The 72,089-nt window shown below is 36.8% G+C and overlaps 3 protein-coding genes and 1 pseudogene across 6 annotated transcripts; all 4 read right to left on the bottom strand.

Annotated features, from left to right (window-relative positions):
• Positions 1 to 28,256: 28,256 nt before the first annotated feature.
• Positions 28,257 to 29,560, bottom strand: LOC140964985 (uncharacterized). The gene is made up of 2 exons (XM_073425004.1): positions 29,250 to 29,560; positions 28,257 to 28,695 (listed from the first exon to the last, which is right to left on the bottom strand). Exons 1-2 carry the CDS (start codon positions 29,533 to 29,535, stop codon positions 28,376 to 28,378), a joined length of 606 nt encoding a protein of 201 aa, XP_073281105.1. The 5' UTR covers positions 29,536 to 29,560; the 3' UTR covers positions 28,257 to 28,375.
• Positions 29,561 to 43,175: 13,615 nt separating this feature from the next.
• Positions 43,176 to 46,853, bottom strand: LOC140965206 (UDP-galactose transporter 1-like). Of its 3 annotated transcripts, none has more exons than XM_073425326.1 (5): positions 46,437 to 46,853; positions 45,154 to 45,348; positions 44,731 to 44,938; positions 44,138 to 44,369; positions 43,176 to 43,597 (listed from the first exon to the last, which is right to left on the bottom strand). In XM_073425326.1, the coding sequence occupies exons 1-5, from the start codon at positions 46,834 to 46,836 to the stop codon at positions 43,367 to 43,369; spliced, it is 1,266 nt and encodes a 421-aa protein (XP_073281427.1). In that variant the 5' UTR covers positions 46,837 to 46,853; the 3' UTR covers positions 43,176 to 43,366. The 3 variants fall into 3 exon arrangements, with proteins under 3 accessions (XP_073281427.1, XP_073281429.1, XP_073281428.1); XM_073425328.1 differs by having other exon boundaries at positions 45,154 to 45,403; positions 46,437 to 46,757; XM_073425327.1 differs by lacking the exon at positions 45,154 to 45,348.
• A 1,328-nt stretch (positions 46,854 to 48,181) lies between these two features.
• On the bottom strand, positions 48,182 to 50,053 carry LOC140963990 (KIN17-like protein; annotated as a pseudogene).
• Positions 50,054 to 54,668: 4,615 nt separating this feature from the next.
• On the bottom strand, positions 54,669 to 60,155 carry LOC140965028 (gamma-glutamylcyclotransferase 2-3). Of its 2 annotated transcripts, none has more exons than XM_073425065.1 (8): positions 59,836 to 60,155; positions 59,609 to 59,709; positions 56,731 to 56,784; positions 56,206 to 56,262; positions 56,078 to 56,118; positions 55,930 to 56,001; positions 55,011 to 55,090; positions 54,669 to 54,760 (listed from the first exon to the last, which is right to left on the bottom strand). In XM_073425065.1, exons 1-8 carry the CDS (start codon positions 59,942 to 59,944, stop codon positions 54,681 to 54,683), a joined length of 594 nt encoding a protein of 197 aa, XP_073281166.1. In that variant the 5' UTR covers positions 59,945 to 60,155; the 3' UTR covers positions 54,669 to 54,680. The 2 variants fall into 2 exon arrangements, with proteins under 2 accessions (XP_073281166.1, XP_073281168.1); XM_073425067.1 differs by having other exon boundaries at positions 59,633 to 59,709; positions 59,836 to 60,151.
• Between the last annotated feature and the right edge of the window lie 11,934 nt (positions 60,156 to 72,089).

The raw sequence follows: 72,089 nt of genomic DNA, 5'->3' as shown, positions 1-72,089 counted from the left end.
AAATCAGTTAGCCAGCACAGAGATCAAATCCAAAGCAATTAGCTGTTCTTCTGACAAAGAAACTCAAGATCGATGCAGCATTTCAAGCCTTCAAGGCAACTGGTTATTGGTATATCCTGTTCTATTATGTATAAAATGACTGATATTTGATGTTGTAGTTAGTTAGCTTGTATATAATCTGATGGTGTTAGTTAGTTAGTTTCCTAATTAGTAGTACTAGGTTTGTTGGAGATCCTATTTATGTTGATCTATAGATGTAAATCCATGTATAAATACTTCAGTAGGTTGAGCAATGGAGTTTAAGCTTTTCTCTGCAACATTTCACACACTACTTTAATCCTATATTCTTCAACATGGCATCAGAGCAAGGGAAGATTGGAGGCATTCCTCCTTCATCATCAATATCAGACTCATCAAACACATTTCAACCTCGAAACAGCATTCAAGACCTGTACCTCCTCTCAATTACTTCTCACAAACTCTCAGACCACAATTACTTGCAGCGGTCTAGCTCGGTTCTCATGTTTATCCGAGGGAAAGGGAAAGAAGATCACCTCTCTGACAGTGTGTCCATTCTCGAAAGTTCGGCAGATCAGATCAAAGCTTGGAAGGCAAAAAATTCAATGATAATGGCGTGGCTGATCAACTCCATGACTCAGGAGATAAGTGAGAATTTCTTACTATTCCAGACAGCCAAGGAAATATGGGAGGCGGTTCAAGACACCATCTCGTGCAAAGACAATACGGCTGAACTCTTTGAGATTGAGGGCTTTCTCCATGACCTCCGATAAGGTGAGAACTCATTCACAACATACTTTATTAATATAACTCGCTACTGGCAGAAGGTTGATCTCCTTGAGTCACATTGCTGGAAGTGTCAAGATGATGGAGAAAATCACAGGAAAATTGTTGAGACCAAGCGACTTTTCAAGTTCTTGTTTGGACTTGACAAATCACTAGATGAAGTAAGGAGCGGGATTCTATCAACCAAGCCATTGCCTACCATTCGCGAGGCGGTTTCTGAAGTAAGACGTGAAGAAAGTCGTCGCAAAGTTATGCTTGGAAGGACCTCCTTGAATCCACTTGACAGTAGTGCCTTGGCTTCTCATAAAGGCACATATAATCCCACCGGTGATCAGTCCCCATGGAATACTTGTCATGTGGCATCTCAGGCTCAACAACACAAAAATCCCCATGGACGTCCCTGGTGAGAGCATTGTCGCAAACCTGGTCACACCAAGGAGACATGCTGGAAGTTGCATGGCAAGCCGGCAGACTGGAAACTGCGTGGACATGTCGCAGCCGTAGCTTAGTTCAATCCGGATCAGATGAACATCCTACAATCTATCATCAACCGGGTCCAAGGCTGCCCCTCATCAACATCTCCATCTCCACCAGTGAACTCAGAACAAGGTAACTTGGCTACAACATTACATACAGAAATATCCACTATGTGGATTGTTGACTCGGGTGCATCGGATCACATGACTGGTAATTACTCCCCGTTCACTTCATATACACCCTGCAAACAAGAGAGCTATGTTAGTATTGCACTATTGCGGATGGTTCTCGATCACGTGTGATAGGCATAGGGTCGGTTCACGTGTTGCAACAAGTGACAGTGCAATCGGTTTTCTTTGTCCATCAACTTGATAGCAACCTACTGTCTGTCAGGAAATTCAATAAGGATCATCACTGTTTTACCAAATTTATAACTGACTCGTGTGTGTTTCATGACATGAATTCTGGGAGAATGATTGGCAGGACTGAGCTTTGTGGAGGCCTCTATCTCCTAAAAACCATCACACCCCCTCAGGCTGAAATAAAACCAACCTCTCTCAATCTTTGTTTTAATTCTGGTTTAGTTGTTAACAAAGACGAAAGCATTATGTTGTTGCATGCTCGTCTTGGACACCCGAGCTTTGTGTTTCTCAAATGCATGTTTCCTTCTTTTTTCATTAATAAAAATATCAATTCATTCACTTTTAATATTTGTCAACTTTCAAAACATATTCGCAGAACCTATGCACCAAGACCATATAAACCAACACATCCTTTTTCCATGATCCATAGTGATATTTGGGGGGCATTCAGGGTCACCAATATATCAGGTGCACGATGGTTCTTGCTTTTAGTTGATGATCACACACGTTTTTCATGGGTATTTTTAATGAAACATAAATCTGAGACTTGACAAATATTCAACGAATTTCACCGTATGATAAAAACTCATTTCAATGCTCATGTCCAAGTATTTCACTCAAATAATGCACGAGATTACTTCAATGTTACACTAGGAGAATATTTTTTATCTCAGGGTATAGTCCAAACGAGTTCATGCACCGACACACCACAACAAAATGGTTGTGAGGGCCCGTATTTTCGTATTCATAATTTTGCGGAATTATTAAAAATTTTCTCTTTAAATAAATAAACTTGCAACGTATAAAAACTTTCGTAAAATAACCCAACGGTTTAACATAAACATAGCAGCGGAAACTGAATAATGTTTTAAACAATAACTTAAAATATATAAAAGTTATAACAAGAGTTTGAATATAAAACTGAATAACTAAACATGAGGTCCTCGGGTTCGTACTACCGCCGATCCGAGCTAACTCACTGGTCCCCGCCCTCAGCCTCTGCATCGTCAGTACCTACATCAATCAAGTCTAGTGAGTCTAAAGACTCAGCATGCATATATCGTGAATAACAAGTAAATATATTATAAAATCGCATGCAACGTAAAAATATCGTATCGTAAGCGTAACGTGAAAATCGTATCATGAGTAATTATAAATACATGCATATCTAAAAATCATACGTAAAAGCTTTGCTCGATAGAGCTCTGTCATAACATATTATATCGTAATTTTTTTTCTGTAGAGATAATGTTCTACGCAAGTGGCCCATAACATAACATGCACGTCTGATCAGACTAAACCACAGTATATTGGGCGGTAGAGATCATCACAGCCCTTGGACTGGATATCCGTACCATACATAATCGTAAACCGGTCGTAAGTCACCGGGTGAAGCAATCCCATAAGCGTAAGGTGGCCACAAGACATATCGCATATATCTCAAAAATAAACATTTTCTATTTTTATGCACGTAATATAATTATTATCCTGTTTTAATTTACCAATTGAGTTGGATCGTTCTCAGGCTCGCTGCGACCTAAATCTAACATGATACACATGCAAATAATCTCAACTTGACCAACACTACATAATCGAACTAAAAACGAGACAATTACGCCCAACAAACTTAGTATCTAACCATGACTCCGTACCAACCCGAACCAACATCAAACCATCATTTAGTCATGATTAAAATACACCTAAAATACTGGAAAACATAACCCTAGGGCTGTAATACACGAAAATGTGAATGGAGGCCAAAAATCGTGAAATTCTCTTTCGAGAGTCACTTTGGCACATTTCACCGTAAATTCTCGTACGACCTCTAAACTTAACCAAATCACAAACGGCCAAAAACATGACCTTTATAACTCATTGAGGTACTGTCCAGTCCAAGACCATAGGCTAAAAGCCAAACAAAAGTTGGAAACAGCCCTCTGAACCGAAGCTCAAAGCTGCTGTCCAGAAAATGCAGCAGCGGCTGCTGTGATTCCTTGGCTTCGTTTTCAAGGCTTTGGCCATTGGGGGCTTGAACCACCGACCAGAGCCTCTTACCAAAATTTTAAGGAGTGGCTCAGACCATGGTTAAGGGCTAAAAGCCAACCACAATCCAAGCAACCACCCAAAACAATCCAAAGCTTCACCCGAGAACACATATGCTGTACCGTGGGGAGTGTCGCTTGTTCTTGCTGTCATGTATCATTCCAGTGGCCATATGATCGACCATGGCATGATCTAAACATCATGAGGTATTGTGTTAACCATGGTTAAGGGCTAGAAGCCAACCAAGATCCACCCAAACACCTAGGACAACACAAAGCTCAAACCGAGAACACAAGAAAATTCTGTACCATGCGATTGTTTGGATCGCTTGCTGTCAAATGAAGGATCCAATGGTTATGAGGTTAACCTTGGTCCATGCTAGACATGCTAAGGTGTTGTATGAGTCATGGCTAAGAGCTAGAAGCCAACCATAACCCACCTAACACCCCAAAACCGAAACTCAACAATACCAGAATTTTAAAACCGAAGGGGCGCTGTTCTTTTTTTGTTTTAAAACTCGATGAGGACATGAACCAAGCCATGAAAGGTAATCTTGGTCACGTCCTAGACATGTCAAGGAGGGATTCTAACCATGGTTATAGGCCCAAAAGCCAACAAAGATTCGAACCTCCCTGTACAAACCGAAAACCAGAATTTTGAGACACAAAATGCACCATGGACGAGTTGCTGTCCTTTCGTGTTACTGGGAGGGAAAGGGCTTTAACCAATGGACTAACACCTTCCTAGCACACCCTATATCATGTCTATAAGCAGCCTTGAGCCCCAGGAAATCGAGCCAACCCTGAAACCACAAAAACATCAAAACCGTGAGGTGCACAAGTGAAGAGTCGAAAAATCTGCACCATGTTTTTCGAAAGTTCTTGACATGATTTCGGTTTTGTCATAGATCAAGCACATGTAATGGTTTAAAAATAGATATATAACTTGATTGAAGAGCAAAGAAATAATATAGACATGCCTTAAGTTGTTTTTACAATAAACAACACAACACGTCGGATCGGGAGACACGGCAACGGAAATGAAGACACCTTGCTATTGTTGTTGTCTTGGCCAAGAATGGGAGCTGCCAAATCTCCTAATTTTTGTGCTAGGGAAAATGAAGAAGGTGGTTAAGGGTTGTGGTCAAATAAGGTGGTGCATGGGGGAGTAAATGATGCCAAGTTGGGGGGGGGGGGGGAACATGCAAGATGAATGGGTGGCCTTTGTTTTCTTGTTGGGGGAGTTAAATGATGTCAAGTTGGGATTGTGTGGAGTGGAGACGACCGAGACTTGTCTTCCCAAATTGGTTTAGGATTTGTTTAAGTTTTGCTAAGTAGAATCCTATGTTAGATAAGCTTGATTAAAAGGTTAATTAAGCATAATCTTGATGAATTAAGAAGCCTACAATTAAATTGGTGATTAATTAATTAAAGTAGACTTAAATCCACTTGATTTCATTAAAATAAATTATTTCTTAGCTTGGAATAAATTTAGGAATATTTTTGGATCATAAAATTCATCTCCGATTTCCTATCTCCGGTCCGGTCTCGCGTATATATCTAAAAAGCTAAAATTTGAAATACGCGATTTAAAAATCCTTAAAAATTATGTAAATGATTTAAATGCAATTAAATCAACAATTTCTTAAAATAATAACCATTTAAAATTAAATAATAAAAATTATGCACATATATACGCATATTGGTTTTTCGGGTACTACAACACTCCCCCTTTAAATAAAATTTCGTCCTCGAAATTAGAACTCATCGAATAAATCTGGAAAACGACTCCGCATCTATGACTTTGACTCCCAAGTAGCTTCCTCATCGGAATGATTAAGCCACTTGACCTTCACTGATTTGATCACCTTGTTCCGAAGTTTCTTCTCCTTACGGTCTAGGATCTGCACTGGTCTCTCTTCATAAGACAAGTTCGTAGAAAGTTGCAACGGCTCAAAGTTCAACACATATGAAGGGTTCGCTAAATACTTCCTCAACATCGACACATGGAACACATTGTGTACTCCGGCTAGATTCGGCGGAAGAGCAACACGATATGCTAATGTCCCAACTCTGTCGAGGATCTCGAATGGTCCGATGAACCTCGGACTAAGCTTCCCCTTCTTTCCGAATCTCGTGACACCCTTCATCGGTGCTATCTTCATGAAAACATGGTCGCCAACGGCAAACTCTAGATCTCTCCTCCTCCGGTCGGCATAACTCTTCTGTCGACTCTGAGCAGTCTTCATCCTGTCACGGATTACGACTACTAGATCAGCAGTCTGCTGAACGATCTTTGGACCTCACTCTGATCTCTCGCCTACTTCATCCCAATGAATAGGCGATCTACACTTTCTTCCGTACAATGCTTCATAAGGAGCCATACCTATAGAAGACTGAAAGCTGTTGTTATAGGTAAACTCCACTAATGGCAACTTCGATTCCCATCTCCCTGATTAATCGATGACACAAGCATGGAGAAGATCCTCCAAGATCTGAATAACTCTCTCTGATTGACCATTTGTCTGAGGGTGAAAAGCTGTGCTAAACAACAACTTTGTACCCATCGCTGAATGCAGACTCTTCATAAATGAGGAAGTGAATCTCGGATCTCTGTCAGAAACAATAGAGACTGGGATACCGTGAAATCGGACTATCTCACGGATATATAACTCGGCATACTGAATCATGGAGAAAGTCGTCTTAATAGGCAAGAAATGCGCTGACTTCGTAAGACAATCAACAATCACCCATATAGAATTCGAACCTCTAGCCGACTTCGGTAAACCAACCACGAAATCCATGTTAATGTTCTCCCACTTCCACTCGGGAATGGGAAGTGGCTTGAGTAAGCTGGTTGGTCTCTGATGTTCAGCTTTCACAAGCTGACAAGTCAAACACTCGGATACAAAACTCCGGATCTCTCTCTTCATATCGGGCCACCAATATAACATCTGCAGATCCTTGTACATCTTCGTACTCCCAGGATGAATAGAGTACGTGGACATATGGGCCTCAACTAATATGTCTGTTTGAATAGAATCGCTGCTAGGAACCCATATCCGATCTCAGTAACGAACAATGCCATCACTCACTGTGTACAAAACACTGCGCTTCGCCTCATCTCTCTGCCTCCACTTCGCCAACTGCTCATCAGATGACTGACCGCTGCGAATACGGTCTAATAAAGAAGACTTAATCGTCAAGGTAAATAGACAGGGAACTCTACCTCGAGTATAAATATCTAGATCAAACCTCTGAATCTCACTCTGAAGAGGCCTCTGAACTGTCAAATGAGCCATCACTGCGACTTTCCGGCTCAAAGCATCCGCTACTACATTAGCTTTACCAGGATGGTAGCTAATGTCATAGTCATAATCCTTGACTAACTCCAACCAACACCTCTGACGCATATTGAACTCTTTCTGCGTAAAGAAGTACTTGAGGCTCTTGTGGTCGGTAAAGATCTGACAATTCTCTCCGTATAGATAATGCCTCCAAATCTTCAAGGCAAATACTACAGCAGCTAACTCAAGATCATGAGTAGGGTAGTTCTTCTCGTGGATCTTCAACTGACGAGAAGCATACGCTATTACTTTCCCATGCTGCATCAACACTGCGCTTAGACCGAGCTTCCAAGCATCGGTATACAATACAAAATCTCCGGGCCCAGAAGGCATGGACAAGATCGGCGCTGAAATAAGAGCTTGCTTCAAAGAATCGAAGCTCTTCTGGCACTCATCGCTCCACACGTACTTAGCATTCTTCTTAGTCAATGACCTGAGTGGAACTGCGATAGAGGAGAAACCCTGAATAAACTTCCGATAGTATCCTGCTAGGCCAAGGAAACTACGGATCTCTGATGCACTCTGCGGCACCTCCCACTCTCTGACGGTCGCAACCTTCGCTGGGTCTACCTCAATGCCACTGATAGATATGATGTGGCCTAGGAACGCCACTTTCTCCAACCAGAACTCGCACTTGCTGAACTTAGCGAACAACTTGTGCCTCTGCAACGTCTGCAATACTGCGGTCAGATGCCTGTTGTGATCCTCTTGACTCTTTGAGTAGACGAGAATGTCGTCTATGAATACAATAACGAACTGATCAAGATACTGCTGAAATACACGATTCATAAGATCTATGAAGATCGCCGGCGCATTCGTCAAACCGAACAGCATCACAAGGAACTCGAAGTGCCCATAACGAGTCCGAAAAGAAGTCTTAAAAGTATCGGCGTCTTTCACCCTCAACTGGTGATATCAGGATCGCAGATCTATCTTGGAGAATACTGAGGCTCCCTGCAACTGATCAAACAAATCATCGATCCTCGGAAGTGGATATTTATTCTTCACTGTAACCCTGTTCAACTCCCGGTAGTCAATGCAAAGCCTCATAAATCTGTCTTTCTTCTTCACGAATAAGACAGGCGAGCCCCATGGAGAGAAACTCGGGCGAATAAACTCCTTGTCAAGAGGCTCCTGAATCTGTTTCTTGAGCTCAACCATCTCTGACGGTGCTAATCTGTATGGCGCCTTAGAGATAGGCGCGGTACTTAGCATAAGATCGATCAAAAACTCTACCTCTCGTACCGGTGGTCTACCAGAGACGTCATCGGGAAAAACGTCTGAAAAGTCCCTGACAACTGGGACATCTGCAACTGACTGGCTGGAGACCTCGGGAACAGATATAATGGTCGCAATGAATGCTCGACAACCTCTATGCATGAGCTTCCTAGCCTGAATACAAAATATCATGATAGGCAAATTAAAGTACCGGTCAGGCTCAAATAGGAACTGCTCCCTTCCAAGCGGTCGGACTAGAACAGATCTCCGCTGAAAATCAATAAGTACTCTGTTCTTGTGCAGCCAATCCATCCCAAGGATAATATCGAACTCTGGCATTGGCAGCACGATCAAATCCGCATAGACAAGATTTCCATGAAGCTTGAGGTCTATGTCTCATACTACGCTAGTCGCTGTCATCTCCTCGCCAGATGGAATAACCACAGAATACGCCACATCCAATCCAATCGTCTTGAACTCGATGGAATTCGCAAAGGTCTCAGATATGAATGAATGAGTGGCCCCTGAATCAATCAAGGCGTTCGTAGAAGCTCTGCCTATAAATATTCTTCCTGAAAGGTTGGAATATCTATCTAAATCCAATAATTTACCAAAATTAATCCTATAGACATGCAAAAGTCAAAGTTCTTCTAACTTAGATTCCCAAAACGACCCGAATAGAACATGCAATCTTATCACAATTTCTAAGTTCAAATCTTATAACCCAATAATTCAAAGCAATTAATCCCAAAATGCTGAATTAAATATGCTAAAATTTTTCCAAATAAAAACTTAAAGATTTAAGATACCTGTCAAGAGCATAGTCCCTGGGTTCGCCTCCGCTGCATGGAGTGCAAACACTCTGCCCTGAGTAGGCAATGTCCCCTGAGGACAATCCTTTAGCAAATGGCCTGTACCGCCACACTTGAAACACTTTCCAGAGCCATACATGCAAGTTCCGGTATGTATGGCGGCGTGTGCACCTGGCACAGACCGGGTATTACTGCCTCCTCGAGACCACACGTCCCTGCTGCTGCTGCTGCTCTCTGCTCCTCGATGGGCCATGGAAAGGCCTCTTATGTTGCTGCTGCTGCTGAAAAGGGCGGTGGGGCGCCTGAAATGGCCGCTTACCCTGGCGGTCATTCTCGATATCTCTCTGATCCTGCTCTGCAGTAAGAGCTCTAGAGACAGCGACCTCATATGTCGTAGGGCCAACAACCCTAACATCACGGCGTAAGATCGGCCGCAATCCATCCATGAAGTGCCTAAGTCTGGCACCTTCGTCGTTCGCGATCAGGGGTACAAAGTGACAACCCCTCTTGAACTTACGAATAAACTCCGTAACAGTCATGTCACCCTGTCTCAGGGTCATAAACTCCCTGGTCAACCTCGAACGCACATCATCAGTAAAATACTTAGAGAAGAACACCTCTCTAAAGCACGTCCAACTGAGAGTAGCTAGATCCAGAGCTACAGATGCGCCCTCCCACAATATACGGGCGTCTCCTCCAAAAAGATAGGTCGCACAGCGGACCCTGTCAACATCCTCCAGCTCCATAAATCGGAAAGTAACCTCTAGGGACTTAATCCATCCCTCAGCAACCATGGGATCAGACGTCCCAGTGAACTCCTTTGGGTTCATCCTCATGAACCGCTCACAAATAGCCTCGGGTCTAGGCGGCCTAGCCACCGCTGCAGCATTGTTCCCCGCGAACTGTGCGAAGAACTGAGTCATACCCGCCATCATCTGGGTATGCATATCAGGTGGTGGAGGAGGTGGCGGTGGACCTCTATCCTCATAACGGTTCTGATTCTCATCAGCCTCGCTTTCAGCACTTCTCGGGCGGTCAATAACTCGTCTAGGAGGCATACTGTACCATGTAAAATCCTTACGTAACCAACATGCAATATTTATACTATTTTCTTGAAATGTAAATATATATTTGCTAAAACATAATCTTAACATAAAAATATTTTTCATGAGAACATGCTGATAAAATATTTCATGAGAACATGCTAGTAAACTTTCATGCTAAAAAAATGTAATACGTGAAATTAGGATTTACAGACTGAAGATGTGACTTCGTGAGCTTCTCGAGATCAGTAGTAAGGACAACCCTTTACAAGAAACATTGCTCTGATACCAAGTGTGAGGGCCCGTATTTTCGTATACATAATTTTGCGAAATTATTAAAAATTTTCTCTTTAAATAAATAAACTTGCAACGTATAAAAACTTTCGTAAAATAACCCAACGGTTTAAAATAAACATAGCAGCGGAAACTGAATAATGTTTTAAACAATAACTTAAAATATATAAAAGTTATAACAAGAGTTTGAACATAAAACTGAATAGCTAAACGTGAGGTCCTCGGGTTCGTACTACCGTCAATCCGAGCTAACTCACTGGTCCCCGCCCTCAGCCTCTGCATCGTCAGTACCTACATCAGTCAAGTCTAGTGAGTCTAAAGACTCAGCATGCATATATCGTAAATAACAAGTAAATATATCATAAAATCGCATGCAACGTAAAAATATCATATCGTAAAGCGTAACGTGAAAATCGTATCATGAGTAATTATAAATACGTGCATATCTGAAAATCATACGTAAAAGCTTTGCTCGATAGAGCTCTGTCGTAACATATTATATCGTAATTTTTTTCTGTAGAGATAATGTTCTACGGAAGTGGCCCATAACATAACATGCACGTCTGATCAGACTAAACCACAGTATACTAGGCGGTAGAGTTCATCACAGCCCTTGGACTGGATATTCGTACCATACATAATCGTAAACCGGTCGTAAGTCACCGGGTGAAGCAATCCCATAAGCGTAAGGTGGCCACAAGACATATCGCATATATCTCAAAAATAAACATTTTCTATTTTTATGCACGTAATATAATTATTATCCTGTTTTAATTTACCAATTGAGTTGGATCGTTCCCAGGCTCGCTGTGACCTAAATCTAATATGAGTCACATGCAAATAATCTCAACTTGACCAACACTTCATAATCGACCCAAAACAATCCAAAGCTTCACCCGAGAACACATATGCTGTACCGTGGGGAGTGGTGCTTGTTCTTGCTGTCATGTATCATTCCAGTGGCCATATGATCGACCATGGCATGATCTAAACATCATGAGGTATTGTGTTAACCATGGCTAAGGGCTAGAAGCCAACCACGATCCACCCAAACACCTAGGACAACACAAAGCTCAAACCGAGAACACAAGAAAATTCTGTACCATGCGATTGTTTGGATCGCTTGCTGTCAAATGAAGGATCCAATGGTTATGAGGTTAACCATGATCCATGCTAGACATGCTAAGGTGTTGTATGAATCATGGCTAAGAGATAGAAGCCAACCACAACCCACCTAACACCCCAAAACCGAAACTCAACAATACAAGAATTTTAAAACCGAAGGGGCGCTGTTCTTTGTTTGTTTTAAAAATCGATGGGGACATGAACCAAGCCATGAAAGGGCATCTTGGTCACGTCCTAGACATGTCAAGGAGGGATTCTAACCATGGTAAACGGACTAACACCTTCCAAGCACACCCTATATCGTGTCTATAAGCAGCCTTGAGCCCCTGGAAATCGAGCCAACCCTGAAACCACAAAAACATCAAAACCGTGAGGTGCACAAGTGAAGAGTCGAAAAATCTGCACAAGGTGTTTCGAAAGTTCTTGACATGATTTCGGTTTTGTCATAGATCAAGCACATGTAATGGTTTAAAAATAGATATATAACTTGATTGAAGAGCAAAGAAATAATATAGACATGCCTTAAGTTGTTTTTACAATAAACAACACAATACGTCGGATCGGGAGATACGGCAACGAAAATGAAGACACCTTGCTATTGTTGTTGTCTTGGCCAAGAATGGGAGCTGCCAAATCTCTTAATTTTCGTGCTAGGGAGAATGAAGAAGGTGGTGAAGGGTTGTGGTCAAATAAGGTGGTGCATGTGGGAGTAAATGATGCCAAGTTGGGGGAGGGGAACATGCATGATGAATGGGTGGCCTTTGTTTTCTTGTTGGGGGAGTTAAATGGTGTCAAGTTGGGATTGTGTGGAGTGGAGATGACCGAGACTTGTCTTCCCAAATTGGTGTAGGATTTGTTTAAGTTTTGCTAAGTATAATCCTATGTTAGAAAAGCTTGATTAAAAGGTTAATTAAGCATAATCTTGATGAATTAAGAAGCCTACAATTAAATTGGTGATTAATTAATTAAAGTAGACTTAAATCCACTTGATTTCATTTAAATAAATTATTTCTTAGCTTGAAATAAATTTAGGAATATTTTTGGATCATAAAATTCATCTCCGATTTCCTATCTCCAGTCCGGTCTCGCGTATATATCTAAAAAGCTAAAATTTGAAATACGCGATTTAAAAATCCTTAAAAATTACGTAAATGATTTAAATGCAATTAAATCAACAATTTTTTAAAATAATAACCATTTAAAATTAAATAATAAAAATTATGCACATATATACGCATATTGGTTTTTCGGGTACTACAACGGTATTGCCGAGCGTTAGAATAGACACCTTTTGGAAGTCTCACGGGCACTTATGTTCTCATATAGGGTACCAAAACAATTTTGGGTAGAGGCTGTACTAACGGCCACGTATCTCATTAATCGTATGCCTTCCCGCACACTTAAGTTCTAAACATCATGCCAATCTTTCCTTAGTACATACCCTAACACACACCTAATAAATACCATTACACCAAAAGTATTTGGTTGTACTATGTTTATTCATCAGTATCATCAATCAAAACTTGATCCTAGAGCTTTTAAGTGCATATTCATAGGATATTCTCCAAGGCACAAAGGTTACAAGTGTTATTCCCCGATTTTTATGAAAACATTTGTTTCCATGGATGTAACATTCCATGAATCTCAGCCATTCTATACCAGACCTGAAATTGAGGGGGATCAATCTCAGTCTCAATCTCAGTTCTAGGACATTATCATAGAGCCTTCTCCTATACATTCATCAACTCCCACGCAACTCACTCAACCTCTCAATAAAGGTCCCACCTTATCTCAAGTAGACGGTGCCACTCCATCAGATGATCAGCCTCAAACCACATCAGAACCATTTCAAGAAATCCCTAGAGGTACACAGACTCCACACTGCCAAGAACTCTCACCAGATGAAGTGAATGACTCAACGGAATAAGGTAATATTCCTGGTAATAGTTATGATCCATTATTTGACATTGAGTTGCCAATTGCTCTACATAAGCAGCCTCGAACACGAAGCTCAAATGAACAGGCGGACTTCTTGTACTGTGGAAAGTTGTCAGCGAACTTCCGAGCCTTCCTCTCTAAAGTCGATGAAGTTAGAGTGCCTAACACAGTTCATGAAGCACTAGAAGATCCAGCATGGAGAGCTGCCACGTTCAAGGAGTTCCAATCTCTTGAACAGTAGGGTGTCAGTGGTTGTTCTCGGTAAAACATCAGCCAGATGGAACTATTTAGAGACTTAAGGCCAGATTAGTTGAAAAGGGGAATACGCAATCGTACGGAATTGATTACCAAGAGACATTTGCACCAATAGCGAAGCTCAACACTATTTGAATATTGCTCTCTCTAGCCGTCAATCTTGATTGGCCCTTAATGCAGTTGGACGTAAAAAAATACTTTCTTTAATGGGATACTGGAAGAGGAAGTATACATGGACATTCCAGAGGGATTCTGTAATAGTATTACTCGGAATAAGGTTTGTAAACTGAAGCAGTCACTATATGGTCTCAAGCAATCACCTAGGGCATGGTTCGAGCGATTTTCTAAGGTTCTCATGCAAAATAACTACAAACAGTGTCAAGCAGATCATACCCTCTTCATCAAGCATTCACAAGGAGGGAAGTGCTCAATATTGAGTGTATACATTGATGATATTGTAATCACAGGTGATGATGAGGAGGAGACTCACAGACTGAAACAAGTGTTATCCAAAGAATTTAAGATCAATGATCTAGGTCGCTTAAAGTACTTTCTTGGTATGGAAGTAGGGAGAACCAAAGATAGAATTGCTGTATCTCAACGTAAATACTTTGTGGACCTGCTTAAGGACACATGGATGATAGGGTGTAAGGCGAGTGAAACCCCTATGGACTCAACCAGCAAACTTGTTGCACGAGGGAATGAACCTACATATAATAAGGATCAGTACCAGCGGCTTGTAAGAAAACTCATTTATCTTGCTCATACACGCGAAAAAACTCATTTATCTTGCTCATACACGCCATGATATTGGATTTTCAGTAAGTGTGGTCAGTAGGTTTATAAGCAATCCATCCGAGGTGCATATGGAAGCTGTTTTGAGAATTCTGCGGTACTTGAGAGGAAACCCATGGAAAGGCATTATGTTCAGAAAGTGCTCCAATCGCAGCGTGGAAGTATAAACAGATGCTGATTGAGCAGGAGATGCTTCGGACAGGCGATCTACCTCATGATATTGTTCATACGTCTGGGAAAATATCGTGTCTTGGCGCAGTAAGAAACAGTCTGTAGTAGCGAGGAGTAGTGCAGAGGCAGAGCTTCGATCTCTTGCTCTAGGGATATGTGAAGGAATGTGGTATCCAAAAGTACTTGAGGAACTCAGAATTGATAATCATAAGTCAATAAGTATCTTTTGTGACAATCAGATGGCATTGAGTATGGCAAAGAACCCTGTGCAACATGATCGAACTAAACACGTGGAAATTGACAGGCATTTCATAAACGAGAAGGTGGATGATGGCACAGTCATTTTGTGTTATGTTCCAACACACTGTCAAGTTGCAGATATTCTGACCAAAGCATTACCACGTTCAAGCTTCCAGTAATTGAGTAACAAGCTTAATCTGCAGAGTATCTTTGATTAAGCTTGAGGGGGAGTGTAGTTAGTTAGCTTGTATCAAATCAGATGGTGTTAGTTAGTTAGTTTCCTAATTAGTAGCACTAGGTTTGTTGGAGATCCTATTAATGTGGATCTGTAGATGTAAATACATGTATAAATACTTCAGTAGTTTGAGCAATGGAGTTTAAGCTTTTCTATGCAACATTCCACACACTACTTTAATCTTATATTCTTCAACATAAGTTGTTTAAAATTTGCTATTTTAGTAGAAATTTTCCTTACACATGTTGGTGTACTTAAATGTATGAGACAAAGGACACGTATTTGATTAAATAAACATCACGTTTATCAAGTTAGTTTCTATGCAACTGAACTGCTATCTTCAGATTTGTTGCCTAAATTGCTTGAATGTTAAAAGATGTTAAAACTTCTTTTTAAATCACGTAAATGATTATATTTTTAAAGGAGAGTTTCTAGTTAGTTCTTGAGAGGGAATTTTTAATTTTTTTATCCCTCGAACTGAAAATTTCTTTTTATTCGTTTAAATGTTTTAAATATTTTTGATTTTCACTAAGGGGGAGAATAATTAAATGTTTAAAGGTTTTATTTTTAAAATCGCTTTATTTGCTCAAGTTTTGGGATCATAAAAAAAAAGAGATTGTTGGAACATTTCATGTTCGCAATCTTGATTTTGATGTTACAAAACTTCTTGTTTTGTTTTTAACAAATTTACCTAAGTGCGCAGAAAGGTAAAACTGATCAGGCTTCGAACTGATCAATTATCGAGCCAAAACTGAAGCTATCGAGACGCAAACTGAAAGTGCTAACTTATTGACCAAATTGAACCAGTCAAACTGATATGTCAAAGACCAGTTCAACTAAATGTTCAGGTGATAAGTGGTTCAATAAAAGACCTTCAGAAGCCCGGCCAGCTGATGAAGAGCCCAGCTGACTAGTTCAATTAACCAGTTCAGAGCATCAATTAGGAGCCGATCAGTTTGCAGAACAAGACAGGTTTATCTAAGTGAAATCCAACTTTGCACAAGAGTATAAAAGAAATTATTCAATCAAAAGACAATAATGAATGTTGCAGCAGAGCTTAAAGTCAAGACGTTCTAGGATGGTTGTCAGAAAGTACAAGACACAAATTTCGAGTAACAGATTTAAACTGCAACGAACATATTTGATGAGTCTTGATATATGGTTACATTTTTCCTATATATACAAGATCAAGACCATCAACAAACAAAAGAGAGGAAATACAAGTGTGTGGAAGAAGATATGGCACGCTCAACTCATATCAGCTTACAAGAAGCAACAAGCCCAGTTTTGAGGGAACACTTCAATGTGTTATCAGTTTAGATTAGAAGTAAAATTCTCTCAGTGTGTGAGAACACCTTCGTGTTATATTCATAGATCAGTTCTCACACATGCACACACAATCACTCACAAATACAGAAAGATAAATTCAGTTGATTCGTTGAGGCATGAGTCTCCAACATCTTATCTAAGCCTAGAAGGTATGAGGCCCCATCATCTTATCTAAGCTCGGGAGGTATGAGGCCTCTGTGTCTTATCTACGAGAGACGTGAGATCCCGACATCTTAATTAAGCTCGAGAGGCGTGAGACCTAGACATGTTATCTAAGCTCAGGAGACATGAAGCCCCAATATCTTATATTAGAACCGAGACGCATAAGGTCCCGACATCCTATCAACCCCGGGAGACATGAGGCTCCAGTATCTTATTTTAGGCCCGAGACGCAGGAGGCACGGACATCCTATCAAACCCAAGAGTCACGATGGCCCGATATCTTATCCAATCCAAAGAGGTATGAGGCCTCGACATCTGATGCTATCCCAGGAGGCATGAAGCTCATGTTACTTTTCAACACTTGCAAATTTTTATAAAGTGTTTGGGTCACTTAGACCTCGGACATTGGTCAAGACCACAAAGTTAGTCCGACTAAGAAACAAAAATTCAAAAAAGAAAGGATTGGACAAGGAAATGAATATTTTCATTAATTGTTGAACATATACTGAACATGTACAGTGAAGGGTCGAAAGATAAGAGCCGCCTCATTGTCCGAGAAAGAGTCAATGGCTTCGTCCAAATTTGGGAATTCTTCCTTATCTGCTGGGAAAAGGACATCCTCCTCAAATGGCTCCTTGAATTTATAGGAGCTGGTCTGAAAACAAAAATTAATTATCTTCTTGGAGGAGTCCAAGCATGACTAATTAGACCAACGAGTATGGATTTAGCCCGACTATGATGGTGATGCCCCAGAAATGCCCTGGTCATCGTCAGACTCTGTCGAGAAAGAAATCCCATGAGTACCAGTTGGAAGATGGGCTCGGGTAGAAAAAGTGTCTAGCTAGCTAGTGAAACCCTTGGTTTCCCAGGCTATTGCAACATTTTGAATTCTTCCCTGACCGGGCAAGGCAGGATACCCGGGGAGACATGGTTGAATGATATTGCCTAGGTGGAAAGGGTGTCTGGCCAGACAAGGAAGCATTTGGAATCCCGGGGACTTACATCACTTTAGATTCTTCCTTGGTCGGGCAAAGCAAGGTACCTGAGGAGATTGAGTCTGTCCATCATAGATCAAGTCTCCCTGATAATCAAGGGACATGTTCCCTCCCATCTTTATCTATTCTGGAATTTAATTAGTTAAAAAATAAAAATATAGTAAACGTCTACTTTGATTATTAATATAAAAGTTTAAAATTTTATAGTATTTTTTCAGGGAAAAACTTTATAGTATTTAGATGACAAAAAAATTTTGCATCTGTCGTATTATCGGCCAAATTTCGTGAGTAGTGAATTTACATATAATCGGGCTAAATTCCATAGTTGAAGCCCAAATTTCGTGAGGCTCTGGTTGGATCCTAATTACTTGTAATCCATTAATTTTGTCATTTGATGGAGTGATTTACAGCTATTAAAATATTATTAAATACATAAAGGGCAGTATATTCTCGCTACAAAAAAATTTCGAGCTGGTTCTCGATCTTCTCGAATTTGTCCAAAAAATATTTGATTTGTATTCGAAATTATCGAATTCAAGCCAAAAATATTTTTGATCTTTTTTGTATGCCAAAATTAAGCTCAAATTATTTTCTTCAATACTTCGTGAGCGGTTCACGAGCTTTAATATTTTGTATATAATCAGATTATATATTGAATAAATATATTTCGGACCTTAATTTAGAATAGCTCACGAAAATATTCGAATATTTCGAGGCGAACTCGTACTCAATCTTTAATTCGAGAAATAAATATTAAAAATTTAGAGCTTCAAATCGAGTTCGACTAAATTTATATTAGCTTAGATTAATTGGTTTGTCTAAGGTAAATTTAGACTAATGAGACCAAATCAATGCCTCGTACAAATATGTGTTAAAAGAGAAAGTGGAAGAATTAATCCAATTTATAAGCAAAAAGAAGCTGTTGGAACGTAGATCCAATTTTTGGGCTTTTATATATAAATAATGATGTCTTGTGATTTGTGATTTGTCAAATAAAGTTAGAGTAGGTCTCTTGTGAGACGATCTCACGAATCTTTATCTGTGAGACGGGTCAACCCTACCGATATTCACAATAAAAAATAATACTTTTAGCATAAAAAATAATATATTTCATGGATGACCCAAATAATAGATCCGTCTCACAAAATACGACACGTAAGACCGTCGCACACAAGTTTTTGTCATAAAGTTAAGTCTATTAAAAGTGACAAAAATTAGGTTTCAGATTATTTAGACTTTGATGTATCTAATAGAATATGACTTTTAATGTGTAAAAACTTTTGCACTTATTTATANCCCATTAATTGTTAGAAAGCGCGAGAAAATTTGAAAGAATCTCAAGGTAAATGGTATTGATCTGGAAGGCCAAACCACACTGATGTACAATAATATCAATTATTAATTATTATTGATTCAGGTACACTTACACTTATTAATCTATATTTTTTGATAATTTAACCTGAGATCATTTTATTTAGATAATGAATTAATTCATTTGGTTTAATTCCAACTAAAGTAACATTCATGTGGGCTTATTTTTAGAGATAAAAGCCTAATATTCCTATAATTTTTTATTTTAATTCATGGATATTTTGTTACAAATATTTTTTCATTATCAACATATTATTCAATTGAAACAATTAGTGTTATTGATATTATGAGCTTTTATTTTTTAAATTTGTTTTGTGTAAGATGCTTGCTTGGGTGGTATATTTTTTCCCTAGTATAGAAAATATAAAAAAATGAAATTCTAAATTTTGGATGATATGATATTTTTTTTCTAGCATAGATGAAAGCATAACAGAGAGGGAAAAAAGATGGAAAATTTTTTAATTTTATTAATGAAATCTTAGGAATAGAATAGGAAAGTTAGTAGATTATAGGGGTGTCAAAATGCGACACGACCCGTCAACCCGACACGACCCAACACGAAAAAAATCAGGTTCGGGTTGGGGTTTTTCGGGTTCGGGTTGGGTGGATTCGGGTTAGTGCCATGTTAGGCGGGTTTCGGTTTGGGTCGGGTTGGGTCGCAGGTTGACCCGCGAACTTTTTTTTTGGAAAATATTAACTATGTTTTTATTTATTGTATGTTTGAACAAAATTGATTGTATATTTATATGATAAATTTTCATCATTTAATATTTATTTTGCATATTTTTATTTTCTTAACAATTTTTTATTTGATTTAGTAAATATACTTTTAATTATCTACGATTAAACTTTCAAATTTAAATCGGAAATTTTGTTATTATGTGTTTAAATTAAAATATTATTATTATTTTTTATTTTTTTGAATTTTTTTCATTAATGTTTTTAAAAAAATTTAAAATAAATAAATAAAATTCGGGTTAGGCGGGTTAGACGGGTTGAGTCGGGTTATATGGCTTCGTGTTCGGGTTGGGGGTTTTCGGGTTGCTTCGGGTTCGGGTTGAAAAAAAATAAAAAATTTTCGCGGGTTGACCCGAAACCCGACCCAACCCACCCGATTGACACCTCTAGTAGATTATGAAAGGTAAATTCAATAAAAAAAGATGAGCAATTCAGTGAATGCAAGTTTGTAAATTGAAGGTTAAAAATAATAGAGTGGCCTCTCCAACACTCTATTTGAGCTCGAAGTGTGTACTCCTCGGCCCAAGCAATGGTCTGTCAAAAAGAACACAAGTTAGTACGAGGACACGCTAAAATGAATTAGGTAAGGGGTTAATGATGAAACTAAGGTACATGTATAAGCCCGAGGCTAGGGAATCTTCGACCAGGGAGTCCAGGGCTGCCTGAAGGATCCCCCAGTCCAGAAAAGAGACCAAATTCTGGATAATACCCAGAGCCCTAGGCCAATCAGGTTTTGCCAAAAAGGACAAGTCTGGACTACGGGGACACCCGGACCCCTCTAGCATAACCAGCTTGGGCGGGGAAGAGGTCTCACCCATCTTGTTTTTTGCCTTTGGAGAGCCTATGGGACTCATGAGAGGAGGCCCGACCTTGATCCCTCCTTCTTCTTGGAGGACCTATTCTGAAAAGGTTGGAGAAGGGTGTCTTTGGATGCAGTATCCCCGGAAGAGGGCTCGGATCTCTTCTTCTTCAACTTGGCCATCTCAGTTTTCATCTCAGCTTTCATTATGTTGTGGCCTGCAGACAGAACCAAGAAGGATAAGTGTGCGAAAAAAATAAAGAATAAAAAATATATACATATGATAGCAAAAAAATAACGGTCGGAAGACCCTACCTATGTCCCTTCGAGCCCCACTTTTTTCTTGAAAAACCCAAATTTATAGAGCAGGTATCTTCTACCAAGCTCTCAATGTTAAAACACTTAACACTCATGACCACAAAAATGTTAGTAAAGTCATGGGTCGGCTTGGCTACGGGGTCGGAATAGTAAAGTTCATGATCCAATCAAAACTACATTGTCATGGCCTAGGGGATTTAACGAAAAATGTCTATTATGCCACCCTTTACGAGATTTCGGCTTCCCTTTAAAAAATTTGAGTCTGAGGTGGATGGACAAATAGAAACAACCCACACTACAAGAAAAATGATTTTCCGCAGCACGTCGTCAACAGCGTGCATTAAAAGCACGTTGCGAATATTACTTTTAACGGCGTGCATCCATATGTGCGCTATTAATATTATTGCAATTGACAGTATTAACAGCGTGCATTAGAAGCACGTAATATCCGCAGCGTGCAGTTATATGTGAGCTGTTAATAACTTATGCAATTTTCGCAGTGCACAATAAAGGCACGCTGTTAATAATATTATTAACGGCGTGCATGTTTATGTGCGCTGTTAATAGTAAATCATTTTTTTAAAAAAAAATAATTTTTTTTAACGGCGTGCATATATAAGCACGCCGTGGAAAATGGGTGCGCCATCATTTAGCGACGGTTTATTTTTCCTTCGTAGATTTAAATTTAGCGACAGTTATATTAAAACCGTCGCTGATAGAAGCACGCCGTGTAAAATGGGTGCGCCATCATTTAGCGACGGTTTATTTAACCGTCGCCGATTTAAAACTAGCAATGGTTTAAAATAATCGTCGCCAAATTTAGCGACAACTAAGCATTAATCGTCGTTATATTTAGCGACGGTTTTATTTTACCCCTCGCAAAATTTTAAATCGGCGACAGTTTAATATAAAACCGTCGCTATTAGCGACGGTTTTATTACAAACGTCGCTAATAGTCTATAAATATCCGCATTTCCTTCCCATTTCTTCACGACACTCAGAATTTTTCTCACGATTTTAGGATTTTAGTTTCGATTTTAGGATTTTAATTTCGATTTAGTGTACTTTTTTGTTTCAATTTTTACTTACTTTGTAAATATTATTAAAAATCACGAGTATTGTTATTAGATTGTAAGTTTTTTTAAAAATTTATTAAATTATAAAAGTAAATTTTTTTATTTTAACGAAAAGATTAACGACGGATTATGAAATCTCGTCGCTAAATGTATCGACAGTTTTAAAACCGTCGCTAAATTTAGCGACCGTTAAAAAACCGTCGCCGATAAATTTAGCGACGGTTAAAATCCGTCCCTATTAGCGGCGGCAATTTAAAAACCGTCGCTAAAATTAGATTTTGCACTGATTATTAACGGCGTACATTGCACGCTGCGGATAATAGTATTAACGGCGTGCATATGCACGCCGCGGATAATAAGATTAACAGCGCGCACATGTACGCTGCGGATAATCTTGAACTTTCAACAGCTTAGAACTTTGCAGCGTGCAATGTGCGCTGCGGAAAACGAATTTACGCGCTGCGAAAAGTCATTTTTGTTGTAGTGCAGAACAGCTTTCTTTATTTGGAAAACCTTAATAGGTTCCCGATCCTAATGAGAACCTGGAAGAATTTATATAAAACACCTAAGGCCTGGAGTGAGCTAATGGAATTAGGGCTTGGGATGATTTTGGGTACAGAGAACCTAAGGCCCATCTCTATCTGGTCAGCACAGAAAGTATTGTATTCGTAAGGAGGAAGATAGGCTCGGTGTATCCAACTGGGGATGCATATCTTATATTTATGGGACATGTCAGACCCTTCTATAATAGTGGGCCCTAAGTCAGGATCTAGGTAGGAAGATAGGATCTCATACCAACCTTCTTCTTTCAATCGAACTTCATCGGCTTTTAATTGCCTCATCTTTCTTGAATTCTCATCTTGGGTCTCCGATGGACATGGTTGTTCGGGACTTTCTTCCTCACTCTCCTCCCTATGGGTTTCCAATGGCTCGGAGGGGCCTTGATAGGTTCTGGAATATCCAGGCTCATCTGCTTGGGATAGGGTCTCATCTAACTAATCCAGTAATTCTTGCACATGAGGCTCATCCGGGGAATACATCCTAAGACTTAGGTATGGTAAGAGTGAGTGTAATTACTGAGGGTGGTCGGAGGTTTAGCGGTCGGAAGTGAATCACGCTGGTCATGAAAGCTCTAGAAATTTTGGCAAGGAAACAGCTCGAGGAGAATAAGGGTGAAAATGAGGGGAAGCGTTCTTCTATTTATATGGCGGAAGGCTCGCTCATGGCAGCCGTTCGATCAAGGGTCCAGATTTTCTTGGGGAGGATTTACGGTCGCCCTGGGAGCTGAGCCATTATGTTTCACTCGGATCAATGTCTGCACCATCTGATAGACACGTGGTATCAAAGAAAAACACCTTAGAAACGAAGAGCACAGAGAGAAGAGCTTGGGATCCTACCATACATTCTTAGTCTAAATTTCATGCTTCTTTAGACCAAGGGGGAGAGAAACTATTGATAACCCTAAAATCGTCACATCTGGATGGATCCAAGCCCATCTCAAAGTTGGCCCTGACCCTATAAGAGTCAGGCTCCATTAACAGTTGAGGGCCCGGCTACCGAGCCCAATAATACAGTTAGAAGTCCGAACTCATAGGTCTGAGCCTATGAACCCCTAATAGGCCCGGTTTCCCCAACCCCGTCTACTTGAGGCCCGAGCCCACGAAAGTGCCGGAAAATCCAAGCCCTGACACAATTATCAAATCTTAAGACATCCTCACTAATAGATAAGAGATCATGGTAAATACGAGATTCGATCAAACTTAATCAAAATAAGGTAAGAGTCATTGCCGCCATCAAATGTCCTATCCGCCATGGTCAAAGTGTCAAAATCCGCCTATCCAAGCAGGACCTTATTTTATTGATAATCTATTCTTCTCTGCCATTATATAAATAATCTACCTTCTTATACTAATTTTTCCTCTCACTATGACCATTTTCTAAAGAGTAAGTCTCTTGTGAGACGGTCTCAGGAATCTTTATCTGTGAGACGGGTCAACTTTACCAATATGCACAATAAAAAGTAATACTCTTAGCATAAAAAGTAATATCTGTCTCACAAAATACGACCCGTGAGACTGTCGCACACAAGTTTTTGCCTTTTTCTAAATTGTGTTTCTACTCTTATATCGTTAAAAAAAAAGTATTTTTCAAATGCAATATCTGTATCATCTTCCCACAAACAAATTACACACACGCGAACACACACACAGATATAAATATAATTACATCATCATTTTATGAAACGATTATACCATATTTTTTAGATAAATAAAAAAATGTAAACATTATAAAATTTTTTCGTAATATTTATTAAAATATGTAAATTCGTACTTTTGTATATTATAAATATCACTAACATGCTCTTTCTTTGTTTTAATTTTTATTTTTGAAGAAACGTGAGCTTTTCTGTTTATTTAGTACAAATTATTAAAGATGAAATGAAATCGAATTATAGAACAAAAAAATTGGAAGATTATTGTTTGCCCAAGTCAAAAGGAGATGGACATTATCTCAATTATAGCCAGAGTTTGTATAAATTTTCATTTAAATTCAGTGATACGACAGAAGCACAACCACCACTCTTATTTTGCTAGATCTTGTCCATTTGTTGTCTTTTAAGTAAAGTAATAATAATCTCTTCTCCAAAGGGTTAGTTTTAAATTTTTGACAAAACATACTTTTGTCCTCTACTCTGCAATGGCATATATCCATGTGCATAGGAGTTAACTTGTGTAAAATTGTGTCAAAAATGTATTATTTTTTTGGTAGTCCCCCTCTGCTGGCTCTACTAGTCAATGTGAAAATTATACAAGGACCACCATGTTTGGTTGATATGGGAAAAAAGTGTGATTTTGTGACCACAATTTGACAAGATATATATGCGATAAAATATCTTGGATGTTGTGTCTGTCATGAAAAATTATTAATTATTTATATTCGAATCAGATTCATAAAGTTGGAGAAGATTTCGTATTTCCACAAGAGAGTAGTGCATGTGAACATAGGCATACCCGAAGATTTAGGTTGTGATCATTGAGACATGAGAGTGAGCAAGTGAACAATTTAGTTATCAAAAAATTCAATTTTCTTTTAGTGTTTAAGATATGAATGATGAATTTGAAATAAATGGACACTGATGCATCAAAAAAAGAGAAAGACATAAAAAAAATATATCATACAGATTCCGAGCTTAGAAAGCACGGACACTGGCTCCACGTTGGAGCGTCCGTGCTTACCTCCACGTTGGAGCGTCCGCGCCAGTGTCCATGCTACCGAACCGCGGATGCTGCTCCACGTGAGCATGCTTGCAGTAAAAGTGATATATTTTTTTTTACATTATTTTTGAATAAAAAATAAATTTATTTATAAAAAAAAAACCCCAACTTTCACAAGCCTATAGTGTGTACGTTTTTGTCCTGAAGATCATATAAGGTGGGTGCATAATTTGATATAAGAAAAAGGCAAATTATATATGAATTTCCCACTCGTGAACAAAAAATTGAATCAATGGGACAAATATTTTAGATAAGGAAAAAGTTAGGGAAGGAGGGGGACCCCTCCCTCTTATCCACCAAAAGAATCAAGAAAACGTGGCACGTTGATTTGCCACATGTACATAACTATTTCATTAAATAATACTTTTTTAGCAAGCACTAAAAACAAACTTTGCTCCAACTTTTTAATTTCTTTCTTCTCATTTATAGAACAATCCACGTGCTCTGATTCTGTACAATTGATCTATTTGCAATATATATATATATATATAGACTATACGCATATTTGTCGTATGCACCTACACTTTGCAATGCTAAATACTTTTTAATAAAAAACAAATATAGAGATTATGTTAAAATTAGCTTATACGTATATTTTTCATATATATATATATATATATATATATATATATCTACATTTCGGGTGTACATGAATTATTTTCATAATTTTCTTTAACATCATATTTTTTTTGCCTTGAACATAAATTATTTTCTTACTTTTCTGTTAGAAAATTTAATTTTTTGGTGATTTAACAATATTGCTAATCTAATCGATAATTATAACACCTAGCCGAACTGAATTTAAAAACAAAACTGATTATTCATGCGTATATGTTTAATTAACAAAACTATCGGTTCACTATTTGAAGGCAAAATTGTCACTGATAAAAAAGGGTTGATGACAGAAACCGAGTTGATCAAACGATAACTAATAGAACAATATACCTTAGTAGATCAGTTAATTTAAACAATGTACATTCTCTGAACATCTATTTATCATTACTGGAGAATAAATCCTAGCTAATGATTGGATAAGATATCGCATAACAACTTTTTCAGTCTGTTGAATGTCAAAGCATGAGCACTACCTGAAGTGTATTATTTGTCAGAAATAACAATGACATGTCACAACGACGTCTCTATTTGTAATGGATTTTTGGATTCAATAATACGACCGTTGCAGACGATGCCTATAAATAGATTAGTCAGGGCATACTCAAGAACTGTCGATTACTCGTTCCATTTTTTCTGTTTATATAAGAAAAGTTCTTTGAAATTAAAAGCAATTTTCAAAAGCCAAACTAGTCATAACAGCACACGCTAAATTTTTCATTATGATAATCGAAGATCATTTTTGTTCTTAAAATTTATTTTCAAAATCCTTGTAACTAGGAGGTAGAAGTCTTACTACTAATTTGTTGAAGTGTGTAATATGCTAAGATTTTCAATTTCATTGTATAATAAGTCATGCTGAAGTGGACATTTTCCAAGTGTTGTAATTGATAAATTCTTTTAGCGAAACTCTTCCATAAGGAAGAATGGACGACTTAAGAGTATTAAAGTTTTCGAATATCTAGAAACAAACTTGTGTTATTTACTTATCAATTACCCTGCCTTGCCTTAACTTTCGATTTGATAGCCTAGCTGATCACACACACTTAATTCATTGCATGTTAAAACTTAATCAGTGAGCCTATTTTTGTGCAGTGATAAACTGTTAGCTTAGTGATACGCAGCCGACAAGAATATTACATTTCATTGTTGTTATTCCTGATAAAATAAACTGAACCTTTCATGAGTCTCTATTGCCTTCTGTGGATCAAAGTGTAACTCTTCATTCACATAGATTCTGAAGATATATAGGCTGCTTTAATTACTAGCCGCAGCTGCCAAAATGCCACTTGACACTGCAAGCTGAAGGCATTTGCATGCGACAGGAGGTAACTTCCATAGCAATTGACATTGCTTCTCGCCTTCTCCAACAACATAAATACCATATAAAGTACAGGCATAAGCAACAAGGCATCTCATTGTAAAGAAATACATAAATATAATATGGTGGTGAATGCTGAATATTCACAATAAAATAAATATAACAATAACCAAAATCCTCATTTTTTTGCAATCAATGATCCACAACCATAAGTTACTAGGAAAGTATTATGCTCCAGAGACCCTTTTGGAATCATTGATCACAATCTCCCACAGCATATGCAGTTTCTTCAAATCCAAATTCTTCGCAACTCAGAGAAGAAATTAATTCCCGTGAATCGATCCTCCAAGTCGAGATTCTTTCCATCTTCTTTGAGGAAATCCGAGACCATTTCTTGGGTGTTCGGAACTATGTATCATGAAATAGAGACATCTAAATTCAAAAATGCATCAAGGGCTTAGAAGAAATATTACAATGTTGTTACAGATATTCAAAAACAAAGTGGATTTTCTTGAGATGAGGAGTGAAAAATTATCGTTGTGATATAGGATGAATACAGTTCTTGGAACGGATATATTGGGATTTTGATCATCTACTGCGTTGAAAATACAACATTTTGTTTAGTACATTTTTTACACGAGATGCTCACATGATCATCTTGTGGACATCACATTATATGAGACAAATTTAAAAAGTTGTCAGATTAAACGAGATGATCGTGTGATCATCTCTTGTAAAAAGCACTTGGTGCTGTATTTTAGATTATTAAAATCACTTCCGGACGAGGAGAAAAGAAAATTAGTGCATTTTCTCATGAACTCATTAGTATTAGAAAATGTTGTTCACAAACTAATAAGTCATACATAAGACTTTTGTTGATGTTTTGGTGTAACAACTCATGACTATTCTAGAATATTGAGTTTGATATTTTTAGATTATTATGAGGTTGAATACTATAATATGTTTTTATATGATTGCTTTGTGGAAAAAATATTAATATTTTGTTTGATGTCTATTTAAATAAATATTCTTGTCTATTTAAATAAATAAGAGGTGAACTCTATTTTAATAATATTTGTTGAATATTGAAAATTTGGGAAAATAATAATTTTGATATCGATTAAAAAAAATTGGCCAATACATAGCATTTTCAATTTCCACTAACATGATGCAAGTGAAGTTCAAACTTTAAATGAGATGGGTAAAATGTCTTTTTCCCCTTTACTCATTGGTCCTCCTTTTTCTTAGGCATCTTATCCATCCCAATCTTGCTTTTGATCCTCGTACCTTTCTTCTCTTGCATCTATTTTCTTTCTTGGACTTGTTCCATCTAAAAAGATTGAAGAACCGACCAACCCGTCTTCGCCACCTCAGCATTCCACGTGGCTTTAAGTGCTCCGACACAGTCTTCTTCTGGACCTTGTTCACATTTCCATCACCCCAAGATTTGTCACATTGTAGATTGAGGGGTATTTTGGGGATTTTATCTTTGTCCCATGAGGCCACACCATTGGCTTCAAACTTGATGGATATGAAAGAGTCTGAGCATCGCCATAAAGGAAAAACCCACACATTTGTAAATGTGATTGAATTCATTGCTATAAGGTCACTCCCATATCATATTATCACAAAATAAAAGATTATCATAATCTAATCGAACCATCATTAATATTTCACAGATTCTAGAGTTTAATATACACAGGCGGAGCTATATGTTCGGTGGTCCAATTTTTTTTTTTAAAAAAAATTTATATTTAATAATTATATAATTTTGGAATAATATATATTAGTTCGGATAGATAAATTTAAAATATTAACAAAATTCTAGAGTTTAAAATTATAGTTCGAATATAACCATATTTTTTACTCGGCTATATATTGTACCAAATACGAAATTCATTCATGTAAGTAAAGTAAAACGATAGCAATTCCATACATCAGTCATATGTTTGATAAATTGATTAAGTTGTGATTGAAAGAATTTATACGGAAATGAAAGAATGAAGAAAGCTGGGAATCGTACTCCATGAAAGAACACAGTTTCCGTTTCCTCAAAAAACAAACGAAATGAAGAAGAAAATGGAGCTGAAATCACCTTCTTGGCTGCAGAGAGAAGAAGAAGATGCATCGGAGTCGTCGGATTTCTTCCGCTGCTTTAAATTCTCCACCTGATTGACGAATCTCGTGAGCGCGAAAACCTTCTTTAGAATGCAGAAAGTGTGGTGAAAATGTTGCTTCGATCTCTTCTGATCGGAGGCTACGGCGGTGAGCCTCTCCTGCAAGCAGAAGGAGCAGACTCCGATCACCATCTCCCTCGGGTGAAAATAGCAGCAGATTCTCTCGCCGCCATCTTCGTCTTCTTCGTTTCTGCAATCACCCATTTTCTTCGATTTTTGTGTGTGTTAGTTTATATATATANTATATATATATATATTTGCTGGAGGTGGAGAAGAACATGTACATAACCTTATGGATAGAAGGCGGCCACGTTAGTGCGTGTTATCGAGCCTATCGAATCTTTATTTGGTTACCATTCGAATTTATCAACTTGAGCCAAACTCGATATGTTCGAACTTTTTTTCAAACAGAATTCGAACTTAAACTTCCTTTCAAGCCAAACTTGTTTAAAAAATTAAAACAATTCGAGTTTCGAATCGAGTTTGATATCAAATATACTTATTTCGATTCAAATTTGAACATTAAATTTTACTAATATTTAACTCGATTCGATTCATTTACAATCCAATCAGATCGGTTGGCTCGACTATAATATGTTGTATGCATGGTTAAATGTGAATTTTCTATATTCTATAAAACGAAATAATAAATCAAAATTTTTATTTGGAATAAGATTTGGTTCGATTAAAAATGAAGATTCCAACCCATACAGTAAGTACCATGGGCATAGGTCAACAGCGGATCCGACGAGATTCCAATAAATCTTGCCAGTTCACTTCCCACATTTCATGGGTTTTTTTTTTTAATCAAATTGAAAAATTATTCAAATTATGGTGTTTGAATTATTGTGTTTAGAATTGCATTTATAAATATATTAGTTATAGTTTTATTTTTATAGTGTTCTAAATTTTTTGTATAAAATTATATTTTGTAGTTATAGATATTTATTTTAGATTTTGTTTTAATTTATTTTTTATTAATTAAGATTTTAAATTAACGAGTTTTAGTCATAATAGATTTTTTTTATATTAGTTTTGTATTTATCATTTATGTAAATAATAATATTATAATTTTAAATTTAATAACATTATTGTAAGTATTCATTTGAGCAGTTATTAGTATTATTTTCAAATTTACTATCTAATTTTAGTTTGTGAAGTTAAGAAATATCAATTTGAATACCTTATTATTTATTTTATGATTCTTAAAATTAAATTGTACATGTATTAAATTTTGAAAAATGAATTATTAATTTTTTTGTTATTATTAAAATTATTATTATTATTACTTTATTTTTATTGTTACCGTAATTACTTACTATTGTTTTTAAAATCGTAGTTACTAAATTTATAAGAATTAAATCCAAATTATAGTATATTTATTTATTTATTTCTCAGTAGTTTATTTTTATATATTAAATACAAGATGAAATTTAACGTTGGATCAATAGATAATAGTGTTTTATATTGACAAAAAACTCATATTTCAAGTACAATCTCGACAAATAATTTGGATAAAACTTTGAGGGTGCGTTGATCCAACATGAAGATAAAATAATACATCGTCATTTTTTGCACGTTTAAATGATATTAGTCTTTATGAAATTATTTGTTATGGATTTTTCAAATATGATAATCATCTGATAACGGATCTCATTGAAAGATGGCTTTTGGATTCCATATTCATGTTGGTGACGCAACAATAAGAATTGTAAGAATTTAAGTTGGTATGAGATCTAAATATTAATGACTTTGCTGCAGTGTCGATGAATCTTGTAAGCCACATGTGTGGCAAAATTATTGTGCTGAATGATTATGTTTTTTGGCATTCCAAATCTTTTTCACGTAATCATACAATATGTGATGTAACATCTATAAAAAAATTCTTTCAATTACATAATAATCTAATACATAAATGACAAAATAATACAATCAACACACTATATACATAATTATATCAGAGAAATTATAATCCTTACACAACACATAATTTGAATACGACAATAAAATATGTTGTCTCTATTTACCATCAACTGTAGGGCTTGTTTGACAAGACACGCCTAGTCTTTATCCTTTATCATGTTCCAACACCAGTCTTGTAACAAGTCCAGCAGAAAACATCTCCCGGAGAGTGATCATAAACAACAAACATCATCGTAATACATTACAATATATTAATAAGTGTTAGATCTATTACTTTTGGTGATAACAAACAATAACTTATTGTACTAGATTAAGTTTTCTTTGTGTGTATTACAGGTAATCTACTATTCTATTGAAGATTCAGAAGAATTCATTCACTACAATAAAGATATCAGAAGATAAAAATGTTTTTCAAAAAATACGTAGCTTAGAGCTAGTTACTTTTTGGAAAACGTTAAATTGATCATTTATTGAAGTGTACTGTGAATCAAGAAAGGGTGGGGACAACAATGTTTTTGCATTAATGTGCTACAGTCGAACGTTAAATGTGCCCATGTAAAAAGCAATATGAATAGAGGATGCCAAGAAGAGCTTTACAAGAAATTGATACACATTAGAAGCTATTTTTCATGCTTACATTCTTTGAAAGATTTATGAGCATCTTCATACTCATATACACTAGTGCTCAACATCCATAGATTCAAGAACATCTATCATATCATCAAGGATCATCTAGGACTTCTATCAACTACTCAACCATTTATGTCAAGATCGTTTGATGAATTTCAAACTTTGAATATAAGGATTCATTATTTCTGTATATTTGTGTTTATTTGTTGTGAGAATTATTTTCTCAACCTTTGGTGAAAGTTAACTAGGAGTTTCAACTTAAGTAGTAGATAAGTCCTAAGGTTGAAGTGGGTTGTTACAAGAAATTGTAAAACCAAAGTCATCTACTCAATTCCTTTCTAAGTGTAAGAAAGGGAGACGTAGAAGAATATTGCTTTTGAACTTCCATTTATCTTGTGTCATTTCGTTTACTTCACTTATTTCTCTTGTTGACTTGCTATATTTGAGTATAAAACTTCATAAGAACGCTCAGACTGTTTTCAAAACTATTTGTGGTCTGACCATTTTTAAGTATTGAGAAAATTAGTTCTTGTATAGTTAACTCTATCAAGACAGGTTGAATTATTTTCCAGTGTTGAAGAAAAAGTTTTAATGTGTTTATTCTTCCCCTCTAAACACTTCTCTGATCCTAACAAGTAGTATTAGAGCTGGCTTTTCTCGACTTCTGATATATATACTCAAATGGCTTATTTCAAAAAAAAATTCAAAATCTCTCATTGGAAGATTATGATGATTGAAAGTTTATCTGAATAGGAAGATGACATGTGGTTTGTCATCACTGACTGTCCAATGAAGGTCCCCAAAGCTGATACAACTATTTCTATCATAGAAGGAAGATCTCAGATGGTGGAAAATCATAGATCAGAATGGACCACTGAGGATAAGAAGAAGGCCAATCTTGACAATATGGCCAAAGGCATTCTGTACAAGAACATCTTCATTAAGATAAATACATGAACAACCACCAAGGAGATCTGGAAGAAGCTGACTCGACTGTGCGAGGAAAATAATCAAAACAAAAAGAACAATCTCACCATTACGATTTAAAAATTTGACAACGCAAAAATTAAACCAGGAGAAACCCTAAATGAGTTTGATGGACGTTTCAGTAGTATTGTTACTGAACTTGTCTCTTTAGGTTAAACATACTCTAACTGTGAACTTGCCTTGAAGGTAATGGAAACACTGCCTAGAGAATGAGATGTAAATACAGTGTCCATGAAAGAATCCAAGGGACTAAGCAAACTAGAGTTTCATGATTTTTTTGCTGACCTCAAAGCTTATGAGTTTGAACTTGTGATTTGAATTAAAGAAGACCAATCTACATCCAAACCAACAAAAGCCCTAGTTGCGATTGTTGCTGCTCCTCTGTCGAAGAGACTTAAAGCAAGAAGTCTATTGAGCAACTGAGTAATGAGGTCATGTCTCTATTTGTTAAGAATTTTGTTCAAATTATGCGAAAATATCAATATAAATTTACTAAATCTTGTTATAAAAATGATCAATTGCAATCCTACTGAAACAGGTACTCAATCGTATCTGAACAAAGGAAAGCCTCATATGATAAAATTTGTCTGGTCCAGTACGATGTATGAACATGATAAGCCTAAAATCCAAGCAAACCAGAAAGTATTTTATGAGAACGAGGCTAAGTGTTGGAACATTTCATGTTCGCAATCTTGATTTTGATGTTAACAAACTTGTTATTTTGTTTCTAACAAATTTACCTAAGTGCGCAGAAAGCTACCGTGCCAAAACTGAAGCTATCGAGATATAAACTGAAAGTGCCAACTGATTGCCCAAACCGAACCAGTTCAACTGATATATCAAAGACCAGTTCAATTGATTGTCCAGATGATAGGTAGTTCAGCAAAAGACCTTCAGAAGCCCGGCCTGCTGATGGAGAGCACAGCTGACCAGTTCAACTAAAATAGTGAAATCAGTTCAGATGACGAGCCAACTGATTTCACCAAACCAGCTCTAGTCCAGTTCAACTGACCAATTCATAGCATCAGTTAGGAGCCGATCAGTTAGCAGAACACGACAAGCTTATCTAAGTGGAATCCATGTGTGCGCATTAAGGAAAACAATTGTCCAGTCAAAGGACAATAATGAACGTTGCAGCAGAGCTTAAAGTCGAGACGCTCCAAAATAGCTGTAAAAAAGGACGACACAAATATCGAGGAACGAATTCAAATTGCAACAGAAATATTTGATGAGTCTTGATGAACAGTCACGTATCCTCTATAAATACAAGATCAAGACCATCAACAAAGGGTGTGCGAAGAAAAAAGAAGAGAGGAGAAGAAAGTACATGCATAATGCATATCAGCTTATAAGAAGCAATCGGCTCATATTTGAGGGAACACTTCAACGTGTTATCAGCTTAGATTAGAAGCACAATTTTCTCATGGTGTGAAAACACCTTCGTGTTGTATTCATCAGTTCTCACACACGCACACACCATCACTCACATATACACAAAGAATAGAGCGTATTGAAAAGCTGAGTGAGTCTTGCACAAAGACATTAAGCTTGTATATGTAGTCTTCAACACATAAACGTTAAACAAGTGTTGGCTGGAAGGTTTTGCCTTCAGTCTAGGCTAGAAGTTCAGTGAGGCAGCAGAATAAGTCCTAGGCTGAGTGGGTTTGTACAAAGCGTTGTATAAATCAAAGCCTTCTAGTGGATCCCACCCGAGGTGGTAGAAGGGGTGACGTAGGAACGGTTGAAATATCCGAATATCCATAAACATATCTTGTATAATTAACTGTTTAACTATTGTTTTCATACTGTTTTGATCAGTTCGAGCTGATATCAGTTTAGTTCTCACCTTAACTGAACTGGTACAAGCAAGAACCGATCCCCCTCATTTCAGTTATTCAGTTCGTACAAGCTAAAAGGCTTTTAAACTAATCAGCTTTCTTAACGAATGATTATATCGAGTATTTTCTGCTTGGTTTAAAATCAAACTCGATTTAATTCATCAGTGTTTATATTCTTAAAACATGAGCTATTGAAGCTCATTGAGAATATTGTGTTTGTAGCACCCTCGCAGGCATTAGAACCGATCCATCACTAAGCATAGAGGACTGGGATATGTTGAACCTTGAGAGACTAAGTCTGGGAATACCTAGCTAAAGCTATGATCAAATCGAACTGGATAGGGTAACTTATTGAGGAAGAGGTCGTCTCAGCCTAGACAAAGTGTTCCAAAGGAGAAACCAAAACAGCACTTTAATATCTAGCAAGTTAAATAGGTACATACTAGATAGCAAAGACAAACGACCTAAACAACATCTTGTAAATCTAGAAAACGACATAGCACAACACAAAATTTTACTCTACCGCTTGAGTTTTTGGACACACACACACATGTACGCTAAGGATAATTCAAGTGTGGGTCTCGAAAAGGTTAATCCTGTCTGGACCCGACTAGATGTGGGTACCAAAATTTTTTGTGTTGTTGACAGGTACATAAAGAAAAATTAGTTGAAGAGTCAACCCGGTACTTTGACAGTTGATGCTCAAGGCATATGACTTGAAATAAAAACGTTCTGTCAAAAGTGATTGAATGCAAAGGACCAAGAATCACATCTTTGTTAAGACTCCGGCCACCGAATTCATATGGTCAGATGCTAAGGACTCAAAGCACTCAGAGGGTAATAAAGAGCCGGAGAAAAATAAGAACAAACTCATGAAGAATCTGAATGAATTCTCCCAACCGAAGAAAGTCCTAGAAGTCCAACCCACTCGACGGTGATTGGCATTCGCATATCTGAAGGTTCTACTCCTTCAACCGTCTATGTTGTCCCATCAGTGGACCCCAAGGACAAAGGAAAGGAAAAGATGAAGCCGCAAACATTGCTTCCAACAACAATCTAGATGGATGTCATTATGAAAATGTCTCAAGTGATGAAGGTTGTGGCTTGAAAGATGAAACAATATGACATGTGGCATCAATACCGCACCTCTGTCTACTTCAGGACCATCTTTGTAGAGGATTCACTTTAGTAGGTGGCCACTCTTGAAGGACACATGCTGGACTGGGCTTAAACCAATAATATAGAGGTAGCTCTTGGAAGGCAGTCCTTTATTGAATTCCAGATGAGAGAAAGTCTTATGCAATTGATCATCTCTCATAAGCAAATGAATTTTGATAATCAAAGTCGCACTGCTCCAAATGATTCTACAATAATCTCCCAATTAGAGTTTGATACCCTAACCATCGCACCCAATATTCAGAATAAGAGGAGGGAGTTGGAGATGCCCAAGCAACATCTAGCCGAAACCTCTAAAGTTTATACCAGCGAGGCTCTTTCCATGTCCAATGAGATGGGCGTGGAGGAAGAAGATGCAGGAAAAGAAGAGACAAGAAAAGAGGTCAAATAGTTGCCAAAATTTTACTAGTTTTAATTGTTCGTATGACAATGGTGGACCATCGACTGCTGACTTGGTGGATAAATCCACTAAAATTGATGTTGATCAACTCATGGTCGAAGAGCTTTCTTCTAGAACTGACCCTGATGCGATAGCTAAAACTAATCTAACCCGTGTGCAATCCCATCTAGAGGTACTTTTCTCTTCTCTCGTCTCAAATAACCCTGAAACAAGTCGTTCCTCCTCTGCTACTGATTTTGATACACCACTACTTGAAGTTTCTCCGACATCAGTGGATGATGTGATGAAGTATATGACGGACTTCGAACTATTTGGTGACTATCCAAATCGCAAGGACACTGCTCAAGACACAGAGCCCAAGATTCGATCTCCTGAGACAATCTTTGAAGAAGATGCTCCGAAGTCCTCATATCCTCATATGATCACTTAACAAGAAGACTATTCTGGTATTTCTTCTCTGCTGATAGAGTTTGATATTCAAATAGATGCCTCTCCCGTTATTCCTAATCATGAGGGCTCCACTAGAGCCGCTGATATGGAAATTGTAGAGATGAACAACTATAATGAAGACGATTTATTGGATCCAAATGATGATGAAGATGGACCTTCACACACCAATGATCATATTGAGTCTGATCCACACTTTGCAGAGGTCTTTTCCCATCTTGAGAAGGTCTGCAGTCTCATGGTCGACTTTGATGCTTGTTTGACAGCCTCAGGTGTCGGAGTTTCTGATCTTCGCCAAATTGTGATGCGGAATGTGTCTGAACTCAAAATAGACATCAAATCCTGCATGAATGAATTCAAGTCTACAAAGAAGAGAACCAACAATTAAATATTCACATTGTATGGACAATTAACCCAAACTGAACAAAGACTTGGGGCTTGCATTGATAATATCCAGGCTACCCTTGGCTCCCAACTACAAGAAATGCTGGATCATTTTCAAAGGGTTGGTGCCAAAAAAAAAATTAGTGAAGGCACGAAGAGGTCAAATGAAGCTAGAATAAGAACGGCTGAAGGGGAGAAGAAAAAGAAAAATTAACATAAGAGAGGTGGTAGATCAGGATGTGGTGGAAAAGGACAGCGACAGTCGTGCTTTTTCTTTAATGAGATAAAATAAAACGTTGAATGAGTCAATTTAAAGAGAACTAAAATTAGAGGATGTCAAGAAGAGCTTTACAAGAAATTGATACACATTTGAAGCATTTTTTCAAGCTTGCAGTCTCCGAAAGATTTCTGATAACTATTCATAATCATATCCACTACTGCAACAACTTTCACTTCAAGAACATCTATTAGATCATCAAGGATCATCTATGGTTTCTGTCAACTACTCAACTCTTTTTTTCAATATTGTTTGAGGAGTTGCTTGATAGTTTGAATATGAAAATTTAATCTTTCTGTATCTTTGTTTTGTATTGGTTGTGAGACTAAGTCTTCTAGTGAATTTCTTCGTAAGTGGACGAAGGGGAGAAGTAGAAGGATATTTTTTCCGAACTTCCATGTATATATTGTGTCATTTCATTTACTGGACTTGTTTATCTTGTTTCCTTGTTATATTAGATTATAAAAGCTTCATAAGAACCTTCGGAATATTTTTCACACTATTTGTAGCCCGACTGTTTTTAAGTGGCGAGAAAATTAGGTCTTGTATAGCTAACCCTATTAAGATCGGTCACATTATTTGTAAATGTTTTAGAGAAAATTTTAAGGTGTTCATTTATCTCTCTCCCTCTAAATACATCCCCGATCATAACAATAATATATAACTGAAATCATAACAGAAAAACTTCTTGACTTATTCGTACTATCCAAACATTCCTCCTTTGTATCCGAAAAATTAATGATAACCCAATCAACAATATCAACAAATATCGCTTCCCTGCTACTGCAAAAACAACATTACTAATATTTCGTTCATCTACTACTGTGACAAATATAATCAATAATATGTGGCTCCCCTATTACTGTGACAATAAAATCAACAATATGTCGCTCCCCAACTATCGTGACAACAACATCAATAATACGACTCTCCCCTGACACTATGACAATAAAAATAGCAAATCGCAGCTCAATCACCGACAGCCAACACATTACAATAATAAATGACAGCACATTTATTAATATTCAATCACCTATTCTAAGTGATTTACTATTGTTCTACACAATGATATTCATAAATAATAAACAATAATAACATGTGCTCGTACTTTAACATGTACCTGACAATCGAGTATATATATAAAATCTGGATATTTCTTTGAACTCAAGGCTTGTGATGTATTTATATAATTAAACAATAATTATCAGATCATTGTAATCATATTAACACAATCATAATACCTCAAGATACAACATAAAATAGTCCAACAACAATTAATTTAACAAAAATATAAACTTGATTATAATTCTTCATCGTTCAACAATTAATATCCCCGTGTGTTTAGTTCATAATAATAACATCAAATACACTCCAAAATATTAACTTAAAATAATTGGCTATATCAAAAAACATCTGTTGAACAACAAAAACTTCATATCAAAAGATAGCCTATAAATTATAGACAATGAATATATGATCTGATTTAACAACAACTGAAAAACGACGTCTCGGTTTCAATTTAACTATCAAAATTCATCGGTATAAGAAATTGAGAATAATTCCAAATAACTCAAACAAAATCTTCTATTCTTTGTTAAAATCATACATTATCCAAAAATCTTCAATTTCGATATGATTTAACAATTTATCATATTTATCTCAGAAATTAACGGATTTCAACCATCACCAGAAATATGAAATTTTACATCAAATCAAATATCTCGTGTCAATGATCCCAAAACATAAGTCATTCATCAATTGAACAAACCAATTGTTAGGATCGGTTGATTGGTTGAGATGTGTTTAGAAGAGAGGTTGAATAAACACTCACGATTTTATAGTCTCTTCGATTGAAGTGTCAGTTTTGTGACAAAATGAAACTAGGAATCTCGCCAGTCAATGACAATCAGTTTAACTGATAACAGTTGCGGAAATAAACTGACTGAAAGATAGAATAAATAACTGAAATAAGAACACACAAATATTTATGGATGTTCGGAGACTTCAAATGATCCTACGTCACCCCTTCTATCACAAGAATAGGATATGCACTAAAAGATTTTGATCGATACAAAACTTGTACAGACCCACTTTAGTTTGGACTTAACACTGCCAAAACTGAAACTCTTAGTTTACGAAATATCTCACAGTTCTTCGACTGAACTTAGGACAACTGACCTAGTTAAAGATCAAATAAACAACAAAACAGTTTGTGCTTATAAGCTCGAAAGGTAGCCTCAAATGCTACAAATATATCTGATAAGTGTGAGCTTTTTATTTTTGAGTAAGAGCGATAAATTCAGCAGGGTAACAGCAAGCCAACTGATCAGTCAGTTGACTTCGTAAGTTCAGTTCAGTTGGTTTCAGTTTCCTTCGATAAACTGCGCATTAATCTTCAGTTAGGCAACTGTTAGTTGATTTATGTAGTTCAGTTACTTCAAACTTCTTGATCAGTTTAGTCCTATAAATTAAACACTTAGTTTGTCAAACAACCGAAATTAAATTTCCAACACCAATAACTCGAAAAGTCAAAAAGGGATTTGAAATGCGTATTTTCTCTCTATGTTGGCTTTCTCTGCTCGATGCTCACAAAGGAATTGCATTCAATACAATTCCCTGACTTACATTTTAAGTTTTTTTAAAAATATTTTATTATAATATGAATATAATATTTAACATTTACAATACTTATATATCCGTCCGGACCACTTAAACAATCAAATTATCCAAAGTTCAAAACTCATAACTTATATATCGTGCAGATTATTGATTTGGAACATCGAATATTGTAAGGAATATCAGTCTCATCTGTTAACTATTTGTAAAAATATATGAGAAAAATTTACCACCAATCGAAATGTCTGTATTTCAGTTAATAAAAAAGTGTTAAAATTCACAATAAATATGAAATATAATATTAATAAGGTGAATAAATGTTATTTTTCATAATAAATGGACTTAGTTGCTACTTCCTTTGTCCTATGTATTTAGGTTTGAATTTTTTTTCATCTGTCTCAATAATGTAATCCAGTTCATATATTTAGTATTATTTTCTTTATTTTTTTACCAATCTACTCCTATTTTTTTTTTTTTAAAATATTAATTTCTTCGTTAAATTTTGAAAATGTCAAATTATTAGTTATTATATTTATTTGTTTGGTGTTGGAAAGCCCGTCGTTTCTCTTGGTTAGATGTCAATTTACATGTAAATATGATTAAAAAAATTTGAAATTTCGGTCATTAATATTCCATCTTCATCTCCTGCAAGCCATACATATTAAACCTGAAAAATGGTTTTGAATGTGCTAGCGAAAGACTATCATTCCAGTTTCGACGGTTCATTCATTTTTTATTGCAAGGTCATCGTTCTCATTTTCAACGGATCCCTTACTACTTTTACTTCACGATCAATTCACATTTCTCAAAAATATTTTCCTTTACTTTATCATTTCATAAAAACATAGATAACTTTTCATATTCTTTAAAACTTCCAAAAATAACTTATATCACTCGTATACGTCGAGACTGCTAAAAATAGCATAAACATACAAATATATTAAAACTTTTGAAAATAGCATATATCATGCATATATTTTAAAAATTCTAAAAATAACATTTAACATGATATAAAATTATTTTAGGAAGTTGCAAACCGCCCTCGACTTTTCCTCAAACCGACCGCCCATGTTTCATCTCTATACCTACCCGGATGACCCCGGACTTTGTTCTAACAAAAGAGACTCGATTCCAAAACTTTAAAAACACCCAAAATACCCAGAAACTTGCTGGAAATTTCATCATAGGACTTACGTTTCAAAAACGACTCGATTCGCTAATCTAATGACTCGTTTACCCCCGTTTTCGTGTTTTCGGGCAAACAAATGACCAAACTATCCTTCCGACTCGAACCAACCTGAGACCACACATTTATTAACATCCTAAGACCCAATTTAATCTGTTGGAACTTCCCAATCCCAAGCCAAAACCGAAACTTGAAGAAAAGATTTAACCTAGGCCCATTTCGTCTCTCTTTTGACACGTTCGGGCAAATTACGATCCCAAACGGACCACGGCTCGAAACGACCACGAACTAGGCCCTAGACCTCTTCCTTAGACCCTAACTAAGACCATGATCGGCCCCTTTCGAACTCAGACCCGACGCCCTACGCCCTAAACCTCTCGCATCAGCAGCTCTCCTCGCGCGCCTTCATGCGCGTAGCGGCTCCCTCGCATACCAGCGGCTGTCACAACCTTTGGCTCGACCCTTGGCTCATACCAGACCCTCACCAGGACCCTAAGACACGTCTCAAGCCCCTGGTCCAGCCCTTAGACCATCTCCTTAGCACTAGGAAGCACACGCACCCCACACAAGGCAACAAGTGCAACTTTTGGAGTCACGGTCACTGCAGCCCTAACCAGCATATCTTATGATTCTTACCCTTCAAAACATACTCTAAACATTTAGGTCTACCCTTGGATCTATTGGTTTGCATCTCTCCTTCAACAATTCTCAAAAATGTCAAAGATATCTTATTGAAAACATGAGATGTATATCAATAAAACTTAAAATCATCATCCTTGTGAACTTTTCACACAAAATCAAATACATGCAATATTATGGATTGAATGGTGCATAAAGAAAAGTTTGAAAACATGCATTTACGTTTAAAACGCTAGAAATACGAATACCGAAGCGGTGGAACGTCGGTGACGAACGGACGATGATTTCTACCCTTTTCTATCATTTTTTCGTCTCCAGTTCTCCGTCCCCGGTCAACCACCAATATTCGTATGAAAATCTTTAAATTATGAACCAAACAAAATTATACAATTAATCATTTAGTCATTCAAAATATATCATTTACGCATCCAAAATTATTTAATTAAAATATTTTAGCAATTTAATAATTTTCATGCATGCAGTCTACGTGGACTGATTTTCGAGCATTACAGTTTTGGTGTGAGGGTCATTTTAAGATTTATTAAATTCACAATTAATTATTATCTATTAAATTTATCGTGATTATTATGTGCTCTTGATTAATGATTAATTATTAATTATTTCCATTTTACTCGCATGTTACGACTATCATAACTATTCACAATGTAATTAATAAAAATCATCATCTCAAATAACATTAATTGCAAAATATATTACAATATTACAACGGCAAGTACAATATAATTATCAACACTTAAACAAGATAATTTTGGGGTCCCACATTTTTCCCGATATATATATTAATTTCTATCCTAATAACTTTTTCTCTCATGTGACACCTAACTATTCTAATAATATTACTTTTTATTTTAGAGGAAAAAATTATTTTTTCTTTCTAAAATATATCATTATTTTCCCAAATACCTTTTCATATAATGACCGCATTTATAAGAAATAAAATATGACTAAGTAAAAACTCAAATAACATATAATTATGTTTTATATAAAATAATTTTACTTAAAATTATATTTTATGTGGTTTAAAAATATATTTTTTATATTAAAATTTAATGCATATCTTACACATTTATGTGTCACCAATATTGTCACTCATCTATTGGATATGACGGAACATAGAAAAATTGCACATCCAATATGTGAGTGACACCTTATCGATTTTCACATAAGTGTGCAAACAGACGTACAACATATCAACACTATATATATATTTAAAAATCTTATAAAAGGCACAAAATTGCAGGAGTGGACAAGTATGAAATGCTTTCGAAAAATGAGCATTCATTCCCCAAAACAAGAAATGCTATTAAAATTTATGAGGAATTACATCCATCTTTTCATACAAAAATAAATATGTGAAATCATTGAGTTAAAAAAGAAGACTGAGTATATATATAATCAAGCAAAATATATAGTCCTCTTGTTGATCCTACTTCGGTGAAAAAAGAGTATTTACTTTCTACCTCCATCTGTTACCTTTCTCAGACCAGGCCAGCACAGAACTGATACTCGACTCAAACCTTATCGTCTAATTTCTCGCTAACTAAAGGAATCAATTCCGTTTTCCCTCGCGGAGTCCGAGGTGTTCGAGGGGTACGAGGGGTTACGGGTGCTTGGAGTGAAAGCTTTTGCCTAACATATCCATAGAAGGTACATCCTGCTAGAGTTATAGCACATCCAATGGCGTTCATCACTGAGATTGGGTTTCGGAAGATCAGCCACGAACATGTGACAGCAACCGCAACCTTAAAATGAAACAAGAAACAAGATTTCAATATCATTGACGAAGGCGGCAACTAGAATAGAAGCGTGATCACGCCAAAATGATACCAGCAACTGCAAAGCCTGGTTCTACGTTGAAGTATGAATAGTATGTGCTATCTACCACCGATAGACTTGTCGATTTATCAGAAGTTATAGTAAATGCTAACCTGAAACTTATATGTTTAAACGACGAAGTATCCATTGCACAGAATTTCCATCACCATGAATTAAAAACAGCCACACAGACCACCAAACGCAATTATTGTTCCCAGCGTGGTATATGATGAAAATAAACCAATTTTGGCATCATTGTTCAGATAAAAACCTTACTTTGCATGGTTAATCATGGCTACTAAATAAGTGGTAGGTAACAGAAATAAACATTAAAATACAACATTTTTTATTACGTTTACAAGTACTGAATCCCACGTGGTACTTCAACACACAAACATTATTTCTTCACGACATTTAAGATAACGTACAAGAAGATAATTACGATGTACCCAGAATCAAAGACTCACCTTTAAGTTCCCCGCAACATTGAATGTCACAGCAGTTGTGGAGTGAATTACATAAAAGATCGAAAAGTTCAGGCAAAAAGCTAGAATCCCCGACCCGAAAATAATAATGAGAGATGAGAAAAGCGAGGGACATGTATGAATCCATTCTAGAACCCCCAAACCTTCCAGTAGCAAGGCTGGTACAGCCAAGATCATAGTTGCAAATGGCGCCATGTAGTACACTGTGTTTATGCTGCAAGTCAGAAAAAATAATTTCTTAATAATTTACTATTCTTTAAGGGGGTTTATATTTATACCCTATTTTTTGTTATTTGGACTACACTTGTGAACAAATTTGACTGATATTTTACACACAAAGTGGAGTGTAGATAACACAAAATGGAATGCAAATATCAACTCTCATTCTTTAAATAAAAGACTATCGTAAAATAAACAAGAAAAAGGAATTCGTACTCATTTTAGGATCGTGAATAGAAATGGACGTAAAAAGAGTTAACAGTTACTCTCATCGCCATAGTTGTTAACTTCCTTCTCACATTGCTTGTGGTTTCGGCGAAATGAAGGGGGAAAACAAGAGGGCAAGAAACCAATACCTGTCAAATTTGTATCCATGCAACAGAGACTCAGCAAGAATCGTTTTTGTAGAGGTAGCGATGCAGCCAAACAATGCAGCACAGAACCCGAGCATATTAAAACTCAGCTCTGTTACAGATGTGACTAAAATCCCTCCAACGATAGGAATCAAAGAAGCCCAAATTCTCCATTCAAAATACTTGTTCCAGATCAGCCACTGCAAGACAACTGTTTGGAAGCATTAGAACTCCACGTGGCATTTTCCGTTGACACAAAAATAAAAGTCATTTATTAACATAAGATCCATAAAATTTATCAAAACAAAAGAGTCGATTGATGAATGAAGCCACAAAATGAAAGTTCTGATGAATGGAATCATTATTAACAATGGCTTTCCCAGACAGTAATTATCTAATATTGATACTTCGAAATAAATTTTTCACCTGTTGTCGCAGGGGTGAAAGATTTGATCGTTTGCATGAAAGAAACAGGAATATACCGCAGGCTCACGTTTCCTAGAACTATGTTGATACAAAATATAAACGACATGGGAAAAATCCTCCTCCATCGATCTTCAGGTTCGACCAAAATGAGCGGCTTAAGTTTTAGCACTTTAATTACCAGGTATGCACCAATTGCTGAAGATATAAAGTGAATGCATGATACCGTTAACGGAAATTTAAAGTCCAAATTCTGTAAAGGAAAAAAAAAACGGACATTTAGTCAGCCATCACAATTATGGTAGCAAAGATCGATTCCCAAACATTTAATAGAATGATCACAACCCAAGATATTATATCACAAAATTGTATCATATTTATAATGTATTGGTAGGACTAATTTAAAAGAATATAACCACTTCGCGAATTGATCATGAAAATGAAATTTTGCAAAATTTCATCACAGCTAGCCACCTCCATCACTCAAGGACTGAAATAGGATCATTCCTTATTAAGTCCCCACCCATAAATTCACATCAAAACCACAGGTTGTCACAAGCAAATGCATACTTCCACAGGGCGAGTTTAAATAAATTTATTTAATATCTAACAAAAAGTCCCTCCCCCCCCAACACACACAAAAAGAATATGAGATTCGCCCCAGTTTAGCAGCTAAAATCATATAACTCGATACAGACGAGTTCAAAAATACTTTCTATGTATTCCCCCCTTCATGAAACGCAATCATCTAAAACACTCATTAAATGGAGCATCTTCAGGTCAAATAAAATAAAAATATATATAAATGTACAGATAGTCAGAACTGATAGAAACAAAAGGGCAGAACAAAAAAATACAGAGTAAATTATGAAAGTTAAATACACACACACACACACACACACACACACACACACACACACAACAACAACAACATAAACATAGAGACCAAAAGTTGCTTCAATCAAAGCAAACTGACGATTCACATAAACAATCTCAAGATTAGAATTCCCACAAACTCTGGAACATAACCAAATGATAAATAAACACAATTCAATCTAGATAGTAACACAATCCAAATTTCCAAAAAAAAAAAGGTAAAAACACAAAGATCAATAACAAAAAAAAGAAGAAGCCAATTTGCACAAAACGTCAAACTAAAACAGAAACAAAATCCCACCAAATTAAGCTGCATACAAAACTTAAAAGAAGTAATAACATGAAAATTACGCTGTTTCACTCGAGAATCTTAGCTACAAACAAAGGGAAGAAAAAAAAAAGAAGCTCACCTGAAAGATCCATTTGTTGGTGATAATGACGGCGACATTGAAACTCCACCATTGAAGAATAGCCAACAGCGATCGAATCACAGCCCACTGACACAAAACACTCTCCTCCATTTTCCTTCACCACCCAGATCAGAAATCGTGAAAAGTACCCACAAACAAGAAGAAAAAAAACCCAAGAAAACAGATCAACGGAGCAGAAGATGAGAAACCCAGATGAATTTCGGTGGAAGGCGAAGAGATGGTGGAGAAATATGGCCTGCTGGAGCAGTGGCACGAAGCTGAGGTGGCTTGTTTCCGGTAACAAAAATGCATATGATACAAATTTTTTGTGCGTTGTTCCTACCTTTTTTATTTGATTTGAAATTGAATTTTTGAGTGGAATCGAAAACGTGTGCGCCATTCTCCCCACCCTCACGCCTTTCGGCTCACTTTTGGTAGTCACACAAATGACACACGCACTTTAGGTGGGGTGACACTAAATTTAAATTTGAAATTAATCCATTTTATATTTATTAAAAAAAAGACTATTTTGATTATATTATTAATATATCATGTACACGTAATATATGTGCTTTAATATATAAATCTATTAATTTTTTTTATCATAATAAAAGATGACAGTATTTGCTTTAACGTGAATATTTTAATATTTTTATAGGTGAAAATGTCATCGGAGCGTTGTGGTCGGTCGGCGCGACAAAGCACGACCGAGGTGGAAGTGGGCTAGGCGTGTTTATATCTATTCTAGGACTTGTTTCCTCTGAAATTTCTCCAGTTCCTCTCTTTTTTGGTGAACATGGGATTTGACTTTTTTCGTTTCGCAGATTAGTTTAACAGCATCGAAGAATAGAATGAGAATACCGACTCCAACAAAAATATGAATTTTTTTTGTTTTTTCAATTTCAATTATTTTAAAAAATATAATAATAACCTGATGTGGCGCCACACAATTTTTGCAAAGTGTGAAAGTTAACAAGACCCTATATATATATATATATGCGCACAAAAAATCTATGAAACGATATCACAAAACAATTTCTTCAGTATTGTTACGACCACATTGGAACTAAACTCAACAATAAATTATAATTCTTGTGTGATTTAACTAAATTATCCCTAAATTAAGCTTTTGAATTGAATTGAAACAAATGCCATGCAATTCTTAATACCTTGACTGCCGATATTCTTAGTTGGCCAACTACCAAAATATTTACCCATCTAAGCATGAGGATTTTTCCCCCCATATATCTCTGTTTCTGAAACGAACATACACGAGACATTCTTGTAAAGCTCAAGAAGTAAACTCATATTCTACAAAACTTTTCGGGCGAGTTCGAGATGACGATCCCTTGAACATCTTTCTCAGATTGACTACCAAGGTTAGGAGGATCCAAGAGGTCTAGGTGGCCGGGCAGAGGGAGATTGGCCTACACTTTCGAGAGGTGAGAAGTTGGATGAAAGAGCATATTAGAGAGAGATTAAAATCAAATGTAAACATCTACATCTATATCAAGGGAAAACAAAATCATCGCCTTAGCTTATGACTGAAAAAGTTATCTGATATACCTGATATTTACTTAAACGTAGCAGATAACAGCGAGACTCGAAAATTGATGTTTATTCGAATCATAGAAACCGAAGCTAGCTATTGTCAAGCATATTAATTGATAGAACATATGAAGAAAACAAGAAGTGGATGTCAAAAAGTATTTAAAAATATATTAACTGATAAAAGGTTCTATTTGCTAATACAGTAGACAGAAGAAACAACATAAACAAATGCCACTTAGAGAACACAAAAGTAAATCTCTCTCTTGATCCAAGTACTCTTCATACTCAACAGCCTCGAGAACCTTCCATCATAAAGACCCTTCTCAAACCGCACCTTGCCACAAAACCTTTCAGTATCAATTGCTAGCAACCTCGCATTCTCGCCCGACACACCCCATTCACTATCTTAACAAGGCCTCCTATCTGTGGAATGACCGTCTGCATCTCCTCCTGATCGACCCTCCATAAATGCTTATTCTCAAGCATTTCGATCTCCCCAACAAATTTATCAATCACCTTCCTTATAACCCTTTTCTGCTTGTAATGTCCTTTATCCGCCAATTCCTTGCTCATCACCTTCGCGGCCATCTCCTCAAACAACCAATGATCCTACCTATTGCTCCATTCTTTTGCCTTTTATTCTTCATAATCAGTTCATCCAACGCTGACTCATTCTTCACCGATTTATTGTCATCTTTCTGCTTCTTGCTTTTTCCAGTCTTACTCTCGAACTCAACCTCATCAAACAACAATTTTAAACTATCTTTCTTCTCATGTGCATTCTTGGCTGATGACCCCAAACTCAGGTTATCTTTTTATCGGACTCTTCCTCATTTTTCTCCAACATTCTTGATTTGTTTCCCTCTTCATTCTTCCATCTGCAGCAGCAGAATCCGCTGTTTCCATCATCTGCTCAGCCCGCTCTATTTGCCTCTGTATCTCCCTCTTCTGCTTCTTCTCACCAGCAAGATCTGCCCTTGCCCTCTTATTCTTCATCCTTTCCTTGAGAAGTGTCTCGGAATCTCGATCAATGTAAGTGATGAACCAACCCTTAGGGTTTTTTCAACCATACATTTCCCAGTTCGTCCCAAATACTTAACAAATTCAGTCAAGGTAGCTCACTGAGTTGAATTCATGTAAATATGGTGGTGATATTATATGTATTCATCGTACACAACTGTGGCAGCGATGCGACTGAAGCAGTGGTTGTCCTTCATGTGTTCGAGGAACGTGGTTCAAATTCTTCAGAGTACCCGCCTACAATATGGGTAGGGTTTTGGCCGAACACCTGCATCTGGCGTTGGTGGGACTCGCTCATGCAATGACACTTGAACTTTAGGGGTCAAGAATTTGTTCTTTCCTTGTAGAACAATGTAATTAGTAAACTGGTATAACATAAAACATATTAACGACTAGCGTATATATAATTCCTAATTATTGAACAATACAATCAAAATAAACGTAGAAACAAAATCAATTAAACAATTCCAAAATCTCAGTGAGCTAAACTCCTGTACACTATCAACCAAGGCATACTAACACTAAATTATTCACATCTTCTGCTTATGAATATCTTTAAAACTTAAAAACTAAACATAAAGGCTAAAAAAATTGTAAAACCTCTAATCCAGGCTAGCATACAATTTGGGAATTTTGGGCGGGAGTCATAACTTTTAAATCCATACACCTATTGATACCCTGGAAAGGCTTGGGTCATTCTTGGACTCGGACTGAAAGAGAAAAATTAAACGAGTCAAATTCCAATTTGCTCCCAAGAGTTAAGCATGGGTAAAATACGGCCAGGGTCCTCTCTCCTGGACAAGGTGCTCCAGCCCGGCCAGGGTTCTTCCGTCCGACCAAGATCCTCAGTCCAGCCAGGGTCCTCTCCCCCAGACAGAGTCCTCTCGCTCGACCAGGGTTCAGATCACCCGGACAGTATGGGTCACCATGCAATCATTAGCATGACAATCAGTGCCCATGACAAGACCCAGACAATATGAGTCACCATACATCATTAGCATGACAATCAGTGCCCATGACAAGACCAGAACAGTATGAGTCGCCATGCCTACTGACAGATGACGTTGCATGCAGTCGTCAGAAGATAGGGCATGGGCATATGTCTAATCAGGAACAATGTACATGCACTGCAATCGAGGTCATCTTCTCCCCTATAAATACCTAGGTTTGCTCATTTGAGAAACATGGCAATCTACTGCGTTCAATAAATTCTCTCTCTATTTGGTGAATCTTGTACTGACTTGAGCATCGGAGTGGATACGTCGGAAACTCCTTCGACGCTCCACTGACATTATCTTGTTGAGTGTGTGCAGATTGTCTCATCCGGGGTAGACCAGGACATATCACCCGGTCAGACCAGGACAAAGCACCCGGGCAGAGCAGGACAGATCACCCGAGAAGACTAGGCCAGAGCACTCGGGCAAACCAGGCCAGAGCACTCGGGCAGACCAGGACAAATCACCCGGGTAGCCAGGACAGACCACCCGAGAGACCAGGACAGATCACCCGAGCAGACCACGACAGACCACCCGTGAGACCAGGCCAGAGCGCCCGGGGTCATCCCATCAGGCCAGGTCATACTCATCCCATCATGTCAAAATCTTTACAGGGAAATTACTCTTCTCTGCTCGGTAGATTGCCCACCAAGCTTACCCAATCTACTCGGGCATCATCATTGACGTCGTCTGTGGGAAATCAGATCTATAGACGTATATATGGTTTTCATTCAAAAATAAGCCCGACCAGCTCGGCACTCAGAATTTATCTGTGGATTTTCATATGCGCTCGAAGTTCGGCAGCTATTTCGGGTTGGTGTGGAAGAGCATTTGCTATGCAATTAGTAGCATACAACTATATTAGTCACTTAATTTGGCTCAACTAAGAAGTTTCACTCTACCGTAAATGAATTCGAATTCAGTATTTCCAGGTTAGTGATTTGATTTTTAATAAAAATAATATAGTTGGAGAAGCAGAAAAGTTAAAAGTCCGGGAGGCATGAGACCCCGACACCTTATCTAAAGCCCGAGAGACGTTAAGCCCCGGCACCTTATTTTAAGTCCGGGAGACATGAGGTCCCGGCACCTTATCTTAAGCACGGGAGACATGAGACCCTGGCCTTTTATTTAAGTCCGGGAGGCATGAGGCCCCGACACCTTCTTGCAAGCCCGGGAGACATGAGGCCCCGGCACCTTATCTTAAGCCCGGGAGACATGAGGCCTCGGCCTCTCATTTAAGTCCGGTAGGCATGAGACTCCGGCACCTTTTTGAAAGCTCGGGAGACATGAGGTCCCGACACCTTATCTTAAGCCTGGGAGACATGAGGCTCCGCCATCTTATTTTAAGCTCGAGAGACATGAGGCCCCGGAACCTTTTTGTAAGCCCTGGAGGCATGAGGCCCATGCACCTTCTTGTAAGCCCAGGAGACATGAGGTCCCGGCACCTTACCTTAAGCCCGTGAAACATGAGGCCCCGGCCCCTTATCTTAAGTCCGGGAGGCATGAGGCCCCGGCACTTTCTTGTAAGCCCGGGAGACATGAGGCCTTGACACCAAATCTTAAGCCCAAGAGACAGGAGGCCCCGACACCTTATCTTAAGCCCGGGAGACATGAAGCCATGACACTTTCTTGTAAGCTTGGGAGACACGAGGTCCCGACACCTTATCTTAATACCGGGAGATATGAGACCCTGATACCTTATCTTAAGCCCGGGAGATATGATACCCCGGCACATTATCTTAAGTCCGGGAGAAATGAGGCCCCGACACTTTATCTTAAGCTCGAGAAACATGAGGTCCCGGCACGTTATCTTAAATCTGGGATGCATGAGGCCCGACACCTTCTTATAAGCCCGGGAGACATGAGGCCCCGACACCTTCTTGTAAGCCCGGGAGACATGAGGCCCCGACACTTTATTTTAAGCCTGGGAGACATGAGGTCCCAACACCTTATCTTAAATCCGGGATACATGAGGCCCCGACACCTTATCTTAAGCCCGGGAGACATGAGGCCCCGGCACCTTATTTTAAGCTCGGAATTCATGAGGGCCCGACACCTTATCTTAAGCCCGGAAGACATGAGACCCCAATACCTTATCTTAAGCTTGGGAGACATGAGGCCCCGGCATCTTCTTGTAAGCCCGCGAGGCAAGAGGCCCCGACACCTTCTTGTAAGCCCGGGAGACATGAGGCCCTGGCACCTTATTTTAAGCTTGGGAGACATGAGGCATCGGCACCTTATCTTAAATCCGGGATGCATGAGGCCTCGGCACCTTCTTGTAAACCCGGGAGGCATGAGGCCCCGGCACCTTCTTCTAAGCCCGGGAGACATGAGGCATCGGTACTTTATTTTAAGCCCTAGAGGCCCCGGCACCTTATCTTAAATCCAGGATGCATGAGGCCCCGACACCTTCTTGTAATCCCGAGAGGCATGAGGCCCCGACAACTTCTTGTAAGCCCGAAAGACTTGAGGCCCCGGTACCTTATCTTAAGCCCAGGAGACATGAGGCCCCGACACCTTATCTTAAGCTCGGAAGACATGAGGCCTCGGCACCTTCTTGCAAGCCCGCGAGGCATGAGGCCCCGGTACCTTATTTTAAGCCGGAAGCCTTGAGGCCCCGGAACCTTATCTTAAGCCCGGGAGACATGAGGCCCCGACACTTTATCTTAAATCCGGGAGACATGAGGTCCCGGGCCTTTATCTTAAATCCGGGAGACATGAGGCCCCGACACCTTATCTTAAGCCCGGGAGACATGAGGCCCCGCACTTTATTTTAAACCCGGGAGACATGAGGGCCCAACACATTATCTTAACTACGGGATGTGTGAGGCCCCGACACTTTTATCTAAGCAGGAATTAATTATGTTTCTAGTGGAGTCCAAGCATGACTAATCGGGACAACGAGTATGACTCTAGTCCGACTATTTAAAGATGGAGTGATGATACCTTGAAAGAGGGCTTGGGTCATTCTTGGACTCGGGCGGAAAGAAAAACTTAAACGAGTTAAATTCTAATTTGCTCATAAGAGTTGAGCATAGATAAAATATGGCCAGTGTCCTTTCCCCTGGACAGGGTGCTCCTGCCCGGCCAGGGTCCTCCAGCCCGGCCAGGTTTCTTCCGTCCGACCAGGATCCTCAACCCTGGCATGGTGATCAAGGCGGGCTTGGTCAAGACGGAGCACATTTCTACTTCTCAACAACTGACGGATATATTCACCAAGGGATTGAGCAAAGAGCAACATAGTTTTTTGTTGTCCAAGCTTGGTGTTTGTGACCTATACCAAGCTTGAGGGGGTGTGTTGGTTATATAGCATAAGTCGTGTTTTGTGTTTTCTTGAATAATGGTTCCTTCATTTTTTGTTCACTTTTACAATAGGGATTCCATTTTAAGATCTAAGTCTACTGGTTGGCCGATATGATGCAAAACAAGAATAACAGAAAAATCACTTGGACTGAAAGGAATCTTTTAATATCATCTCCAACAATCAAAGAGCACGAATTAATATCAAATCTATTAATATGAAATAAATTTTGCGATTGCTGATAACAAGTTCGGGCATGTCAATCCAATTACCAAAAGGTGTATCATTTATCATAATCCTATGTTGTTGCCCAAACATTGGTTTCAGTTCTTCCATCGCATCTTTGAAGCAAGTGTGGGAGCGTCAACTATGGTATACTTTCACACTTTTGTTCATATATCTATTATCGACAATGATCTCTTGAACAAAAATTGCTAAATTGAACAAACAAAAAACAATATATATAAATCAGTTAACCAAAAACTATATATATCATCAACACATTTTCATTATGAAATTCCAGCACATGTCACCTTCTTTCTAAAATTCGACCTATAAATATCATACAAATATTAAAATACTAATTCAAATATGTAAACAAGTAGCTTAACAATTATACCAACATTAGCAACCTATAAATTTGGGACATAGAGGGATAATCGAGAACTACATTGTAATTGCTAAACTTTTTCATTCTTGTTCAACCATTCTAAATAACTATTTCAATATCAGGAAAATAACTGTGAATGTCATTACAAATCAACGACAAAAACCATAGAATTTGGAAATAAGACAAAAAATAGGCTCATCACCAAACAAGTATGACAAATAAGAATACAAAACAAGTCTAAAATAGGGTCCAAATTCACAACAATATCAAGGTGCAAAACATCCTCAACAACTTTTCTGGACTTCTTCTGCTTCTTAGCTATCGGCATTTCTATAGGATTTTTCTTCGTCGAGTTCATACCTTTACTCGACTTCTTCATCGTTTACTACTAATTTTCGGGTAGATTCTGGATTTTGGAAAAAATAATCTGCAACATGAGGGTGTCAAAGTCTGTCGTTGGGGATGGAGGGAGAGTGAGATTTTCTTCAATAATAATAATGAGGATGGGAAAGTCTATTTTGGGGTTTAAACAAAATTATAAGGGTATATTTTTATTTTAATGTTAACTGTGGAGTTGAAACAAATATTGTAGTTGGTTGTGACTGTAAAGAACAAATATCTCCCTAACCTGACTTTGTGTTTGAGGATTTTAAGCCTATTTATTGATAATTTAAGACAANTCGTAATTGTGCTATATTATTAGTATAAATTTCTGAAAATTCTGGATGAGTGATATAATCAAAGAAAAGAACACAATTACAAATAAATCAGTCACTGAAGTCCCCTTGTAAGAAGAGCATGCGCCTCACTTCATTAGATAGATCATTCACATGGTTGTCCTCACATCCTGATTCAATTGGATACATGAAGAAAAAAATCAAACAGTGAAACAGAAGTCTGAAAACTACAAGTCAGTGAAACTCAGGAGAAAGAAACTCAGAAAAACTACACATGAAATTTGAAGAAATTTTCGCTTGAGGACTGCCCTTCCTAGCCCCCCATTGGGTCGATCCCTACAAACGCCTAAACTTTGCTGAAAGAGGATGATACAGAACTATAGTTTTGAAGTTCCCAGGGATTTATACCAACATACTTACCTATGTGGATAAGTGCATTCTCCAATTTGAAGAGGTAGTCTCGATTCGGACCCGAGGGGCCTTCTGCTTTGAGAATTTGCCTGTTAAAAATGGCAACCATGTTAAAATGTCTAGACCGTATGCCAAGATTTCTTGGTGCCGTCTAAAGTATCTTGGAATAAGAATATTTTTCACCTTTTACCGTCCATCTAATGCTTATTTAGACATTCGACATCAAGTGTATCCCAGGAAATAAAACGAAAAAGTTACCGATATAAACTTACAATATATATGTCATTATCGATTAATGCTTCAACTCAAAATCTAAGAACTATGCAGCAGAGGTTCCTAAGATACAATGGTTATGAAGCACATCTCGCGTTAGCAATATTCGTGTCATCTTGTCTGTCAAACATCATTAGGCAACAATACATTTAGCCCAATGATATAAACAAGAACTTACACGGACCAAAACTTATAAGCAAACGTGCATCTTCATTTCCATATAATCTTGGCAGGGCTAAGCCATGTACTTAGTGACCCACAGATATGAAGGATTCACCCAGCGCAAACCTTTAACAAAAATCCAGAGTTTTAAGCATCATATTAATAGACTCAACAGCTCGCATGCTTTGATACGGATCGTCATGTATCACTATGCCAAAAGTTACCGATTCTTTTGACAACAGAAGACCTATACAAAATTACAAGTGACGTAAAAATACCGCACCAAGCAGAGGAAGTTGTTGGTCACAAAGGTCCAACACGAGGTATGGACAAACTGATAATTATTCAACAAGGCCACAGTACCATCTTAGAAGCTCTAGATTCGCTAATGACCTTGAGCTCAAATGTTTAAAATCCGATTCTAGTTTCAATATGTTTGCAAATATTTCTTAAATGCAGTGTTTAAAGATTCTAGCAGAAAAGAAGTACGTACACTGCAATTTCTTCAACTGAGGCAGGTCCCAAGTAGTTCTTGTTGAGTTTCTTATCTGCAGATGCTATATATCTGAACATTCAAGCCATAATCTTTAGTCCTAAAACTTGATTAATTCAAGCATGGGGTCGTATAGTGCAAAACTTACACCATGACACTGGAAACAGCGGGTGTTGAAACAGAGGACTCCTGAATAATGCAGTATATGTAATATGTAAAAGTAATTTAATATCAAATGAATAACTTTAGCTACCGCTGTATAGGACAAAGTCTTACTATGTAAAAATTGACAAAAGCCTTCTTGTCATACTGTTTCTCCCTCACTTCAAGATGCTGAAGGATACAATGAGCAGAAATTTATTGATTTATCTTACGAAAATGAAAGAAATATTAAAAAAAATGCAGTTTTACAGGCTGAGGCACTACATTGGTTGAAAGAAGACCAAAATAGGGTAATAATCAACTCACTATATGACGAACATTCTGTAGGTAAGTTATCAACATGTCTACGTCCATATTATCTTTTACTGAAACAATGAAAATAACTTTTACCATACTAGATTTGCTGAAATATTCTCATGAATGACACACGCAAAGACTTCTGCTAAGGAAAATTAATAACTTCATAAAACCAAAAGCCATCTCTTCATAAAACCAAAAGGCATGGTGAAAATTTGAAAACGTGTAGGTCTCGAGAGTGAGGAGCTTATTCAAAAAACTACTCTTCTAAGCATTTATTAATTAGTTGTTATTCGAGGCAGGGGAAAAAATAAAAATAAACAGGGTTCAGAATCGAGCTACCTCCAAAGCTGTCTCTTGATCTTCCTTGTGTATTATCTTGTAGGCAACACCCCACTGACCTTGCATGTCAACAAGTTCTTAAAGTTCACATAACTCAAAAGGAGTTCAGAAACAGCAAAGAAAAAGGAAAAAATTGAAATAGGAATGCGACCATATGTGAGCCTTGTCATACAGGAATCTAAATAGATAAAACCTTAGGAAATGAGGTAACTTCAACCTACAATGAATTCACAGCTTCAATTCTGGCTTCTTACAAAGGCTGAAACATTGACATTTGGAACTAACCACACAAACTCAGACACCAGTCAATATGAGAATGTAATCACAAATGCGAAATTCCCCTGAATAAATAATCACAGTTTACTTGAACAACAACGTCGATAAATCAGCAATTTCTACAAAAATAGCCCACCAAAAAAACAGCAAAACACACCAAGAAAGAATCTATTAAATGCATAAATAAATGAACCATGAGAGAGCTCTTAGAGTAGGTGTCCGGCAAGCCAACTTGTGGTTTGAGCTTTTATTGACTCTAACGTAAAACAATCTTTATTTTAATAATATTTTACGATTTCATTCGATTATGACATTATCTTTTATCTGTATACCCATACAAGCTGCATAGATAAAGTTCTTGAATATACAATAGGTACCATGAGGTCTGCGTCATAATGTAAGATCGTGAAACTCATTAGAAAATGTACCGCATATTCTAAACAGGCTCCTAGTCGAATCAGCCGCCTAAAACAAGGATAATGGTCGTTCGAGCTCGAGACTAGCATCTGTGATGTAAACGCCATGTTTCATTGGCAAGGGCATGGAGATGTATTCACACGGATGTGTGATCATATGATGATGCACTGAACAACCCTCCCTCGGACTATCCAAGTGGTTCTCACTTATCGAGTGGAATAGTCCGCAGTCATGGTTGTACACAATTAGTCCTTTGACACGGGAAAATGTAGGGGTTATACGTATTAGCATGCACTTTGATCCGTTTACCGACTCCATCGAGGGTCATCAGGTGGCGAGGTTGGGTGTAGGTTCGAAATACGTAGGAGCAAATGCATTGTAGTCGGGGATTCACTGTTCGCCTACGGGTGAACACATCCTATGTGATCTGATGAGTTAATAGTGCAAGGAGTCTCTGGCCAGAGCAAAAAATGTGCTTTAGGGAAAGGTGTTTTAATTTTTCTAGTTGCACATACCATGACACTACTAGTACTCAAAGATAAATCGCATTGTTGTCGAATTCATATGCAACTCTCGATATACCAATGGTTGCAGATTCGACCGGGATATATGTATTGAAGGGACCTTACTGTACGCTAATCATAACTAAAGGTTCTTGCAGGCACTATCAGTGATACTTAGGGGATCATGGGACGATGCTACTAGACGCTCTTACCATGATCCGATGGATGCAATCAGAAATGATTTCTAACATTCTTGATCAAGGAGTTGATGAAAAGAATGGGGCTCATTAGGATAAGCCCGAATAAGAATAAATGTTATTCTGAATCGCATGGAGATGTGAACTCACGGCTAGCTGTATCCCTGAACCATTGAGGGTCACACAAGTATCGGATTTTGTGTTCCCGTTGAGATAGTCAAGTTTCAAGGAGTTGGAATTTGATGACTATAGTTTGATGGAGATCAAACAAGAAGCTTATAAAGGAGTTTATGAGCTTATACAATAAGATGGAAGAAATGAAAGTTAACATGATTGCTAATTAAAGAAGGAGAGTGGAACTAACTGTTCTGTCAAGGAGTTCACTAAAACTGGCAGCTGCCCAATATGGTAAGTGAAAATTTTGATCTTCGAAATTTTCGATTTTTCATTATATGAACAAGACTTGTATTCTTGGTACATCGGCTCTCTCGGATCGTCGATCAATTTATAATGAGTTCGAAATCATTTATTTAGAAAATTAGGAATTTACTAATTAAATGTTGTGCTAGTAGTGGTGATTACTAACATGTACAAATTTCCATAAAAGTTTTAGAGGAATCTAGAATTAAATTAACCAATGAGTTAATTTATAAATTAAATAATAGTTATTTAATTTAATGTACATATACATGTATATATTTTATATGGTGATATAAAATATGTGTATATTTTATTATTATATCATGTATTATTAAAAGTTAATAAATACATTATATATTAATTATATGGGAGTTTTAATAAATGATATATGTAGAGTCCTTGTGGGAGAAGGACTCCTAATTAAATTAGGAGTATCACTCTATATATACACCATTAGAGTTCATTATTCAATGATGAAAAATTGCACACAAAACAAAAACACAAATTCTTCCCAGTTGCAATTACAACCCACGGTCACTTCACAAGATTGTTGGAAGAATTTCTTTTTTGCCCACAAAAGCAAATTAGATTTGCTTTATTAATTGTTTGATTATTGATTAAGAATCATTGATTACAAGAAATCATGATTTAGAATCATGATCTCTCGGCCATCAAGAAAAATTTGAATAAGAATTTCGGCCATCAAGCTTTCTTCTTCTGCCGTCGCTGCATCGTCTCTGAGGATTTTGGAAATTCGGATACCATAGTCTCAACACTAAATTGTTTGGAATTACTAGTGCAATCCAAACAAAGAATTCATTCTCTGATCGTGGACTCAATTAAACGATCAAAAGAGAAGAGCCGTTCGTAGGGAACTACACGAAGGAGTATCTCCCCGTTAAAACCGAAATAGTTTGAAGTCCAAGCATTAAGAACGCAAAAATATAATTTTGAACACCCTATGCATGGTTTTAAACACATGAAGCTCAAACAAAAAATTTTAAACTTCTGCTGCGTATTGGATGCTAGAATACGATTGTCCCAACAAGAGCAACGAGATTTAACCGGTGATAAAGAATAAGAACTCACACAAACTTCCCCCTTAGCAGGCTCCAATGTCACTGTTCTACCTGGAAACTCCGGTGTCCCCCTATGATCGGTGCTGCCTGCAAAACAAAAAACCCGAAAAAAAAAAAAAGAAACACTCATATAATTTCTTGAAAAACCAAAAAAAAAAAAAAACACACACACACACACAGAACCCAATAATCCTATGGAGCCCAGATGAAGACCTTGGTAGAAGACACGGCGATAGTCTTTAATGAAACCCACAAGCCGATCATCGTAGCGAAAGCCTGCTTTCCATATCAGAGAGCCGTATCCAAATACCCACATCGCCATTTTCTTGATTAAATATGTTATATACCTACAAAAAACAGTTTCTTGATTCCTTTTTCTCTCCGATTCTTCAATTTTTGGATAATCTATCGCCTCTTCAGTCTCCCCCACCCTTTCCCTCTCACTCGGACTGAGCCGGGAATGATTGGCGAAAGTGAGTGAGCAGATTAATGCGGAAAAGCGGAGGAATCTACAATGAAGAGATTCATGAAATTGCTGTCTTTCTTTTGTCCCAACAATTTAATCACAATGTCTCTCTTTACCCAATGAAAAAGTGACACGTTATCATTTTTATTTGCATATGAAAAACATGTATATCAGCTAATTGGTTTTATAATAATATGGTAATTTGACCAAAAAAAATTAAAATTTTTTATTAATGGATATGTGAATTGAAAATTCGTCTTATAAAATTTATCTTGAGATCGTCTCAAAGTAAATTTTTTTCGTCTCATAAAGTTTATCTTGAGACCGTCTCAAAGTAATTTTTTTTTCTAAATAATAATGTAATTTATAATTTTATTTTTATTAAATTTAGAATTTTTTTTATCCTTAAAATAAACCATTTAAAAATTTCAATTACTTAAGTGATTTTATTAAAATTTTATAAGACTTTAAAACATAAAAATAAAATTTGTTACGATCGAAAATAACATTAGAGGGAGTGAGTAAATTTATCTCAAAAATATTTCAGTTGGATTATCAACACTGAAATTTTGTTTTTTCCTGTTGGATTTTCAGTAAGTCAATCAATATGAACAGTGCGGAAGTATGAAATGTCTTATCAAGAAAATTAGTTGGGGTTTGCTTAATAAGGTAGGTGGGCTATAAAGTAAATAAGTACAAAGTTGTTTCTGGATATTTGGAGATTTCAATACTCCAACGTCACACTCATTCTTCCTCAAATAAGGTTTTCACCGAAAAACTTTTATAATTACAAGCAATTCAAAATCACTCACTTTATTATTACTTAACATTTCCTAATTGAAATTGTAAAGTCCAGGAATTTAAATTTACGTAACCTGAATACATGCAATCTAGGGTTTTATTTAAATGATGCGTTTATTTATTTTTATGCATTTAATGCATAATTAGTGCATGATAGTGTCCATTTCACGATTATTTTAAAAGTTCATACATTAGGGTTTCTAGATGCATTTCGCGCGCGATCGAGGAACGGAGATCGGGGAATTATCAGGAAAATTATTTTACTTAAATGTTTAATTTTTATTTATTAATATAAGGTGTTTTAAGTGTAATTTTAAAGAATTGGGCTTTGTTGAGCATTTTTACCCGTCAGAGCATATTTTTAATCGATAACTAAATTTTATCGAAACGTGGGACTTTTTGAGGCCTCGGGCAATATTTTCAAGAACGTATCTAAACGAAATATTTTTCGAGAGTATGTTTGGGCTTGATGGGCTTATTTTTTTGGCTTAATGAGCTCCAAATCATTTTAATCCTTTTGATTACCAACTTAGGGCCCAGTATGACTATTATTTAATCACTACCCTAAGCATCCCTAAACCTAAACCTAATCACATCAGCCGCCCACACCCCTCCTAGCAGCAGCTTTCGCGTGAGTATCACCAGCAACCTTCGGCCACCCTCTCCTTCAAGAAAAGATCATCATCGCTTCTCCGGTGACTCCCCGACACGCATTCCTTCAAGTTTTCTTGCATAAAATTGCAAAGGCACGTATGTATCACCCTTTTCTCTTCATACACGCTGATAGTATGCTGAATTTTATACAAATGCATGAAAGTATATTGATCTAACTCGGTGTCACGTTTTTATGCGAGAATTTTCCATGTAATGCATCCTTTTGTTAGCATCTCACGTTTTATGATCCTTTGTGCAATGGGCTGCTAATTTCATGATGCAAGGGGTTGTACATGTAATGTGTAAGGGTGACTAAGTAATGGAGTTTTGATTTTTTTCAAGCTCGAAGGGGAATCGCTCGGGTCTAGCGATTGTTGTACGTTTGAGGGCAATATCGAAGGGTCTGGGTTGACAGCCGTGCATGGTTCGATTCCAGTCTTGAAGCCGACCCCTTGGGTCCATGGTAGGGCTGGGAACGGCTGGTCACGGTCTAGAATTTAATTGAAGGAGCTTAGGTTGAGGGTGGTCTCGGCCGCAACTAGGGTTAGGGATTTTAGGGTGCTCGGGTGTTGTGGCGTTTGTGGGCTGCAAGTCTCGATTGGTTGGGGTCCAGTAGGGTCCTAGGGTGGTCTAGGTGAGGTTGAGTCGTGGCTGGTCCCATCGGTTGTGGGCTAGGACCGCAATTAGAAAGTGGTGTATTAGGGTTTGTAGAAAAAGGAAGATGCATAATTTCATCAGCTTGTAGCAAGGTTTTGGGGACTTTGGGTGGTTCGAATTTCAGAGTTTTAGGACTACCTGGATGACATTAAGTGGTGTTTTATGTTGGAAGAAATTTGGTTAAGTTTCGGTTCGATTCGGGTTAAAATCGAGACTCTGGTCCAAGTTTTAAAACGAATCAATTAAGTTTTGAAATGAGCTCGAGTTTACGTCTAAGAAATATGTATGAATATGTTTTGGGATGTTTTAAGGAGTTTGGTAAGCTTCGGGTCGAATTTAGAGGTCCAGGGGTAAAATGGTCATTTTGGGTTTCCATGGGCAAAATAGTCATTTTGCACCCGGGGTGAGATTTTTGTCCTGACAGCGCCCTGAGCACATTTTATAATGTTTTTCAATATTTATGCATAATGATCATGATTGTATGAATTTATGAAATATACGTTGCATGTTTGATTTTAAGAAAATTTACGCATGTGCAAGATTTTGATAAGTGATGAAAATGATGATGTTTTGAAGGATGAGAATTAGTTGTGGCTATCGAAGTATATGTAAATGCTTAAGACGTATATGTAAATGATGATGATGAGGCCTAGGCACAGTAGATGGGTAACACTGTCCTGATGTCTGACGGTCGGTATGTATGATGGATCCATCGTAAATGATGAATGATGTACGACAATCACAACTAATGAACTGAATTCACCAATGATTAATGATGAAAATGATGAACGATGAATGATGTATAATGATGAATGATGATAATGATTTCATATGGCACGTTTACATTTACATTTTTTAAGTTCATGAAAGGTATGTTGATTACAGTATATTTTCACTGTTGTGTGCTATGTATATGTACTTTTTATTTCTGGTACAGATGTGTTGAGTCTTTAGACTCATTGGGTGTGTGTGATGCATATGAGCATGTTTATGAGGGGACTGGAGGTTCAGAACTCTGAGACGGAGGACTGGATGTGCGTGCACGACCCGAGGACCACGTTTCTTCCGCACATGATGTTTTTACGAGTTTTGAGAGGGCATGAACATTTTTTATACACTGGTTTTTATACACCATTGATGTTTAGGGTTTTTACTCGTTTATGTTTACGCATATTATGTTGGATGAACTTGGTCATTTTAAACTGCTTTATTTTTACTGTAAAATATTTACGATTATTTTTAAATGATATATTTTTTTTAGTAGAGTTGCATGCATGAAAAATATTTAAATGGGATTTTCGAAATGTGAGCTCTTTTTTAAAAAATATTTTCACATTTTAAATGAGTAGATGTTTCATAAATTCTTAGTAAACTTCAATCTATGCACTTTGAGCAGTAAGACTTATTAATCTCAATTACACATATTTGTACTGACTAATCAACTAGATAGACTATCAGTTGGGCTTCATCAGTCAACTTTGAATCGGTTTGGCTATCAGTATCCTTCTTATGCTTTATCAGTCTGACTTTTTAATCAGTTAGGCTTCATTGAAAACTATTCTTATGAAAATTCAACTTTCCTCTTTGAATTCAGTTAGGTTAGGCTCTGTAATAATCCGTTGGATCAGCAACTTTGTTCAATCACCAAAACATAAAATGTTTCAACAATTTTCTCTTTTTGATGTTTGACAAAATTATGCCAAAAAATACTTAATTCATTTATTCTCAACAATATATAAAACTGGACTATCAAACCGATTATAAAGGCACTGCTCTTCATATATCATCTTTTAAACAAACCAGAGTATTTTACAATAGGCTTCTTCTGCACATCAGTTGATTTAGGCTGACTGGAGCCCGTTGACCTCTTCTCTTATCCTTTTTTGTCAACACCAAATGGTGGCTTTAGGTAAACAAGAATAGAAGCTAACTGAGAACTGAAGCCGTTAATCTTGTCATTAAAACTTGCTTGAACTTCTTGTATCTTGGTGCATATTTGAAATTTGATGGCTTGAATTTGCCCACAAAGATGAGTACAAGTGACTGCCTGGGATTTTTTGATATGCTTAAGTCGATTAAATATGTCAATCATGCCCCTGGATATATCTGACACTTCTTTGATCATTTTATCTTTGAAAGATTCCAAGGTTTCCTCGGTATTCAGGTTGCTTCTTTTCGGAACTGTTATACAATAAGAGATGATAGTGAGACTTGAACTTATCTGATCTAGAGTTGTTCCATCAGTTAAGTCCAAATTAGGGGAAGATGACTCTATTCTTGGAAGTTCTTTGTATGCAACAACTGTTAGTCTAAGAGCTTGACTGCTAGAAGGTCTCGTTGTTCGATCAATAGGACTCTTGAATCAATTAGGTTGATAGTTACCTCATCATGTTTTTCCACAGTCTAACTGATTTTTCTTCGATTTCTGGGTCCTCATGCTCAATCCTAGCTATCTCAATTACTGTATTATTCCTCCAATAAAAGCATAGCAGCTTTGTCAGATTCAATTATCCTTAGATAGGATGACTTCTACGTTAGAGATCACTCCATCAATCTTCTTAGTCAAGAGAGATGTGGAAAGTTGTTTGCTGCGAAAAAAATCATCTTCAATATCATCTTGTTTTTGTTGTGAAATGGATTGCACAACTTCCTCAACATTAGCTAGAGTAATCTGACTCAGGGGTAGAGAGGTGATAGGATTTGGATGAGTAAGCAGTTTGGCTTCCTTGGAGTCAGAATCAATCGGCTTCTCAAAGAAAGACTAAGATGAAGAACCATTCACTTTTTTCTCCTTGGAATCCACTAGCTCAAACAATTTGTGATCATTCTCTCAGAATTCGACCTTCATCTACAGGGATACCGGGTCCATATCCAGTTGATTTATCATAGTTATGTCATCAAATGTGGTTGGGCATGAATGATCATATTTGGATCTTTGTTCGGCACAAACAATTGACAGATTTTGAATATTTAAAAGATCTAGAAGATAATCTCGTAGTTGATGAGCTTCATCTATGACCACAATTTTTAATTGATGTAGAACAACATTTTGTAGTGCTATGTACCTTTTCAGCACATCATTTTTCTTCAATTTTGTTGCAATGGTGACCATTCTGAATTCCACTAATGCATCAAATAATTTGATATTTTCTTTATAAAATTCATTAACTCCATCCATCAGTAGGTCTATTTGCACCTGGATTACCGATATTGGTTATGATACTTGAACTTTAATCATCTTCTCTTTTCCTTTCCTTGTGGATGTGGAAAAGGTAGATACAAGTCCGGACCAGATGGATTGAATGAGATCTCTAATGATTACTTCTTTTGTTGGTATTGGAGGAGGGAGAGCCATTGGCATATCGATTTTTCTGGGTGGAGCTTCCACCGCTATCAGTTTCATTTTTTCATGCTGGCTATTTAGTAGCCTTGTTTTCAGTGACCTCGACCACTTGTACCTGAGATATAGCTACTACTTTGATTGGTGTAGGCACTGGTTTGGATTATATTGTTCTGGCTTTTTTCGGAGAAGGAGAATCAGTTGCTACCTCAGAGTCAAATAGATTGTAGAATCAGTTTCCTCTTTGGCTTGATTCCAGTTTTCTTGCTTCCCTTCTTATAGTAGCATGTTCTTCTCCAAGTTCCTTCTTGATTAGCAACATCCCAGTAGTAGAGATATTCATTACATGTCCTTTATGCCCGAGAGAAAGGATATTTGGTAGTGAAAGTCTTGAACTTGACCAATGTTACAGGGTTGCTCAACAAGGCTCTTGCGTCTTCAAATAATCTTCTCAAGGGGATGGCGAATCCAATTGATTGTTTCTCATTTTGAATCATTGTCTTTAGAATCTAGAACAGGATGACTGACCAGTTAACTTTGAGTCCTATGGAAATGGCTGTCATCACCAGAAATTTTTTTATAGTGTAGGCATCAAAAGTGCATGTCTTCGCCATAATTGGCTTGACCAAAACATCAACAGAAGTTGATATTCCAACTTCGTATCTTTCTTCTTTTCAGAAGTCTTGATAATATCACTAGATGCAGAAAACTTCAGCTTCATGTCCTCAACTGTTTGTTGAGGTACTAGAGATAAGTCAATTAGCCCTTCAACGCATAGAAGTAGTCTTGTTCGATTAAAATATTGTCCTCTCCCAAAGACATCAGTATATTTACGTCTTTAGATACTCTCTCTCTTGCGTAGAAACTTTTCAGTTAATCCATGTAGATGTCCAAAGATGAGCTGAGAAAAGTCCTGAGTCCATATTACTCGACAGCTTTGAAGAATTGAGTGATAACATCTTCCACAGAATAAATTGATTCAAAATCTACAGCAAGAGCATTCGTGATATAGGAAGAGTTGTTGGAGCGGTCATTTATGAAATAAGTTCTTAGAGATAAAGAATATGATTTTTGAGGAAAAATATATCAAGAAGTTTGAGAGCAGATATGCTTTGAGTGAGAAGATGCAAAGGTAAACTGAAAGATTTAGAGATTTCATTTATTTAACATGTACGAATTTTTATCTGGTAACATTCGTGACACGTGTCACGTTTTTGTTGATATTTTTGAAAATAAAAAATGTGGAAAAAACATTGTATGATTTTTTTATTAAAAAAACTTAGTACTTATATAACGACCGTGTATCGTATTATCGTAAATCATATTTTTATATCGATAAGTCATGAGATTGTTATGTGATTAGAGAAAATATGTTGTGATAATGAATGATTAGAGTAGTAAATGAATTGTATTTGCAGAATATTCTAAATCGTAATAGTGAAGTGACACGTGTTCCGGTTTTTAGCATAATGATATGAGTATTAGTCCAAATGAAATGAAACAAATTTCATTAAAAAGCTAATACATCGTACTACATTTTTCATGTTTTGAGTTTTGTCCAAATCCAAGTAAAAATAGGGGCAAAATCATCCCGAAATGTATCGACTGCTTTGAAGTTTCTACACTGACACATTTTGGGAGAATGAGCATAACTTTCGCGTTCGATATCCAAATTGATTGAGGTTAGTGGCAAATGAAATCCAAGACATAGATCTATAACTTTCATGTTGACCACTTTTGCTAATTCGAAACTAGCATTTCGGACAGAACATGGCGCGCTAGGGCACGATTTCATTATCGCCCCAACGCGGAATTGTGGAAGCTGTTGGACAGGACACTGCGCGCTAGGGCACAAGTATTTGACCGCCCCAGCGCGGCAGGATAGAATCGCTCCGGGCAGAGCTCGGCGTGCTAGGGCACTATTACTCGACCGTCCCAGCGCGCACACCAGTATTTAAAGGCTGATAAGAATGACATTTCGTGCAAACCTGTGGAGATTTCGAGAGACACGCAAAGGAATCGAATTCCATCGTCCGACTTTCCTGCAAAACGTTGTCAAAACGTGAAACAAATTATATATTCAGAATCCTCGAGTCGATAGCGTTCTTTTGAAGTAAGTTTCTTCTCGCTACAGAACTTCTATTTTTTGAATCGCTGGAATAATATGTATTTGAAGGTGATATCAATATATGCGATAGACTAACTGATACGAAACTAATTTTCAAAGTCAGAATTGAATTCTGTTGTGATTTCGATTTTATATGAATTTTCAAAGTTTCAAAAGATTTTTGGAACTTTAGTTGTGATTTAAATGAATTCAATGATTGAAATGAGTATGTTATTGATGTGGATAGAGTTTCGATATTGAATTCTTAAAGCTACACTGATTAGAGACGAAAAAATTGAGGTATATTGTGACCAAGTAACATACGACATGTATCTGTGTCAAATGATATATGTTTGATTGATTTGATTGAGATTATGTGTCTATATGCCTTATTTGTTGAGTTGATGTGGCATACATGACATTTCGAATTGGATATCGATGTATAAAATAAATATTTTGTTAACACACATCATTTTATTCATACATTGATACATGACATGCACGTTGAGCTATGATCCTTGGATACCTTTATATTGTTGGATTTGATTCTGGGGTTTGTGAGCACGATGCTATGTTTGGCATTATGTGGCCCTTAAAACATAGTCATTCGTGGCCCCGATTGATTGATTGATTGACTGAGATTTGAGATTTGATGGCGCTTTGCCGACGCTATCATACGATTATCCCTTATACTTGATTGAGGCCAGTGTGCCAGCTCGAGCATGGATTTGATATCTATTCGATTGGTTCTGATATGTGCTCAGTGGATGGGCATGTGACCTGAAATCCTCACGACATATATGCATTCTGTATCATATATCATTGTGTAGATACATGTTGTGTATATTATGATTGTTCCATACGGAGCTTTTGCTCACCCTCAAGGGGGGCTGTTGTTGTCTTTGTGTGTGGACAATGGTGGGTACTCCAAGATATCAAGAGACAAGGGATGGTGCTTCTGGAGGGAGTCACTGTTGATATTTGAGGTTTTATTGTATATCCCAGTGTATATATGTATTTATATACCGGGACATGTCCCGAGGGTATGAGTTGTTGTATGTAATTGATTTTGATTATATGTGGCTTATTTTATGTTGTGTTTTGTTTAAACGAGACTATATTATATACTATTTTGAGTATTATAATTATAGTTGACACGTTTTGGGCTCATTGTAAAGAAAAATTTTACCCGTTTTTCGCTGTAATTAATTTAACCCTAATCAAATTTATTGTAATCAAAATTAGGAGTTAAGGGTCCCACAAATTAAGTCGTTCATAATAGTTAATAAACGAATTTAAATGCATTATTAAAGGCACTACTAAATGATAAGATCAGTCAGACTGATAGCACTTTTTATCATTTAGGTTTTGTGATGCTAACTATTAGTTTAACACTCAAATAGTAACTGACAACTGTCTTATCAATAGGTTTCTCCCTATTTTTGTGCTAAAATTGAGAATTTTCAAGTCGAACATTTTAAAATACAAAATGATTATAAATTTATATTCATCATAAAAAAAAAAACTAAATGTAATCAATGCTACAATAGGTATATTATTTGCTTTTAAGTTCAAATTATTAGTTTTTATGTTTATATTTTACTTTCATTTTGATAGTAACACTCAAATTCCTTGTAAATTTTTAATCATTGGATAAAAATATATTTTGGTACATAAAATTTGATTAAAAATCATATTAATTAATGTGAAATTTTATTTTAAAAAACCCTGATTTGACTAATATGTATGAATTGGGTCATTAGTAAAAAGTTAATACATCAATATGCATATTTAATTATTACAAGTTTATGTACCAAAAAATTATTTTATATTATAGAGAAAATAAGAAAATAAGGATATAGCGAAGAAGGAGAAAACAAGAAAATGTAAATCAACTAGTCATGCATGAAAACTGAAAATAACGAAAAAAAAAAAAAAAAAAGAAAAAAAAAATCCAGAGAAAGAGAAATAAAATATATATATATATATATATATATGGAACATGTGTCAATCAATGATAGAGGAGAAGTAAAGCTTTGTCTGCTGCCTATGGCCTCTCCATTGGAGGGTCTTCTAATTTTTTATATATATTTTATTTTGTTGTTTTACCAATGGAGTCTTGATTTTTTTTACTCAGATAAGTTAGGTTTCTCAAATCGGATTGGATTAATTATATATCGTGCTGTTTTTTTTTATTGAATGTGATTTTTCTTATCTGTTTGTGTGTTGTTTTTAATAGATTTGGTCTTTGGTAACCGAGATTCTATAATCTTGTAATTTGCTTATTTGACTCGTTGACTGTTTCTCAATTCACTCATAGTTATCCCTTTCATCTGTTAGTAATTAAATTATAATTTTTATTTGTATTGAGACAAAAAACAAATATTTATGCATATTTATTTGATGATTCTTATTTTGTATGTGTCATACATGCATTCATTTATAACTCATGAAATTAAGCATAGATAGTTAATTCATTTGAGTTTTTTTAGTTTATATATGTCATTTTTTATAATTTAATAATTTACGTAACATATTAGATATTTGTGATAATTATGTGCATTTAATTATCAGATCTTTTTTAATATTTTTATATATAATAAAAATATTATATAAGATCTTCTCCTAAAATATAACCTAGGGCTTTCGATTTTCTAGCGACGCGTTGGGAAGACCACACACCGTTCCATCAAAAGTTACAGATTTTTGTAATAATGTATTTCAATTTTTAACTTGTATTGTAATTCAAGTATCACGTGTTGATTGTTAACAATTATTGCACTACAAAATATTTGTTAAAATAATAGAAAAAAATATAGGCGAAAATTTATCTATGATACATTAAGTATTTTTTACTTAAAATTATACTAATATTCACATTATTTTTCATCCCATTTGATGACATATTCCAAAATCTAGAATAACACTTTATAGCAACTAGACAAAAAAATTGTGAAAAAAAAAAATCAATAAAATACTTTGTATATATAGTAATGGTGGATAAGATGGTGGAAACTGCCAAACATGATAATGAATAATCAATTCAAAATGTCTTTTTCAAAATAAAATAATTTTTAAAATGTTTTGAAGAAACAAACGCTTTGCATGCCATTCATTGTGTCTTTTCCTTAAAAAAAAAAATCATACATGTCAAATAAGGGTTGAATAATTCACGTCAATTTAATATTAAATTTAAAAAAAAAATATGACAGTGAGTGCAGCCATCACTCACTTTTAAAAATATGAATTATATTGATATAAAAACTTAATGAAATAAGCCACAATTTCATGCTAACGAGCGTCAAAATTGATTGACAGTAACTTAATTTTATCAATATCATATACCAACTCACATAAAATATATCTTTTATTGGGGTTTTTTTAAAAATAATTTAAATTTAAAAAATTATTTCAAAAGTAATTTAAAAAAAAGGTTGGACGTAAATACCTCAATCCGTGCTTTGTAAGCGCGGACGCTGCTAACGTGGAACAGTGTCCGTGCTTACAGAGCACGGAGCTGCGCCACGGTGGAACGTCCGCGCTTAGCAAGCGCGGACGCTCCTACGTGGACCTGTAAGCGCGGACGCTGGTCCATGTATGCAGGGTCCGTGCTTTTTTTGAGATTATCACCTTCCACTTGGCGCTGCTCCATTCGACCGCCTCTTATCTGTTGGATTCCTTCTTCTTTCCTTCTCTTTTCTTTCCCGTCTCATTTTTTCATTTTCATATTCTCCTTTACGCTCTGAAAAATTTTTGAGACGAAGTTGAGAAAATCTACAACATATTTCAGAATGGCAGATAATCGAAATCCAGAAGATCCCAGTGTCCTCTATTTACAAGCGATACATATGTCATCAAAAATTTCTTCGTTGACCGTCGATGATATTGTGAAAGTGAAGAGGTCAAACAATTTGATTTGGAAGTTATATACTGATAATTACTTACTCATATTACCGAGTTCTTCAATAACCTGTGGAACATAAGATTCTTGCTCCTGGAAACCACCATGTGTAGACGTACCGGGTTGGTTATAGAAACCTGAATCGGATACATGTGGAACATATGATTCAGGATCACCAAATCCAACATCATGCTCAATTGAATTTGCTTCCACATACAGATGCAAAATATGCATATTGTCACAATGCATTTGATTTGAAAGTTATATACTGATAAATACTTTGTTGACATCTTTAGAGAAAAATTCGCTGGATCGATTGCTAACATTTTATGCATAACTTCAGCTAACTCCATCAAATTAATAGATCGCAACACTCGTATCGGTCTAACAAATGGAATGCTATATTCAACTGATCCAATATCGCTAACTATATGACCACCAAAATATAAGAGTACGTCGATGTTAGACATTGCTAACGAAATTTGAAAGAAAATTTACGAGAAAATTGATAACTCATTCGTTGCATTTCTTATCAATTATA

This window comes from Primulina huaijiensis, chromosome 18 (assembly GCF_012295235.1).
Source record: "Primulina huaijiensis isolate GDHJ02 chromosome 18, ASM1229523v2, whole genome shotgun sequence".
In the NCBI taxonomy this organism is placed as follows: domain Eukaryota; kingdom Viridiplantae; phylum Streptophyta; class Magnoliopsida; order Lamiales; family Gesneriaceae; genus Primulina; species Primulina huaijiensis.
Note: the sequence above shows the minus strand (reverse complement) of the source record. Positions and strands in the feature narration are given on the sequence as shown.

Excerpts from the sequence above, each read along its gene's own strand:
- LOC140965206 (XM_073425326.1), bottom strand. The coding sequence starts at position 46,836 with ATGGCGCACACGTTTTCGATTCCACTCAAAAATTCAATTTCAAATCAA. Across the intron at positions 45,349-46,436 it reads CCAACAAATGGATCTTTCAG|CAATTGGTGCATACCTGGTA; the intron begins GTGAGCTTCTTT and ends TTATATCTTCAG. Across the intron at positions 44,939-45,153 it reads TTTCACCCCTGCGACAACAG|TTGTCTTGCAGTGGCTGATC; the intron begins GTGAAAAATTTA and ends GCTTCCAAACAG.
- LOC140964985 (XM_073425004.1), bottom strand. The coding sequence starts at position 29,535 with ATGGGTGATTGCAGAAACGAAGAAGACGAAGATGGCGGCGAGAGAATC. Across the intron at positions 28,696-29,249 it reads TTCTCTCTGCAGCCAAGAAG|ACTCTTTCATATCCATCAAG; the intron begins GTGATTTCAGCT and ends GGCGATGCTCAG.
- LOC140965028 (XM_073425065.1), bottom strand. The coding sequence starts at position 59,944 with ATGGCGATGTGGGTATTTGGATACGGCTCTCTGATATGGAAAGCAGGC. Across the intron at positions 56,119-56,205 it reads CTTTTGTCAATTTTTACATA|GAGTCCTCTGTTTCAACACC; the intron begins GTAAGACTTTGT and ends TGCATTATTCAG. Across the intron at positions 55,091-55,929 it reads TCAGTTGAAGAAATTGCAGT|GCAAATTCTCAAAGCAGAAG; the intron begins GTACGTACTTCT and ends CATTTTTAACAG.